Source organism: Gossypium arboreum, chromosome 8 (assembly GCF_025698485.1).
Source record: "Gossypium arboreum isolate Shixiya-1 chromosome 8, ASM2569848v2, whole genome shotgun sequence".
Classification (NCBI taxonomy): domain Eukaryota; kingdom Viridiplantae; phylum Streptophyta; class Magnoliopsida; order Malvales; family Malvaceae; genus Gossypium; species Gossypium arboreum.
The window spans coordinates 52,545,343-52,617,431 of record NC_069077.1 but is presented as its reverse complement, the minus strand read 5'-3'; the positions used below and the strand labels follow the sequence as shown (position 1 = coordinate 52,617,431).

The 72,089-nt window shown below is 31.7% G+C and overlaps 2 protein-coding genes across 5 annotated transcripts; both read left to right on the top strand.

Moving 5' to 3' along the window:
* Positions 1-55,853: 55,853 nt before the first annotated feature.
* LOC108476229 (granule-bound starch synthase 1, chloroplastic/amyloplastic-like) lies at positions 55,854-59,653 on the top strand. 2 transcript variants are annotated; one of them, XM_017778370.2, is made up of 14 exons: positions 55,854-56,138; positions 56,290-56,638; positions 56,726-56,806; positions 56,928-57,026; positions 57,117-57,206; positions 57,311-57,374; positions 57,472-57,572; positions 57,652-57,761; positions 57,859-58,102; positions 58,182-58,358; positions 58,451-58,642; positions 58,767-58,853; positions 58,967-59,095; positions 59,225-59,653. In XM_017778370.2, exons 2-14 carry the CDS (start codon positions 56,300-56,302, stop codon positions 59,339-59,341), a joined length of 1,830 nt encoding a protein of 609 aa, XP_017633859.1. In that variant the 5' UTR covers positions 55,854-56,138; positions 56,290-56,299; the 3' UTR covers positions 59,342-59,653. The 2 variants fall into 2 exon arrangements, with proteins under 2 accessions (XP_017633859.1, XP_052874159.1); XM_053018199.1 differs by having other exon boundaries at positions 55,915-56,188.
* Positions 59,654-59,789: 136 nt separating this feature from the next.
* Positions 59,790-62,498, top strand: LOC108475524 (glucan endo-1,3-beta-glucosidase 11-like). 3 transcript variants are annotated; one of them, XR_001869984.2, is made up of 4 exons: positions 59,790-60,576; positions 60,659-61,767; positions 61,857-62,022; positions 62,182-62,498. XR_001869984.2 is itself a non-coding variant. In XM_017777495.2 (3 exons), the coding sequence occupies exons 1-3, from the start codon at positions 60,537-60,539 to the stop codon at positions 61,926-61,928; spliced, it is 1,218 nt and encodes a 405-aa protein (XP_017632984.1). In that variant the 5' UTR covers positions 59,790-60,536; the 3' UTR covers positions 61,929-62,498. The 3 variants fall into 3 exon arrangements, 2 of the variants coding, with proteins under 2 accessions (XP_017632984.1, XP_017632983.1); XM_017777495.2 differs by having other exon boundaries at positions 61,860-62,498; XM_017777494.2 differs by having other exon boundaries at positions 61,857-62,498.
* Positions 62,499-72,089: the final 9,591 nt, after the last annotated feature.

Genomic DNA, 72,089 nt, shown 5'->3' with positions numbered 1-72,089 from the left:
TTGTTTTACTTAAGACTTACTAAGCCTTACTCTGTTGTTACGTTTCTCTGTTTTATAGATTATCAAATTTGGCCTTTGCTCGGGGATCGTCAACAACTCGTCACACTATCACTATCCACTGTTTGGTGCTACTATGTTTTGGATTATTTTATGGCATGTATAGAATAAACTAGTAGTGGAATAATGTTCTAGTTAATGTATATAAGCCATGCAAAAATGGCATCTTTTGAATGTGTACTTATAGAAGTTTAATTTTATCCCTGGCTGTATTTAGCATTTATCTAAATGAACGATCTTTATTTCAAGAAAAAGTAAAAAAAAAATTTACTGTTCCGACATGAGTTACAAGTCTGGTAATACCCCTTTCCTATTCCGACAACGGTTACGGGATAGGGGTGTTACATTACCCGCAGACGGATGGTCAATCCGGGTGAGTTATATAGATACTCAAGGATATATTGAGATGTTGCATTCTTGAGTTCAAAGGTACATGGGAAAGGTATTTACCGTTGATTGAATTCGCACATAACAATAGTTTTCAATCTAGTATTAAATGGCACCATACGAAGCTTTATACGGTCGAAAGTGTCGAACACCATTGTACTGGACTGAACTTAGAAAAAATAAGATTCACGGGTTGATCTAATTAGAGAAACAGAAGAAAAAGTAAAAGTAATTCGTGATAGTCTAAAAGTAGCGTTAGATCGACAGAAATCATACGCAGATTTGAAATGGAAAGATATTGAGTTTCAAATCGAGGATAAAGTGTTTTTGAAAGTATCTCCGTGGAAGAAAATATTGCGGTTTGGTCGAAAAGGAAATTTGAGTCCGCGATTCATCGGACCGTATAAGATTATCGAGTGAATTGGACCAGTGTCTTATCAGTTAGCATTGTTGTCTGAGTTAGAAATGATGCATAATGTATTTCATGTATCGATGCTTCGACGATACCGATCTAATCCTTCGCATGTTATTTCCCCAACTAAAATTAAGATTCAGTCAGATTTATCGTATAGTGAGGAACCAATCTGAATTCTAGCTCGTGAGATCAAAGAGCTAAGAAATAAAAGAATAGCGTTATTAAAAGTATTATGGCATCGACACGGGGTTGAAAAAGCTACGTGGAAACCCAAGGATGCTATGAGAAAGCAATATCCAAACCTATTCACTAGTAAGATTTTCAGGGACGAAAATCCCTAAGAGGGAGAGTTGTAACAGCCCAGTTTTAGTTAAATGGGAACAGTGGTTTCAGAACCACAAATCCGAGGTCGTAAAATTATTTTAATATTATTTTTTATGTTTATGGCATGAAATTAGATATGTGTGAAATTTTTGTGAAATAATTTTATCGTTTAAGTGATTAATTTGAGAAAAGGAAAAAATAGCATGCTATAGGTGTAACACCCCTAGCCCGTATCCATCGCTGGATTAAGGTTATGAGGTATTACCGATCTTACTATTATTCATAAAAATGTTCATTATAAATTGCAATTCGAGATTCAGATCACATATATGCTTATAACTCAATTCAATATCAAATCTTAAAAAAAAAATTACCTGCACAACGCAGCATAAATAATGTATGTCCTAAAATGTATATATATATATATATATATAAGTTAAACATTTTATACATATACAGAGCATGGAACACATCCATAACTTCATTATTGACTATTAGACTTGTTTTATAAATGTCGCGCATATGCACAAATTTTACATTAATTAAAACAAATGTCATTACCTTTCTTTTTTTTATTCATGTGGCATTACTTTATTAATTATTATGTTGTTCATAGGTCATACATTAAGGCTATCTAATACACCCATTAAATATATATATATAAACATGTAAGTAGGTATAACTAAACATAACTGAATAAAACTATAAGGCAAGTCATAATTTCAATTTAACAAATCACCATCACATAAGAGACGCAACATATGTTATAGAGCTCAAACACATTTTACCATTTAGCATAAACCCGTTAAAGAACCCTAATGATAATTTAATATCACATCATGAAAAATTCATTATATTATCAAGCTGCCATTAAATCACAATAACAACCTTTGCATACACTTCTATGTAAACTAAAAGAATTCATAGTACATAATTTAAATAAAAATCACATATGCATCATTGGTGCTATATAACAATGTAACGCCCCAAATTTTTGGGAATTCTGAAAAAAGTTTGTAAAATTGAAAATTCTGTGTTCTGCTTGTTAAGTGTAGGGTTAATTGTGATAGTGGGCCTCTAGAAGGCCCAAGCTTAGGATAAAACCCGATAGTTTTAATTAATTTTAATTCCATAAGAGAAAGGGGTTCTGGTAAATTAGGCTTTGAGGAATTAATTGTGTAAAATAGATCACAAGGAAGCTAGTGGTGAAGTGGCATGTGACGCCACAGGGAAGGCTATAAGTGGCGTGTGGAAGCTAGGGAGGACCCAGGTTCAAGCTACAATAACAGCAAATCAAGGGATTAATTTTTATGAACAGAAAAGGTAGGTAATGGAACTGAAGTAAAAGTCTGTTAGGAGGAGTTTGAATTGCTCAGGAGATTGAGTAAGGAGGGGATAAGGGAGAGGATTTAGGAGCTGATCAAGGAGGATGGTGTTGGCTGAATAGTGGACTCTTGAGGAGCAAGAGTTGGCCGGCCAAGGGTTTCTTTAGGGGGGAAAATTTCGGCTAGGTCAAAAGCTAGGTATAAATTCGGCATTTGGAAGTGTTGTGCCGTTTTTTTTCTTTTCTGACCATTCTTCCTTCTTTTCCTTCTTTTTTTTTCTTTTTCTCTCCATCTATCTTCCTTCTTCTTTCCTCCATTGCCGAACCTTCCTACCATCTTGTTCATCTCCATTTTTCCCTTCAACCGTTTCAAAACCTTCATAAAAAGCCGAAATCCCGAAAGCTTGATTCTTTTTGTGCCGATTTCTTATAACCAAAACCACATCTCTTCTCTTCATCATTTGTGGCCGATTCACCAGCCCTCTAAAACCTCAAGTTTTAACGACAAGACCATAGCAAAACCCTCTCGTTTTACCTTTCTAAACACAAGTTGCAAAAAGCCGAAAACCCCACATTAAAAGGGACTTGGCCGAATACTGAAGTCACTGAAAGATCGACTTTTGTTATCATCTGAGGGCTTAGATCTACATCGGGATTGAGTGGGAAACTCATTAGAATCATTCACTAAGGAATCGGTGGTAAGTCTTCTCCAAAACTTAGTCTTCTTACATATTTTAGGAAAAGTCGAAATCCCTAAAAGTTACGGAGGTTGTCGATTTGGACTTGTAATCCTGAGGGGTCGTAATAACTATTTTTTTTTGGTAATAACGTGATTTAGAGGTGGTTGATCAAGGGCTTGGACAGGTGGAACGATCGGATCTTTGGAGTTAACCATAGTTCGGCAGTAAGGTAAGAGCAATAAGGGTTTTAGGCATGTTTGGCCGAATGTGGTAAGGGACTATATACTCAATTTTATTTCGATATTTGGAGTAATATTAAGTGATTCGATTGTGGGCAGTTCGTGTGTAGATCTCGTCAAGGAAATCCCAAAAAACAGGTGTGTAACTGACACCCTCTCATAGGCTAGATCGACAAAAGCGAAAAGTCAAACAATCAAAAGCCGGTATTTTGGGCACTTGCAGTGTCTGCGAATGCTCGTAAGACGTATGGGTAATTATTACTGGTAATCGAAAGTGATAAAACGCGAAGACGCTGCGATTTAAATGCGTTTTGATATTTTGGGCTTAATGGGCCAAAACTGGGTTAATGGGCCAACGGGCCCAATTCGGTAAGAACGCTCGGTAAGTGTTTCTGGCTAAACGTAATAGCTACGATATGCATGAAAACCTTAGAAATAGTTAGATTTACTAGAATACCCCTATGTATGCAAAATTACCATTATACCCCTATGTATGCTAAATGACCTTTATACCCCTAGGGTTAATTTTGTCTTAAAAGCATGATGAATTAAATCTGTATGATGCATGCCATGAATGTATATCTGTTGCATGGGGACATGGGTTATATTATGGAGGAAGCGTCCTGGTGGCTATGCCACAAATTATCTATTCTGGTGGCCCTGCCACAAATTATCTGTTCTGGTGGCACTGCCACAAAATATCTGTATCTGGTGACTCTGTCACATTTTCTGTATCTGGCAGCCATGCTGCATATTTCTGTGGCGTGTAGCGGTTGGGTGGGTCGAGTAGTCTCCCCACATGGTGAAAGGATGGTATGGGGGTGTATGTGGTTGGATATGGTTGGGTTTCTGCATAAGCATGATATATCTGTTCTGATCTGTTCTGGGCCTATGGGCTTTATTCCGATATCTGTTCTGGGCTGAGGCCAACTTATTCTGTCTCTGTGGTTTGAACTGATTTAGGCTATGTGTAACGCCCCAATTTTCGGGAATTCTGTGAATGTTGACAAAATTTCATGCTTTGATTTTGTCATTTGTGAGTGAAATTATGAAATAGGACCTATGTGAAAATGTTTGAAAATGCTATAGGCTAAATTGAAGTGGCCAAATAAATAGGAGTGCAAAATAGGAGGATTTGCATGATAAACCTCCCATTTTACATGAAGTGGCCAACCATCATGTTGTTGTAGACAAAATGTACACTTGATATCCATAATTTATGGTACAAATTGATACAAATTGATAATAGGTTAGGTAAATGTTCCATGATAATGGGTTAGGTAAATGTTTCATGATAATAGGTTAGGTTAGGTAAATGTTCCATGATAATGGGTTAGGTAAATGTTTCATGATAATGGGTTAGGTAAATGTTTCATGATAAGAATATCATGTCTTTTGTATTAAAGAATTAAATGGATGAAATATGAAGTTTTATTAAAAGAAAAGGGTGAAAAGAACAAAGTTTTGTCCATCTTTGTTCATCATAGCTGAAAGTTAGAGAAGAGAAAGGAGAGGAGAAAGCTCTTGAGTATTCGGTCATTAGGAGGAGGAAAATTGAAGGTAAGTTCTTGGTACCTTGCTTCTATTTTGAGGTTCATGAGTTCTTCTTGATTCTACCTTAACTCTTGAAGTATATTTTGATTTTTAGTTGTGTTGTGAGCATTTAGTCATGAATTAAAATGAAGGAAATGGTTGTTGTTTCATGTTCTTTTGATGAAAAATGGAAGATAGGTGAAGTTGAGCCAAACAAATGAACATGCATGTGCCTTAGATGCTAAAGGAAAAATCGGCTAACATGTTGTGCTTTAAAATGATGAAATGGAGATTATACTTAAGTAAAATCATAGATATGTGATGATTGATTGGTGATATACATGTTTAAATAACATGCATGCAAGTTAGGTGTGAAAGAGTGATTTGGTAATAAATCTGCTTGGGACAGCAGCAATAACGTGACTTTGGAAAATTACCATAAATTGTGGGAGATGAATTAGAAGCTGAATAAATTATGTAATTAAATATTATTGAGTCTAGTTTCTAATGAAATAAACAAGAACATATTTTGAATTCTGTACAATGAGAAATTTGATTCGTAATGAAGAGTGGTCAGATTAGTCAAACAGTGAAACATGGGAAACTTTGAGAAAAATCTGGTATTTATTGGATAAACCAAAAATTCTGAAAATTTTATGGATAGAATATATATGAGTCTATTTTCAGGGAAAATTAACGGAACTTGATTTGGAGCTTCGTAGCTCCAGTTATAAATGATTTAGTTACTGTTGCTCAGGAAGACAGCTTGCAGCGAAATTATGATTATGTGGTAAACATTGACAAAAATTTGTTAATGGGTTGCTTATTGATTTCTTATAAGCTTACTATGATCTGTAGGTGTGGTTGGCCGAATATTGTAAGGGATTAATACGTAGTTCGTATTTGAATAGTTAGATTAACGTGTTAGTAATCCAATTGTAGGCGGTTCGTGTGTGGATCTCGTCAGCATATCGTCACAAACAGGTGTGTAACTAACACCCTCTTTCTTAGTCTAGATCGGCAAAAGCCGAAATGCCGAAAACTGGTATTTTGTAGATTTGCGAGTGTGCGAATGCTCGTGAGGTAAATCGATTAATGTTTTTGGTAAGCTGCAATGTTTGGACTGCAAAGTGCATGATTTCTATGCCCTCGATATTTTTGGGCTTAATGGGCCAAAATTGGAATGATGGGCCAGCGGGCCCAATTCGGTAAGAACCCTCGGTACGTGATTCTGTTAGTACGTGAAAAGTAGGAATATGCATGAAAAACCCTAAAATAGATAAATTACTGAAATACCTTTAAAAGTGGAAAATTTACAGTTTTACCCTAGTAGATAAATTACCGAAATACCCCTAGGGTTAAATTGACCTAAATGCATGTTTGACTGTTGTTATTTATTGCATGCCATGTTGTTATTATCGATGCATGGGATGGGATATTGACGGAGGAAGTACTGAAAGTGGCTTGTCCACGTCTTGGAGGCTTTGCCTCAATTTATCGTTAACTGAGCGTGCAAGGTCGCAATCGTGGAGTGTTAAGGTGGGTGGGTTGAGCTATTCCCACATGGAGTGTATGGCTGGTACGGTGGAGTGTAGTGGTTGGTGGGTTGAGTAGTCTCCCAAATGGGCTTACATATGTTTCTTGATGTTGCATGTATTTTGAAATGGGCCTATGGGCCATACCGTTATCTGAATAAGGGCTAAGGCCCGTTTATTGTAATCTCAAAAGGGCTTTGGCCCAAGATCACTTTATTACCCAAATGGGCTTGCATATGTTATTGATGTTGCATGTATTTTGAAATGGGCCTATGGGCCATCATTATCTGAATAAGGGCTAAGGCCCAGTTTATTGTAATCAAAAGGGCTCGCCCAAGACCATTACACTGAATGGGCTTAGGCCCAATGGGCTTGAGTGACTTGGACTTTGAATGGGTTTTCCTTACACACCGAGTTTCCCAAACTCACCCTTTTATTTTCATCCACGCAGAAATCCCCAACCATAGTGGGCTTGGAGTCGTGAGGGAATTCGGAGTGGCCACCCGCTCGAAAGTTTGATTTTCTTCCGTGAACTGGACATCCTTTTAATTACGTTTGAGGTTTTGGGCTTTTAAATGTAATAAGGCCGCTTATTTATTTTTGATGGTTTTAATATGTATTACTAAGATAGGTATTACTTATTTTAACTGTTGAAACTGGAAAGCTTTAGGCGTTTTCAAAAACAACAGTTGATTTCAAAATAACACGACAACAAGCAAAGCTTCCGCAATGAAAGTATTTTCCAAAATTAATCACTTTTCCTAAAAATGACTTAATCAAATCGGTTTCCTAGAAATATCCATGACGTTAAGGTGTGGCAATGGCAGTATGCATGTCTAGGATTGGATCCGAAGGAGCTTGGTACTTAAGCGATCCGATGGACTCACCACCTCTTTTCCGGTTTCCTACCATTGTATGACTTCCATTCACTTTAACCCTTAATGAATTAATCTTTTGAACATTAAGTACGATTTTCTAGACTTAGAATGGATTTTTTTTAACATTTTTGATGTGGCATGCCGGATCCGGCCATAACTTCTGGGCCGGGTTTGGGGTGTTACACTATGGTTGGGTTGAATTACACACTGAGTTTTCCAAAACTCACCCTTTATTTTCATCCTCGCAGGTAATCCTCAACCATAGTGGGCTTGGAGCTGTGAGGGATTTGGACTGGCCACATGTTTCTACGAACCTGGTTTCTTTCTGGTGAACTGGACGTCCTTTTAATTTCATCTATGGTTTTGGGTTTCAAGTGTAATAAGGCCTTTTAATTATTTTTATGGTTTTAATTACTTTTATTATTTTATTTTACTATGATGAAGAAAACTATGATGACTAAGGAAAATGGGTTAGCTTTAGGACGCGTTTTCAAAAACATTAAGGGATTTCAAAATAACACGATTGCAAGTAAGACTTCCGCTAAGCAAACGTTTTCAAACTTAATCATTTTCTTAAGATAGACATAACCAGACGGTTTTCTCAAAACTATACGAGTCGTTAAGGTGTGGCAATGGTGGTGTGCATGTCTAGGATTAGATCCGAAGGGAGCTTGGTACTTAAGCAGTCCGACGGACTCACCTCCTCTTCTTCCTGGTTTCCTACCTGGTGCACAGCTTCTATTCACCTTAACCTGCTTTAAAAAGTATCTTTTACAACCCCATCTAAGTTTTCCAAACTAAGTAAAACGGAACGTTTTGAACGCATCGATGTGGCGCACCGGATCCGGTCATAACGTCTAGGTCGGGTTTGGGGTGTTACAAACATGACCATACCTACTATCAATAGATATATATATATATATATATATATATTTGTAACTAATGCTCATTTATCCAAAATTTTAAGGCCACCCTTAACTTATGCGTACATGTCAAATAATTAACCAAAACAATTTTAAAATGTATTTAATACTTGTTACCTTTCATCACCGAATGGTAATACTTAAATCTAAGCTCACTAAGCATTATATCTATGCACATACAAGCCTAAGCCAAAGCATATAAAGCAAATTCACATATGTATACTTCATCTAAACTTAATCACATCCAAACTAATTTAACATGCTTATGACCGATTCTACCATGTCACTTACTAAGTCATAAACCAACCTTAATATACAATCACATAGCACCATTTATAAATGTTCATAGCATACGACATCTTGACCCAAAATAGACTTAAACCATAACTAAATCGAAACCAAAATCAACCAAGGTAGTTAAGCTATTTTCGCATGGCTAATATACAAACATTTTCAAAATAATTAATCCCCAAAGCCAGTCTATACATGCCATAATTTAAGTTTAGCTTATAAGGTACCAAAATAGTAGATAGTGTGATGAACTTGGCTGACAGTCCCCGAGCTCGTAGCTTGACTCCAAAATCTATAAAACAGAGTAACATAACACACAGAGTAAGCTATCATAGCTTAGTAAGCCATAAGTAAATAAACAATCTAGTAATATAACCAACTCATTTTAAACTTAACTGAATTATACTAGTATAAGTATGCTTAGTCTCAACCTACCAATTTCATACATGATATTTTCATTTTTATACAAAATTCCCACTTTAGCCGAATGCCTATATAACCAATATGAGTAATTCACATTTCACTTACAAAGCCAATATATCATTTGACAATCAAATATACTTATACTCATAAACACCAACTCAAGCATCTTAATATATCATCATGTACACATTACCTAAATGGCCAAATGCATATGGTTACATCAATAAACATATCTCATATCATTTCGAAGACAATCACAATATATATATCTTATCAAGATCGATTACACTTTTATAATTACACATTCCATATTTACCTCATAAGTCATTTGTATCAAACATTAAATACTTACTTACCTTACTTTGAATAGGTAACAAGTTAATCCATACCTGGCATATAGCTCGTTTTACACATTCAATCATAGCTTATCTTTGCCCGATGAACCATTCGGAATTAGATAGGACACTCGGATAGTCACATAAATCGTACAATGCCAACGTCCCAGACGTGGTCTTACATGTAGCCACATATCGATGCCACTATCCCAGATAGGGTCTTACTCGTACACACATATCGGAATCACATATCGATGCCGTGATCTTACTCGCACACATATATCAGAATCCTATGTCATGACATAAGTATCCTAACTATTCCTAAGGTTCATACAGGGCTTTCAGACGTCATAACTCGGTCGAAACGATTTTATGAACATAGTTACCATGCTTATACATTCGGCATTAGCACATATTAATTCATATATTTCATATCAGCATATATTCTTTACATTAGATTAAAATTAAGTACGTCTATTTGCTTATAAACTTACCTCGGACGTTATAAACTAAACAAGGCAGTTAGTCGACGACTTTCATTTTTCCCCTATCTAAATCTGATTTCTTTAGTTCTTGATCTAAACATATTCAAATTAATCTTATTCAAACATATTTTCATTCAATTTAGTCCAAAAACACATAAATGGGAAAATTAACATTTTACCCCCAAAATTTACAATTTTACAATTTAGTCCCTATTGCACAAAACACAAAATACACAAAATTTTCCTATACTCATGTTGGGCCGAATTTTACCCATGCTTATAGAAGTCCATATATTTCATTTATTTCACATTTTAGTCCCTCAAATTATTATTTTTACAATTTAGTCCTAATTAATCAAAATCATCAAAAACTCCAATACAAAACATGTTAATCTAAAACATATCTTTCATTTTCATCATCAAACAACAAAAATCATAAGCTCTCATCAATGGCATAACTCAAAATATTCATCAAAATCAAAAATTCAAGCATGGGTTTTGTAGTACTCGAAGCAACGATCTCAAAAACGTAAAAATTATCAAAAACCGAGCTGAACACTTACCTTGATTGAGCTTAGAACCAGCCGAACCCTAGCATGGTTTCTTTCTTTTTTCTTGTTTTAACTTTCGGTAATGAAGAGCAAATGAAACTATATAATTTTGATAACTTTATTATTAACTAATATATGTTTATTAACTAAATTACTTAAATAACCTTAATGAAATAATAACAAAACTATATAATATATGTCTTTTAACGTCCACTTATTATGTCAATGGGCTATTCACAACTTAAGGACTTCCATTTAATAAGCCAATAACAATCTGGCCCTTTATGCTTTCAACTACCAAATTTTCAATTTACGCGATTAAGTCATTTTTCTTAATCGGATACTTAAACGACAAAATTAAATAATGAAAATTTTATAAATATAAATTCACACAAAATAAACATAAAATATAATTTTTATTTGACTCAAATTCATGGTCCCGAAACCACCGTTCCGATTAGGGTCTAAATTGGGTTGTTGCAATAAGTTAAAAGTGCTTAATTGCTATGGCTTATTAAATGGAAGGTCCTTATGTTGTAATTAGACCATTGATAGTGGAGATGGACATTAATGGCCTTATATTTGATGTTTTAAGTGTTTATAAACCAAGGTTAAAATGGTAAAAATAGAATTAATGTATAATTAAAATAAATCAAATATGAAATTAGTCCATTATCATCTTTTTGCACCGAATTTGAAGAAGAAAAGAAAGCTTGAATGTGTTTAGGGTTTCAGCTTGAGGCTTTCATTAAGATACAGTTTTAGCTCGATTTTTAATGATTTCTATGTTTTTATGATCGTTGCTTAGTAATCTAGCTAGCCCGTAACCTAATTTCTAAAATTGTTGATGAAATTGTGAGTTGCCATTAATGAATGCTTGAGCTTTTGAATGATTGTTGATGAATTATGAAAGCTTGATGATAGATATTAAAGTTTTGTTAAGTGATTTTTGATGAATTATGAAGCCTATTCACACGTGCGTGTGACCCTTTAGTGTTTGAAAATTTTATAAGTTTCTCAAAGTTTACAAATGTTACCAGTTTAGTCTCGAGCCCCTTCTAAGCATATTTTAAGGTCTCGTAAGACCTTATAAGGGACAATTTGATTGAGATGAATGGAATTTTATTATGATTGCATAAATGTATATTAATGATGTGTATTATCCGATAATGCTTCGTAACCCTATTCCGGCGAAGGATATGGGTTAGGGGTGTTACATTAAAGCCGAGCACCAATTGCCTTCGGGTTTGCTGCAACTGTTAAGATTCCCTTATGGAAATAGGAACGAGTGATGATGGACTTCGTTAGTGGGTTGCCCTTGACACCCACTAAGAAGGATTCTGTTTGGGTCATCATGGATGGATTGACCAAGTCCGCTCATTTTATTCCAGTTCAGACGGACTACTCTCTACAGAAGCTAGCAAAGCTCTATATCTCCAAGATTGTAAGATTGCATGGGGTTCCTGTTTTGATAATTTCTTATAGAGATCCTCGCTTCACTTCTTGATTTTGGAAGAAATTACATAAAGCTCTGGGTTCAATATTGGACTTCAGTACTATGTTTCATCCTCTGACCGATGGTCAATCTAGGAGGGTGATTCAGATACTAGAGGATATGCTTCGGAGTTGTCTGATAGACTTCTGAGGTAGCTGGAAGGATTATCTGCCACTAGCTGAGTTCGCCTACAATAACAGTTTCCAGATTAGCATTCAGATGGCACTTTACGAGGCTTTGTATGGTCGTAAGTGTCGTACTCTGCTATGTTGGATTGAGTTGCGTGGCATCAGTTTTTGGGTCCTGAGTTGGTTTCTGAGACCAAAGATAAGGTTAGATTGATTCAGGATCGTCTGAAGGTGGCTTCTGATAGACAGAAGTCTTATGCAGATCTGAAAAGGAGAAATATTAAGTACTCTGTGGTGACTTCGTCTTTCTTACGGTTTCTCCGTGGAAGAAAGTTTTGAGGTCCAATCATAAGGGCAGGTTAAGCCCTAGGTTTATTGGGCCATATCGACTTTTGAAGCGTATGGGACCGATCGCTTATCAGTTGGAGCTACCTCCAGAGTTGGACCGTATCCATAATGTATTTCATGTCTCGATGTTGAGGCTGTATCTGTCTGATCCATCTCACATTGTTTCTGTTGAGGAGATCGACATTAGACCAGATTGTCTTTTGAGAAGGAGCTGGTTCAGATTTTGGATCGTGATATTAAAGTTCTGAGGAGGAAGTCAATACTGTTAGTGAAGGTTCTGTAGAGGAATCATGGCACTGAGGAAGCCAAATGGGAACCTGAGGACTCGATACGTCAGTAATATCCTCATCTGTTCGGATCAGGTAAATTTCGACGTCGAAATTTCTTTTAGGGGTAGAGTTGTAACGCCCTAAATAATTTATTTCTATTTCTGTAAATATCTTGTACAAATATGTGTCTGCTTCAGTGGTTGAGTGTTCTAGGTGTATGTTAGAGGTCTTGTGTTCAATTCCCTCTTTGGCAATTTTTGTTATTTTTTATCCAAGCCTTACCCTTGTTGAGTGGGTTTATAGAAAATTTTCTATTAAATCATATCAGAATGAGCCTATTGGCTTGAGTGGTAAGGGGGTTAGTGTGTTGGATGTCTTGTGTTTGATTCCTGCATTGGCGAGGGTGTTAATTTTTGCTCAGTTGTCTAATGGAATTTTGGCGGAGTTGGGATTCTGAAAATGTAACAGCCTGTTTTTAGGTCAAATCAGAACAGTGGTTTCGGGACCACAAATTCAAAGTTAAAATATTTATTTTTTTATTTTAATAAGGTTTAAAGCATGATAGATTGATTATGTGAAATTTTCGTTAAGAAATTTTACCATTTAAATGCTTAATTCGGTAAAAATGACTAAATCGTGTAAAGCATAAAACTTGTGTTCTATTAGCTAAAAGTGTCAAATAGCTATAGAACATTAAAGTAAAGGTCCTTAAGTGATAAATAGTCCATTTTTGGTTAGTGGATGATGATAGCATGGCAAATGGTGTAATTTTGAATTATTTTTAAGGTTAAAATGGTAAATGGTTAATAAATGTTATGATAATTAACACAAAAACATAATTTTTGGTTATCATCCTCACTTAACCGATTCTACAAGAAGAAAAAGAAGAAAATTTTCTCTCCTAGGGTTTGGTCACTTGAATATCAAATTGGTAAGTGATTTGAACTCGATTTTTGATGATTTTTATGTTTTTGAGATCGTTGCTTCGTATATTAGCTAGCCCGTACCTTAATTTTTGAATTTTTTCATGATTTTGAAGGATTCCATTATTTAATAATTGAGTTGTTTAATGTTTAATGGAAGATTATGAAGGTTTAATGATAGTTTTACAAGTTTTACAAAGTAATTTTTGATAAAAATGCAAAATAGGGATTAAATTGTGAAATTTTAAATTTTGTGGTTAAAAGTGTAAAATAATGATAGATATGGGCTGCTAGTAGTATATAGGAAATTTGGCTACCATGGATTATGGTCAAATTGTGCAATTTTGCATTTTTATGTGTTAAGGACTAAATTGCAAAGTAGTCAAAAGTCTAGGGGTAAAATTATAAATTAGCCAAAATGAATGTTTTAGGCTAAATTGAATAGAATGAAAGTTTGAATGATTTAATTTGACATCAAATAGATCAAGATAAACAATTACCAAAATTAGATCGGGGGAAACGAAAGGTTGACGAGTAGACGACGGTTATATGAGTTAATACGAGGTAAGTTCGTATAATTAGAATCAAACTTTTCTATACTTGTAATTGTTGAATTGAATGTATATATTTGAAATACTTGAAATATAAATGTCTTAATGATATATTATATTCGTTACCGAGCCCCGTTTGAACTATGTGAATTCAAACACACGTCACGTATTAAGCGATCCCATTTTCGGCTCACTAGCCACATACAAACAGCATGGTTTAATTTGCTTTATGACACTATCTCTATGCACATACGGCTACCCGTCATACGTATAGACTAATTAACTCAACATATGATTCAAGTAGAATCATCATATCACCGCATATTTGTTATGCTCATACATCATGACTTAATCAAATCGGTAACTAAGTCTCGTTACTCGAAAACTTACCTCGGATGTTGTCGAACGATTTCTATGGCTATTCGACCACTTTTTCCTTCCCTTTATCGGATTTAGTTCCCCTTTGCTCTTGAGCTTAATTTAACAAATAAATTGATTTAATCATTTGAGCATCGAAAAGAGGAACTCAAGGTACTTAGCCCATATATATACATTAGACATTAAAGTCACATACATGTGAAATCATGCATCAACTCAACATATTAACCCACACTCCCTTTTTAGCCGATTGTCTAAACCAAGATAAAGGCATCAATATGCTTGCCTCTAACCGAATACATGCAACACTAATCTTCTCATGTGGCCGAGTATGCATGTATATGTTGAGGCCAATTATATACTTAATACCACCCATAAATGGCATACCAATACATCATGTGCAAACATATATATATATATATATATATATGTGTGTGTGTGCAAGAGCCGAATCATAAGGTTGATTATATCCATTTCATATATTTTCATCATATACCCGAATGCACAAATACATTATAATAACTTCCAACTCAAATCATGTTACAAATTTATACTTCACAAGGATAAATCATTAACCAAATATAAACATATATCCGAATTCACATGTATATTTTATTTTTACATGAAGCATAGCCGAATCATTTTAACCATGAGTAACATAACAAGCATAAATCATACTTATGGATATACCATGGCCGATTGCTTCATGAAGTTGCTAAAACCTACCTTTTTCAAATTCTCACACACACTCTATCATCTTCATACCTCACCAACACAACATCAAACATCCACCAAGAAGACAACACCCATGGCCGAGTGTCATCTCCCTCACATAGCAAAGATTTAAACCATGGGCTAGTTAGAACTCAAGCTAACAACTAAAAACATGCGTGAATCTAATGGCACAACATCAAACTTACCTTAACCTAGATACAAGTATGGCCGAACCTCTTCCTAATCCTCTTCCAAGCCGAACATGAAGCAAGAGCTCCTTCCTTCTTCCTTAGAACTTTCGGCCAAAAGAAATGAAAAGGATGGACATTTTTTTTTTCTTTTTTTCATCATATTCCCTTTCATTATTTTATTACCATGCCCCTTATTTTATTTTTCCTAACATACATCACTAACATAACATGTTTGTGACATGTTTCCACCCATAGCATGGGCGACCACTATGCTTTAATTTGGCTAATTTGACATGCAAGGACAAGCACTTTCCCACATATATTAATAGGCCACTTTAACACTTGCCTAGCATATTTCTAAATTGTCTCACATAAGTCCCTACTAATAAATTTCACATACACTGACCAAATTAAAGTATGGAACTATCACACAAGCATTTACGCACATCATAAACACAGAATATAACCTTTAATTATTTATAAGACTCGGTTTCGTGGTCCCGAAACCACTTTCCGACTAGGGTCAATTTAGGGCTGTCACATTCCTGTAAAGGCAAATTACATATCTTCTGGATATGTTGGGTTAATAACCTTAGCCAAACACACTCTCGGCTTGCCTCATGCATTGCAATTATTTCAGCATGATTTGAAGAGGCAGCAACTAATGTTTGCTTTGTCGAATGCCATGATATGGCAGTACCTCCACATGTAAATAAATATCCCGTTTGAGATCAACCTTTATGTGGATCCGATAAATATCTAGCATCAACATAACGAACTAATAGGGATTTTGAATCATTTGAATAAAATAACCCCATATCAATGGTCCCTCTAAGATATCTAAATACATGTTTAATTCCATTCCAATGTCTACGTGTTGGAGAAGAACTAAATCTTGCTAACAAGTTTATAGCAAAAGCTATATCAAGTCTTGTGTTATTTGCAAGATACATCAATGCTCCTATGGCACTTAGATATGGTACTTCAGGACCAAGAAACTCTTCATCATTCTCACAAGGACGAAATTGATCTTTATTAACATCTAACGATCGTACAACCATCGGGGTACTCAATGGATGTGCTTTATCCATATAAAATTTATTTAAGATCTTTTTCGTATAAGTTGACTGATGGACATGAATTCCATCTTTTAAATGCTCGAACTGTAGGCCAAGACAAAATTTTGTTTTTCCGAGATCTTTCATCTCAAATTCTTTCTTTAAATAATTTACTGCATTTTGAAGCTCTTCAGGAGTTCCAATAATATTTAGATCATCAACATAAATAGCAATTATCACAAAGTTTGATTCAGACTTTTTTATAAAAACACATGGGCAGATTGGATCGTTTTTATAACCTTCTTTTAACAAATATTCACTAAGACGATTGTACCACATACGCCCAGATTGTTTTAATCCATATAAACTTTTCTTTAATTTGATTGAGCAATTTTCCCGGGAAACTCTATATCCTTCAGGGATTTTAAATCCTTCTGGGATTTTCATATAAATTTCACTATCAAGTGTATCATAGGCTGTAACAACATCCATTAGATGCATGTCAAGTTTTTCACGTACTGCTAAACTAATAAGGTATCTAAACGTGATTGCATCCACCACAGGAGAATATGTCTCTTCATAATCAATGTCGGGCCTTTGTGAAAATCCTTGTGCTACAAGTCGTGATTTATATGTCACGACTTCATTTTTCTCATTTCGTTTTCGCACAAATATCCATTTATATCCTACTGGCTTTACATATTTAGGTGTTTGGACTATAGGTCCAAAAACCTCACGTTTAGAAAGTGAATTTAATTCTGCTTGAATTGCGTCTTTCCATTTTGGCCAATCTTTTCTATTTCTACATTCCTCAATAGATTTAGGCTCAGGATCCTCAATTTCTTTTTCTATTTCAATAGCAACATTATAAGCAAAATTGTTGTCGGCAACTATATTTTTTCGATTCCATCTTTTTCCTGAAGTAACATAACTTATTGAGGTTTCTTCGTTATCACCATTTTCAGGTACCTAAACCTCTTCTGGGGTTTTTTGATTAGTTATATCTTTGGACTCTTCTGGGGAACTTGCCTCCACAATATTACCATCTTGAATAATTGATCCTTTCCTTTTACGAGGATTTTTATCTTTGAAACCAATTGGCCTTCCACGCTTCAGGCGTGGATTACTTTCTTTTGTACTAACAATTTGCCTTATTGGGATATCAATTCGTTTTGGAGCATTTTCAGCTAGTATGTGAGATTTTGTAATTCTCTTTAGGTCAGTAAATGAATCTGGAAGTTGATTGGCAATGTTTTGCAAATGTATAATCCTTTGAACTTCTTGTTCACATTGACTTGTATGAGGATCTAATTGAGATAATGATGATCCATTCCATGTAATTTCTTTGACCAGTTGTATTTTCTCTCCCCCTAATGTTGGGAATATTGTCTCATCAAAATGACAATCAATAAATCGTACAGTAAATAAATCTCCAGTTAATGGTTCAACATATTTAATTATAGAAGGAGATTCATAACCAACATATATTCCCAACCTCCTTTGAGGACCCATCTTTGTGCATTGTGGTAGAGTAATTGGAACATATACTGCACATCCAAAAATTCTAAGATGGGAAATGTTTGGCTCCTGACCAAAAGCCAATTGTAATGGGGAGTACTTATTATAACTTGTTGGCCTTAAGTGCACAAGTGCTGCTGCATGCAAAATAGCATATCCCCAAGCTGTAACAGGGAGTTTTGTTCTCATAAGCAATGGCCGAGCTATTAGTTGGAGGCGTTTGATAAATGATTCAGCTAAACCATTTTGTGTATGAACATGAGCTACAGGATGTTCAACTTTTATCCCAATTGACATACAATAATCATTAAAAGCTTGGGATGTAAACTCACCAGCATTACCAAGACGAATAGTTTTGATTGCATAATCTGGAAATTGTGCCCTTAATCGAATTATTTGAGCAAGTAGTCTCGCAAACGCCAGGTTGCGAGTCGATAATAAGCATACATGTGACCACCTACTAGATGCATCTATTAATACCATAAAATATCTGAATGGTCCACATGGTGGATGAATGGGCCCACATATATCACCTTGAAGACGTTCCAGAAATGTTAGAGATTCAATCCCAACCTTAGCTGGTGATGGTCTAATAATCAATTTTCCTTGAGAACAAGCGACACAAGATAAATCCTTGAATTCAAGAATCTTTTGGTTCTTTAATAGGTGTCCAATTGAATTCTCGATGATTTTTCACATCATAATAGATCCGGGATGGCCTAATCGGTCATGCCAAATAGTAAACGTATGTGGTTCTACAAACTTCTAGTTTGTAGTAACATATGATTCAATTGCACTAATATGTGCATAATATAAACCTGATGAAAAAGCAGGTAGGCAGGTATCCTTTCCAAAATATATTTCTTTCCACATTCAACATTTGTAATATATAGATATTCAACATTTTTCTCATCCATAGTCTCAATATGATATCCATTAAGATGAATATCTTTAAAACTCAATAAATTTCTTTGAGACTTGGTGGAATATAAAGCATCATCAATGATAAATTTTGTACCTTTAGGTAATAATATAATAGCTCTTCTAGAGCCTTCAATAAGTTTTGAACTACCTGATATTGTATTCACATGGGCATTACTCATTGTCAAATGAGAAAAATATTTTTTATCTTTGAGTATCGTTTGTGTTGTAGCACTATCTGCAAGACACATGTCTTCATTGATTTTGGGTCTATCGAAATTTTGTTGAATATTCATATTCTTCATAAAAACAAACAAAATATAAAATGAGAAACATTACAAATATTTATTAAATATATAAATTATTTTTTATGCAAGAAAACAAAATATACTTAAAAAATGTCAAAATAACATCAATTTTTCTAATGATTCTCAAAGAAATCTACCACATCTAGGTGAGTTATATTATTAAGGTCATTAAATTTATCATCCTCGTACGCATGGTCAGTTTTATTATTATAGTGAATATCTTCATCTTTTGCCTCTATTTCATCATTTTGTGATATAAAATTTGTCTCCATATGCTTTCCCTTCCTTTTAATGGATGCTTGATAAAGTTTCACTAAATGCTCAGACGTACGACAGGTACGTGACCAATGCCCCTTTATACCATATCGGTAGCATATATTCTCAGCAATCTTTGAAGGATTATTTTGACCACTTCTTTCTTGTCTTTCATTGTTATTCTTTTTCTGGTGGTTAGAAGTATCATTGTTATGACCACCATGATAACGATTACTAATACGTCCTCGACCACGTCCCCCACTACGTCCATGACCATGGACGCGACTTCTATATTTTCTATTTTCATAATTATTGTGTACTGCTACATTCACTTCAGGGAATGGTGCAGAACCAGTGGGACGAATTCCATGACTTTTCATCAATAGCTCATTATTTTGTTTAGCCACCAAAAGGCATGAAATCAATTCAGAATACCTTTTAAAACCTTTTTCACGGTATTGCTGCTGCAGGAGCACATTAGTAGTGTGAAAGGTTGAAAATGTTTTCTCTAACAAGTCCTCATCAGTTATGTTTTCTCCACATAATTTTAGTTGAGAACTAATTTTGAAAAGTTCTGAATTGTATTCACTTACAGTCTTAAAATCTTGCAACCGTAAGTGCATCCAATCATAACAAGCTTTAGGGAGTATCACAGTTTTCTGATGGTCAAATCGTTCTTTCAAATTTTTCCACAACTCAAGAGGGTCTTTCACAGTGAGATATTCCACTTTTAATCCTTCATGCAGATGATGACGGATGAAAATCATTGCTTTTTCCTTGTCTTGATTAGATGCTTCTTTATCTGCTAATATAGTATTTCCTAGACTTTTAGCATCTAGGTGAATTTCAGCATCTAACACCCATGACAAATAGTTCTTGCCTGAGATGTCTAAGGCCACAAATTCAAGTTTGGCAAGATTTGACATTATAATCACTTGAATCAAAATAAAAAATATTAGTAAATTAATAAGTATTCTCAATCGTAAAATAATTCAATTATATATACCAAATTTTCTAAATAATAATATGTATGTCAAATATTGGCATAAAGAGGAATAGTCATAACAATAACTTAACACAAATTAAATTAATTGAAATTTCTTTAAATAAAAAAATGTATATATAATTATCATTATTAGATTTTAGTTGTAAAATAAATGTGCAAATGTTACCCAAAGCAAATATTTCATCTAGAAAATAAAATAAAAGAATTATGAAAATATGTATACCGTATATAGTTTAACGGGAGTTACACGGGAAAATTATATAAAGTTGAAATGACGTGAACTTCACTATGAACTCGTAGAAGCTCGTGCTGATACCGTGTTATAGAAAAATTAATAAAATAATAAATAAAAGAGGATGAAAATACGAGAGAATTTCATTATTTTATTTTCACTTACAATGTGCTATTTATATGTTCATTTACATTCAATTAATAAAGGTATTACATTTAATGAATTAAAGTTTCTTAATTACTCTATTTAATAATCTCTTGATTATAAATTAAGTAAAGAGTTTTATCTCATTACTTTAATATGCTTAAAGGGGTTATGACATCCATTTAATTTACAACATCTAGCCTTTTTTCAATATTATTATTTTTAAATGTAAATTTTATATATGATATATTATTTTTTAAATGTAAATTTATATATAATATATATTTTTCACTTGTGTGAGGTTCTACTCATTATATGATATTCACACTTTTATTTGAAAATAGACTTATTCAAAGGTATGGGAAGATTTTGACAAAAGTATGAGGCTCGAAAAATGGGCTTAAGAAAAAATTAGACTCGTTTGAAATATGAATCAGGCTTGCGCTCCAACATTTAAAACTCAAGTTGTCATATCCCAAAATTTGGTCTAGTAGATTTGGGTTAGTGGATCAAGTATCCGATTTAGATCTCAAAATTAATCTCAAAAATTGAGGGCCTAAAATTAGGTTCGGGAATATAAACTTAAGTGTTCGGAAATTATTTACCTTAAAATGGTTTCTTATAAAATAAATAAAATCATATTTAAAAAGAATTAAGAAAAATATATTTTAATTAAAAGAGGACTAATTTGTAAAAGGGTCAAACTTGAGAGTTGTTCAAAAGCAATTAATTCAAGATTTAAAAATAAGTTTTTTTTTCAAGTAGTTTAAACCCCCTTTCATCTTTTCTTATCTTCCTTTGTTCTCTCATTTGATTTTTTTTCCAAACACAAATCTATATATCTTTCTCTCCAAACAACTAAACCTTTTTTTTTTCTTACCTCCCAAACACTCAATTTTCTCTCAAATTTCTAGTAAACTCTCAATTTCTTAATCAATTTTCTTATTCTTCTCCAAAGGATTTTCAAGAAATTCAAGCTTCAATTCATTTTTCTTGCCCAAGCAAGATTAGATTCTGATTCTTGATGGTGTTTTTATGCATATTGCTTTTTCAAATCAAGATTTGATCCTTTATAACGAGATTTCTATGGATCTAAAGATTTAAGCCAAAATTGAGCTCTAAAATGGTGAAATTCGGATTTCTAAGTTAAACTCTACTTTTAAATGATTTTATTCTTTTGAAGTGATTAAAAAGTTTTTTAAACTTAATTTAACAGACCATTAAGAGATCTTAAAGGTTTGATGATTGTTAATCTTAAATTTTTATATGTGGTAAATTTTTCAAAAAATTGAAAATGTGTCTTTAGGTATATTCTAAAATGATACATAAGATTTTTAAAATCAGGTTTAAGCAACAAAAACAAGAATTAACCAAGGAAAACTAAGATTTCAATAAATCTAGTCAAATTTTCGGTTTAAGAAGGGAGAGGACGGATCTACATTTTTGTTGAAATTTTGATGTGTTGTGGTTGTTAATGGCCATATTATACTATGTTTAATGTGTATGTGAAGTTACAAATCCATCGAAGTCCTTTACAAGTAAGGCGAAAGGCAAAGAGAAGATCGTTTAAGCTTCTAACAGTCAAGCGAAAGCTAAACCAGTGAGTGATATGGAGTTGCTGCTTGTAAGCATAATTTAATGAGTTATTTGGAAGCTTAGCTTAGCTTTGTTGTGTGTCCACAACCATTAGTAGTAAAACTGTAAACTATTAGTGGTCAATCTACAATCTGGTGTGTTGGTGGTTGGAGTTCTGGGGAACTCCCATTGTGGTGTGTAACAGTGGGGTAGGATCTTTTTTGTTAAAACCGATATTTTATGGCATCTATGAAAGCATGTGCATACAAACTTGGAATTTTTAGTAGGATATATTTATATTTACCTATTTGAATGAGTTATCTATGAAATCAATATTCTAATATTGCTATAGTGAATTCTTGATGCTAATGATGGCTAAATTGAGAATTGATATTCTGAATTGCTACTTTATTGCGATTACTTTATGCATTATTATTAATATGCCTTGCTAGTTGTCGCATTGATTTTCTTGTGATTGAACTCACACTAAGCGTGGTAGCTCACTCCCCCTTAAATGTCTATCCTTATAGATAACCTACAAGTTTAGGATGCAGACGTGGCATTCGAAGGGTCTCGGCTCGGTTTTGTTAAAATATTTTTAAATATATTATTTGATATTTTATTATTCAGAGGTTTTATTTTTATTTTAATTTGAACTGTGGCATGAGACTTAGGTTTGAAGTTTGTTTTTTATCTTGCACGACATTTATTTTAAAATTTTAGGATAATATGTTATGATTATTGATTAGTATGCATGAACCTGGTTTTTGTTAAAAACTAATAGATATTACTTTTCCGCTAGTAAACCATAATTAAAATTTTGAGGAATAATAAATCAGTATGTAACTAAGTCTTCTTCTAAAATAAACAAATGTTTTAAAATGATTGTTTTCAAATCCCCAATAGCTTATTGGGTTATTTTGGTGGCTACTGTAATCTTTCGAATTTAGATCTAACATCTAGGCCGAGTCGGTGAGGTTACAGATCGTGTTGTTACGATGCGGCACGCTAATTGTTTGTGTCTTCTTTTGCTTTCTTTGCTATTTAGTCCAACATATCATCAGTGAAATTGGAGTCCAAAAATGCTATAAAATTCTTTGAAAATTTGTATACTTAAGATTTAGATGTTTAATTTCATAATTTCATAAATAATCTTGTAATATGGTTATTTTGTACATTTTGTTTGTTTTTACAATTTAGTCCCTAATTTTTTTTTTGAAATTAGATAAGAAATATTAATCAATTTAAACTTATTCTTTCAATAATGATTTTAATAGAATTCTAAGAACTAAAGGTATATCTAATTTGTTATTTTATGAGTGTTTTGTGTGATGAATGTAAAATGACAAAATTGCCCTAAGATATCGTTTGAATGATTTTGTTAGATAAAGCATGCTATTAGGGTTTGAACAACTATCCTTAATTTTTTATTGTTAATTATGCATGATATCGTTGTGGTGTGAATGGTGGTTTGTAGTTTGGTCATGTAAGTGACTAATGTGACTTTCGAATTCGGGTCGGGCTGTCCTGGCCAAGTTTGAGGTGCCACACAAGCCCAACCTGTTTTCTACTTTGTAATATATTTTTATACAGTATGTGAGTTATATAAAGTAGAATTAAATATATAATACTATAATAGAAACATTAAAGGATAGGGTGAGATCGATCAAGTTTTTTTGAGTTTTTGAACTGAACTAGGGCTTTGGGTTTCTATATTGTTTTTGGGCTTTGAGTAGTTGGACTTTATTTAGACAAAATTAACTTTGGATTTGGACTTTTCAACTTTAATTTTATAAAATTATATTTGTTTTATGTTTTAAGGCACTATTTGACAAATTGTTTTCAATTATACATAAAATCTCAATTAATATATTTTTCTGAAAAATAATTTGTGAAATCTATAATTATAAATTTTATAAAAATCTAATTAAATCTTGATTTAATTACTCTCAATCTTCATTGAACATAATCAAATGTTAAATTATTATTATTTTATACCTTTTAACGTATAATGAAAAAATAATAGAAAAAAACATAATACATAATAAGCAAAAAGAGATTAACACTCAATTCTTGAAAGTTTTAACAATAATAATAGAAAACAATGAAATCGTGAGAGACTAAGAATGAAATTTGATTTAAGGTTTTATTTAATTATAGAATATGTAAAAGTATGATAAAAACTATATTTAAAATTTAGAAGCAATAACTTTTGTTTTGGGTTTTAAATGAATTTATATATTGGGTTTATTTGTTAAAAAATATTGGTCTCTTTTGGAATTTTTAATCAAGTTTTTTTTAGACTTTTTGGTGTCCAAAAGAATAAATCAGACACGGACAAAATTGATGTGGTTCGATGGCATCATTGAAACGAAATCGAATTGAACTATAAAAAACCCAAATCACACTGAACCAAATTATCGGTTCAACTTGATTTTATTGATTTGATCTGTTGCTCAGCCTTATTAAAGGATATGTTAAGTTATCTATGTTTAAAAGAAATTCACAAAAATAAAAGAAAAATATTTAATTAATAAAAATTAAATTAGAAATAAAATATTTTTAAAAATAAAATGGGTGGGCTATTGTCAAATATGGATGAGCTTGGGCAAAACTTGCAGTAGAGGTTGTTTCAGTCCAAAACGACTTCAGTAAACAAGCATTCCATAACATAAATCGAACCTTTTCCATAATTGTTCTATTAATTCGTTCCACAACACCATTTTGTTTTGGAGTATGGCGAACTGTCAAATGCTTCAAGAACCCTTCTGATTTGCACAATTCATTAAATTTATTAGAACAGAGTTCGAAGCCATTATATGTGTGAAGGCGCTTTATCTGTTTTCCTTTCTGCTTCTCGATCATAGTCTTCTAATGCTTAAACGTGAGCAACACATCACTTTTTTGCTTCAGAAGAATGCCTAAACTTTTCTAGAAAAATCATCAATAATTGTCAATATATAGTTAGCACCACCCCTAGAAGGCACCCTAGGTGGTCCCCAAATATCAGAATGAATATAATCTAGTGTTCCCTTCATGTTATGGATTCCTCTAGTGAATTGAACTCTCTTTTGCTTTCCAAAAATGCAGTGCTCACAAAACTTCAATTTGCTAATACCTTGTTTATCAAGAAGCCCTCTTTTACTTAATTTTATCATGTTGTTCTCCCTCATATGCCTTAGACGCATATGCCAAAGTCTAGTTACATCACCATCTAACAAAGAAGAGGAAACAACAGCTGCATCACCAGTAAAAGTTGAATCCTGCAAAACATATAACTTGGCAGTCTTTCTTTTCCTTTTCATCACAATGAAGGAACCTTTGCTAATATTTAGAACCCCATTTTCAACTGTGTACTTGTACCCTTTTGAATCAATAGTACTCAATAAAATCAAATTTCTCTTCAATTTTGGTACATGTCAGACATCACTAAGTGTTCTGATGACTCTACCGAGCATTTTAATTTTGATCTTACCAATACTTGCAATTCTACATGAAGTATTATTTTCCATCAAAACAACACCATTAGACACTGTTTCATATGTTGTAAACCAAGCCTGATTGGGACTCATATGGGTGCAACCAGAATCGAGGATTCACTCCTCACTCACTTTAGAGTTGCCATTAGAAGTAACTAGGAGTTCACCATTGCTGTAGTATTCTTCTACATCAGCTTCAACAGACTGTTCTGGTTGTTTTCCCTTTTGATTCGCAACCTCTGTTTTGATCTTATTCTACAACTTATAGCACTCAGACTTAATTTTCCCTTTATTTTTGCAGAAGTTATAGGTTTTACCTCTTTTTAAAGATCTTGATCTACCCTTAGATTTACTGTCAGGATTTCATTTTTGTGTCCTCCCACGATTATCACTAGTATTTCATTCTTATCTCTCACGAACAATATGACCCTCTCCCTGAAAGTCGAATCCAGCAATAAAATGTTTCATCTTGTCACACGAAGTTAAGGAATCATAAATGTCATTAATTGTGAGAGATTCACGATTATACAAAAACGTATCTCTAAAGGTTGTATAAGACGGAGGCAACAAACAAAGTAGAATTAACCCTAAATCCTCTTTATCATACTGAACCTCCATGGCTTCTAAGTCTGAGATGATTTCTTTAAACACAGTTAAGTGTTCGACCAAAGACGTACCTTCTTCCGAACAATGAGAATAAAGATGTTGCTTCAAATGCAACTTGCTAGTTAGGGTTTTTGACATGCAAATCTACTCCAACTTTGCCCATAATGCAACGGTGGTCTTCTCCTTCAACACGTCCTATAGAATATCATTTGACAGATGCAGATATAATTGCATTAGAACCTTTCAATCCTTATGCTACTTCTCTTCAGTCATCAATGTCGAAGGGATTTATCTACCCCTAGCAGGGCATCCTCTAAATCCATCTGCACAAGAACTGTCTGCATCTTTACCTGCCACAACGTGAATCTAGTGTTGCGATCCAATAGCAGAATATCATACTTCATTGATGCCATTACCGTGATCGAGATGAGCAAACCGAAAAGCTCTGGTACCAGTTTGTTATATTAAACGTACCTAATGGCGGTAGAACAATCGCAAAGCAATAAGAAAAGGAAAAATAAGAACACACATATTTTTCCATTGTATTTATTTCTTCAACAAGTGACAGGATTCAGGTCATACAATCTCTAACAACATAGTTTGGAAACAATCTACTCTGTGTGCCCTTACTTAGTGAATGGTTTATTCAACAATCGTTCCAACAAACTATTGGTTAAAGCCTAATAACCTTCCACAAAAAGCAAACGCAGCCTAATAGATAATCCCAACTTGTTACAACCACTTACCCAAATCAACTCACTTACAATAAATTTTAACTCTCCAAGAATGTTTAAAACAGAGTGCAAACAACAAAGTAAACGCTAACAATAATTACACAAGAAAATAATACAAAAACACTCTCTCAAAGATGTGTGAAGCTACATGAATAAGCTAACCTATTTATAAGAATAATATGACAGTTTCCTCAAGTAACTATGTGAAGATAGAATTATCATTTTTAATCATATGATTATCCTAGATAAAAACTTCCAATATTTATCTCAAAATAAAGTTTTTTAAGCCAAGTAAAATCAACAACATAATCACCAAGTAAATGGCTTAAGGATATATAAGCCTTAGTCGATCACCAATCTCTTCTTTAGTCAATCTCAATCACGATCATTTAAGAAAGGATAAAACATACTCTTAGGATCATGTGCTTATAGAGAAATGAACCATAGTGGTCAAAATAAAAAAAATAAAAAATAAAAAGACTAACAACTAACCTTACTTGAGTTGTCTTGAAGACACATCCGGATTGTTTACATCTGTTCAAACATAAGAATAAGCAAATAGTTCAAAGAGTTGTTCGATCATGAGATGAATATCAATAATAAGATAGCTAAAATCTGAACAAAATTATTGAATCAAACTTTTTCAATGTTGAGTGATAATCCATTTATTATATAGTGAAAGAATTTTTGTTCATTTATCAAGTCTGGCAATTATCATTTAAGGATAAAGATGCTCATTAACTTGAATAAATAATTAGATAAATCAATTTTTTCCACTAGAGAATCATTTTAGCCTCATAGGAGAACAAAAGGAGATGAGGTTTGGAGTAGACGGCATGCCATTTTCTCTTTAAGCCAACAAATCCTGCGTAGGTGTTTGTAAACAATGTAGGGTAAAAATATGAAAGATATGTATGATTGTGGATTTTGATGTTGTTTTTATGTATCAAAACAAGGAAAAAGAAAAAAATAGTGTATCAATGTGCATGTAAATGATTGTGAATCACATGCATCTTTTTTCTTGAGCTTAGTCGGCGTAGCCCCTCTTGTTCACATAATTAAAAGCTTATCTTATGAGAAAAGAAAAATGAATCATAAATTATGAGAATTGACTATCACCAAAACAGCATCTCTAATTCACTAACCTCATTAATTAAATTACCAATTAACGACGTTTTTTAAGATTAAAAGATACCTTTTATAAATAAATAAAAAATTAAGATTCAAACCAATTCTGTTAAATATTGATTTAAGATTAAAATAATTAATATTTTTAAATACAAGTGTAATACGGGTCATACAAATAATATAAATAATTAATAAAATATATCCTTTTTTTATTTTCCAATGGGTCTACAACAAATGTCAATCAACCCTAAGTGTAATTTAAAAGTAAAATAGAATTTATAAAAATTAAAAAATAAAATTAATCTAAAAATAAAATTAATTAATATAATAAATTCCTTTTAATTATTTTCTTGAGTAAATAAGATGCATATATTAAATCAAACTTGTACATCTCTTTAACTACATCGTTTAGAAAATAATGACAAAAATTTGCCTTCGAATTTTTGCCTCCAATTTGAAAAAAAAATAGTTATCCATTTAAATTTTTCAGTCTTTTGAAATTTTTAAATTTATATTATTTGTCAAATCATTTTAAAATGATTGAAAGTTAATATTTGTTAACTTTACTAACATGGCATACACTACGTTAGCAATTAATTAATTATTTTTAAATTTAAAAATATTTTAAAACTTTTATTAATTTTAATTTTTAAAATATATCTTTTAATTTTTTAAAAATTAAATTTTAAAATATAACTAATTGCTGACATGGCATCCATGTAGTAATCCACATATATGCCACATCAACAATGCTAACTTTTTCATCTATTTTTAGGTAATTTGACAAACAAAGTAAGTTTAAATACTAAAAAAAATCGAAAGATTAAATAAACGGCTAAAACGACTTCTTCTTCTTTTTGTAAAGTTGAAGGATCAAATAAGTCATTATGCGAAAAAAAATTAGATAGGTGTCCGTCAAAATTACATTTAATTATTTCTTAAATTTTGTAAAATTTCATTAATAATATAGTTATAAAATTAAAACATAATAATATATAAGTTTAATCTTAAAGTATAGATATAAATATAGATTAGTTTTCTTTACTTGCACGATCTATACATTGATTGTATGTATTAATAAAATTACATTTAATTATTTCTTAAATTTTGTAAAATTTCATTAATAATATAATTTTAAAATTAAAGCATAATAATATATAAGTTTAATCTTAAAAATACAATATAATCTGAAGACTAAATTTAAATAAACAATATCTTGAAATTACTTTAAAGTATAAATATTATAATAGTATATTGTACGAAAAATCTATTTTTATATATAATTTCTAACATAATTTTAATTATTAATTAGTGAATGTAAATTATTAATTAAATTTAAATATTGTGACTACTAACAAATTTATTGTATCATTATTTATATTTTTAAATATCTATTTCAATTTTAATAGTGTATTAATTTGTAAAAGAATGATAAACTTAAAAGATTTTTTAATTGTTTTAAAATTTACTGTAGTTTATTATGTAAAATTGCACGTTAAATTATTGAATAAAAGCAAAATGAAAGGGTTTATTATGAAAATATAACTTAAAAACACCATTAAAAATTATACAAAAAAAGGCGGAAGGATTTATGTTGTAAATTTTCCTCCACAAATGCTTACTCTCTTTCCTTACCCCATGTTAAATTTTTATAATGTGAACACGTTGACAATTTAAAAATATTGTAATCTATTTTATTTTAAAATTATTTCTGTTAGCTCAAATAATCAAATCGAAATTGCCAAGGGTGGAGGTGAATTGGTTTTTTAAAATTTTGTGGGAGCTAGAGAATAAGGATAGAAAAATTGAACACAAAAATTTAGAGCAGTTCGACCCCAATTGCCTACTCCGCTACCTCAACTTTCATACAAGGATTTTCTCAAATTCACTAATTTGACAACCTTTGAGGACAAGGTTTAACTTTACAAACTTCCTTAAGATTTCTACCCAAACCTTAAAACACAAACCCTCTCAAAGAAATACAAATAAGCAAACTAAGAACAAACCCTTACAATATCATAATGTTTGCAAATTAAGCTCAATTACAAAGAAGAACACTTGAGCTGATAGAATAACAATAAAGCTCACAAGTGCTTGTAAGAAAAGTATAGAGAATTTTAGCACAAAGGTTGTTTGATTGATCTTTAAGCTTGAATATTCTCTCTTCTTGTTGTAAGACCTTTAGAAGTTGGTATTTATACCCTCTAATTCATTTCCAATTGTTGTGGTTGCTAAGGAATTAAATAGAATCGTTGGGGATGAAAATATCAGATCATTAAATTCACCTACAACAAAAAGTATCAATACTTTTTTCTATTAGTATCGATACTATTATCATTTAATGTCTAATTCAGTGACCATTAAAGTTAGTTTACAACGATACCAAAGACCATTTATCTATTCATGGTAAAAGGTATCGATATTTTTGATTAGGTATCGATACTTTTTGTGATTGTTTGAAAAATCATCAAGTCAGAATACAAAAATGGTATCAATATAAAAAGATGGTGTCGATAAAACACCATAGGATCAATATATTTTGAAAAGTATCGATACTTTTTGCTTTTGTTTAATTTTTATTTCAAGTCAGTGAGCAAGTTTGGTATTGATATAGAAAAGGGCATCAATAAAAATTGTATGAGTATCGATACTTTTTGTAGAGAGTAGTTTTTCTATCTATTTAAAAATGTTTAAATTGTGTTAAAGAGTTTAAAATTGTTTTTGAACTTTGTCAAAAATTTTCTAAGTGTTTCAAAACATTTTTTAAGATTTTTGAAAGTCTTGAAATGATTTTTATGCTTTGAACTTTATAATTTCTTTGTTCAAAAACAAACTTTACTCAAAAGCATTTTTGTTTATTATATCAGAACAATTTATCAAATAAAGCTAGTTTAACAATCTCCCCCTTTTTTATATAACAAAGCATTTTGGTAAATTTGTTTTTGAATTTGTTACTCCCCCTTGTTAAAGCTTAACTTGAATCAACGACTTAATTTTATGAACTTAAAACAAAGACTTGAGAGTGAAAACTGGTCACTTAGGTGTTGGCATTAAAAGATTAGTCAAAAAATCTCAACCAAATACCAATTAAAATTACCTTTCTCTTCTCTTCTCTTCTCTTTTCTTCTCCCCCTTTTTGTTATATCAAAAATCAACAAATAAAGCTTAAGAGAGTGACTTTATTAGTCCAAGAAAAGAAATTTAAAAATAAAATCAAAGAACTAACATCAAACCTTCGAGTATCTACAAAAGATACCAAAATAAGTATAACACTGTATACCCGGCCCGACCACCGAACTCGAGTACCAAGACACTACATCAAACCTCGCAACTTCATACACATTCGTATAGTCACATTTACGTACAACCATCGTCACATTCAAATGTTTATAAGAGTATTGAAACTAAAACACCTTAGGCATCATTCACACGACTTGACAACCTTTAGTCGGCTTTAGGAACAATTTAAAATCATGCTGAAGGACCAATTAACAATTTCAAAGACATTCACGTAAGCGTCAATACTCAATCACAGGTATCAGTATTTATGAAGATTGATATTGATACCATTAGGAAAATCGGCACCTTTTTAGCATTTTGTTTTTCCTCAAATTTTAAAACCAAGAAAATTATCAATACAAAGCAAAAGTATTTATATTTTTACCTTGAGTAACAATACTTGTGAAAGGGTATCGATACCAAAATGAGCTATTGTTTTCTTTCACAATCGTTACAATATGGAGGTATCAATACTTATGCCCGAATATTGATACATCTACACAAGACATTTAAACACTACAAAACAGGGCAAAAATTCATACTTAAACATCTTCCTATCCAATAGGCATTAACTAATATACCATCCAACATCAAAATGATCATAATCATAGTCTAAAATAACATCTCTACCTCAATTTAATTAAACTATAACAAAACCAGTAGAATAATGGTAAACATCCATCAAATCTTAAAAGTCTATAATCATATCAAAACACTAAAGACATAATAACATAAACAACCAAAATTCTAGCCACATTGCCTTTATTTCCACAGTTCAAAGAATAATCAAATGTCACCTACTCAATTTACTAAGCTTAACTTGGATCACTTCCTTGGGACTGCATCGCTTACATCGCAACGCTAAATATCTAAAATGGTTTAGAATGGAGTGTGTGAGCTTAAACAAGCTCAATGAACAGAATTACGAAAAGATGCATAATACCATACTTTAAACGTAAGCCACAAAAGACACTTCACAACAGAGTTTAACTATAGTGCCAAACTAACATATCTATGCATCACTTACTTATACATCTAACTTTGTAATCACATATTTACACATGCATTATATTTCACAAATGATTCATTAATTGATATATTGGCAACTTGAGATTGTGAAATATAAAAATGGGTTCTATCATCACACTTTAGATGCATGGATGTCCAACAAACCAATGACTTGAGGAGTCAAACATATCCCAAAAGTGTAGCATCAAGCTAACACTCTCTATCACACCAACATATCCTGATGAATGGAGCTTATATCACATTCCTTTATCTCTCCAAACTATCTTGAACCTTAATGCTCCAAAATCACAACATAAGGGTGAGTACTCACAAAATCCTATGGCATGTCAACTACATCCAACGGTCTCAAAAGATCACAAGTCCAAAGTATCCACAATAAAACACATATTTACTTACTATTTTCTGCACACTTTCACTACACATTTACATTATTAACACAACATCATCACTATCACTTGGTATGTTTAGCATGCTCACAACTAAAACATTTAACAAAAACTAACATAAAATATATTACATATCACATTATACATCATACTACTCAATCCATAACATAAAGTCACAACTTTTGCAAAATAAATGAGAGGAATAAGAAAGCTTACACTCAGAACTTAGAGAAGGGTTTAGGCTACTTTTAAGCTGTAATGCCCCAAAAAAGTGACTTTTCTTATTAGGTTGTGTCAATGAAAATGTGGGTGTTTCTGTGGTAATGCGCTCTGGTTGCTCACTAAAGGTCTGAGGCTCGAGTGACATCTTTTGAAGTTTTGTGTATTTTTTAATTAAATTTTAGACTTGCATGTGTCACATAAGTTAAATCATGTGCGTTGATGTCTCAACGATGAGCCTAGTGGTTCAATAGTTAAGCATTTATCTGTTTCATTGGTCCTGTGTTCGAACTTCTACGTGTGCATTAAGGAATATTATTTTTGCACTTTTCTGTAATATAGATCTTAGAATTTTAAATAAATTTCCTTATAAGTTTAACTTCTTTTCCTTCACTATTTTTTTATTTTACTTTTTCTTCTTTTTTTTTGGCATTGTTCATGAATTCCTCTTTCTATAAAATTTTGTTAGGTTAATTGTTGAATAACATCGTACTGTTGGTTGTTTCGGTGCTTAAAGGTAAGATTAAACTGTAGTAATTCTAGTTGTTAGGTATGAATTGTGAATTTCCTTGAAATCCCAAAGTGAAGGCGTTGATCAGTTTTCTTTTACTATGTTTGATCGTGGTTATAGAAGGTTAAGAGAAGGTCAAGAGAAGCCTAACACTTCTTTTGTCATTTAAAACTTGAGTGTGCATTGTTAAACTTCTGATAAGTAAGTTTTATTCATTCCGGGTTTGTGCGTTGAAAGTTTTGACGTTGATTGTTGTTGTGATTTATTGTATCCCTTTGAATCTCCATTAATTGAGAATTGGATTGGGTTTCTAAGCTTTGGGAGTCTCGAGATTGCTTTTGGGTTGTCATTGTTTCAAGTAGGGTATCAAAACCCTCCTTCTTCTGTGTTTTTTTTGTCATCAGAAACAGGATAGTAGATGACACGCAGGCTGCCACACAAGCGTGTGTGCAAATTTTGATAGAAAATTATGCAAGTCTTGGTTCTTTTTCTCCAAATCATTTATAATAGCTTGCGTGTCATGAATTTTACTTTCAAGTTCAAGATTGGCTTTGGAGAGTGAACTATTTTCATCTTTTAATTTTGAAATGTTTTTCTTATATTTTGAAACCATAGTTTTAAACTGCAAACCCAACTCATCATAGGCATCTTGTAACTCATCAAATACAAAATAAAATGAATTAGATAAGTTAGAAGTTACCTTAGAGTCATCAATGGTGCAACACCTATTACCTGACCCGATCACCGGACCCGACCTATGGAATGCTACAGTTAAAGCCAGAACAAAATACATTCAATTCACATCAATTATTTTAAATAAACATGAATTTTTTTCATAAATACACAATTAACATTCAAACTATACATGAATCATATAATCAGAATCAGTTCAATGCATAATCACTTAATATAAATCTTTCTTGGGCCTTATACCAGCTTATGTATTCACTAGTATCAACCTAAAAATTAACTAGGACTAATTTGTAACATTTCTGAAATTACAAATCAATTATATCATGAATAAAACCTTCCAATAATCAATCATGTCATAAACATTCAAATATTATGACATACAATTAAATTCGAGTCTTAATTGAGCTTACAAAAACTCTAAAATTTGACCTGGAAATACACAAGGATTAAATTGTAACATTTTCAAAAGATAAAGGCAATTATGTAAAATAAGGGTCACACGACCGTGTGTCCAAACCATGTAACTCACTGAAGTCGTTTGGACCAAATTGCAAGTTTCATAAAAAATCACACGGTCGTATGGCTGGACCGTGTGGCAAACTGGAACCGTGTGATACAGATGCTTCTTAATTTCTAAAGAGCACACGATCATGTCAATAGCCCGTGGGCCGTGTGCCAAACAGTGTAGTGCAGAAATAAGTCATTAAACGCCTAGCTCAATTTAACCATTCAAAAGGACCTAAAATGCACATTTAGCCAACAAAAATACTAGTTCATACACTTTCATGTCAAAAATACAACTTATAACTCCTCCCTAAATACCAAACCTGTAACATCTCAGAATCTAGGGTTAGAAGTTTTAAGGTTTGTGGTTAAAGTCAGTGAGCGGGTTGAACATTTGGGTTTAATTTCGAATTTTAATGTCAAAATAGGCCTATTGGTCTAGTGGTTAGTTGTGTGTTAGTGTATCTTTAAGTCTCGTGTTCGAATCCCTGTGAGTGTTTTTGATAATTATTTTTTTATTTTATTTTTTTTAAATGAAAGTTAATTTTAGAATAAAAATAAGTACATTCTTCATCTTTTACTTTTTATTTTTTTCCCATCCTTCTTTTTTATGTTCTCTCCAATTTTAATTGCGTTTGTTCTTGCTTATTCTGTTTTACGCAATTTATTTATCGTTCTGTCAAAGGAGATTGTCCTTGTGTGTTTCGTTTTATCAGAGGTGCTGCTTGATATCGCGTTCAAAGGTGTGTGTTCTAAAACGGTTTAACTTCGATATCAAATTACGGTGAAATTCGATAATGTCTTGTGTGTTTATGAGATTGGTTATTTGAAGTATCATATTGTTTCTGAAGTGCATGAAATTCCGTATGTTTTGGCATAATTCTGGGTTACCAAGGGTTGAGGATTGTTTCGACATCAAAAGCATGAATTTCAGACTGTTTCGGTGTGGTTTCGTGACCACATAGGTGGCCACATGGGCATGTGCCCCACATGGGTGGCTCACACGGCCTTGTGAAATTGGGAATTAAGGTTTTTGGGTGAATTTTGGTGCCACACGGCCTGGCCATATGGGCATGTATTCGACACGGGCATGTGAGATCTCCACACAGTCGTGTCTCCTCTGTTCTTTATTTTTAGCATTTTTGGATAGTGAGTTGCACAGGCTGCTCACACGGGCGTGTATCCCCTCCACATAGGTATGTGTGGCCTCCACACGGGCGTGTAGACCCCCACACAACCTGGACACTTCCACACAGCCGAGGCACACGGCTTTGTGGCCCTATTTTGCAAAATTTTTGTTTTGAGTCATAAACTACCCGTTTTATGTTTCTGTGTAATTCAACCCACGTTTAAGCCTCGGTAAGTATGTTTGAGACTCGATTTAGTTTGGTTCGTGTATATATGAGCGTTTATGGGCTTTAATTTTATTGCTCGTTTATGTGATAAATAAGTATGAGTTTATTATTGTTGTCATAACTGATTATTAGAATACAAGTGTAATCAAATCTGAATCCATTCAACTGGAACTGTTAATGATCGTTTCTGTATAATGTCTGCGTAATGTGTGCATTGTTGCATAGCATGAAAATTTTGGGATCTAGTTATGAAAAGAAAGAAGACAGACTTGCAGTTTTAACTGTGATACTTTTGTATAACGGTTTACTGCACTATCCTATACGTATATCAGCTCAGCTGTATACAGTTACTCAAGTGGCATAGTTCCACGTTGTGGTGTGTTGGGTGGATGAACATATTATGATTCTATGTGGTGTGCATGATGGACGGGCCTACAATTTCTCTAATGTGGTGTGTTGGATGGACGAAGTGGTGTTTGATTGGAGGGGTAGGATTTTGACTTGTGCATCTATTCGCATCTGAATATACGTCTGTTGTGTGAACTTTTGATTATTGACAGTATAGTTAATGTCATGTAATATGATCTGATTATTGCGTATGACTGGAAAATTATTTTTGTGGTTTGATATTGTATTTGACATACCGTTTGGGACTTTCGAAGTGATATTTTTATGCACATGCTTGTCTAAAGTATTTATTGTATCACTCCATCTGTTGCCGTCTGATCATGTTTCAGACTCACACTGAGCTCGCGTAGCTCATCTCTATAGTGTCTTTCCTTTTAGGTACTTTTCATGTTTTGGAACTGGACTCAGTATACAGGAGGTCTCAGAAAAATACTGTTTGATTCGATTTAAGTAAAATCTCATAATTTCTGAATGTTTGGCGCCAGTTTAATATTGTTTCAAACATAATGAACAAAAAGGTTTTATTGGTTTAAATTAAAGTTTTTGTTTCCACCACTTTTGGTGGCAAATGTAACATCCAGGATTCGGTCTAAACTTCTAGGCCGGGTTTTGGGGCATTACATAACCAATATGCCACGATTGGCACATCAAAAACAATTAGACTAGTCGAACCATTACAAATCATTCAACCATGTGTTTCAATCCAAAATTGGCATCTAAATTCATTCATGATACAATCAAATAATAACCATTCAATACCATTTTCATATACCAAAACTTATACTACCATTTCACATTCAAAACCAAACTAACCTATCAATCCAAACATGTTATGTCAACCTACGAAACATTAAAACTTAACTATTTACTTATCTCAAACATGGATTACAACAATGTCCATTTCGTTATACCTTTTATAACATTTTAGCACATACGAACCATAATCAAACTTGGCCATTATACATCCATAGGCTCAAATAAGTCACATTTCAAGTTGGCTATTCACTTGCCACTTACATATCTCATAATAATACCAAAACATCCAACATCATCAACATCATTAGACCAAGATCATGAACATTCAAGATAACTTAAACACAATACAACCTTACATACATGCCACATAACCGATTTCGGAACAAATAAGAGACTACTGAATCAAAGGTTGGATAGTGTGAGCTCCGAGTTGGTCCGATCGACACGTTCCGCAAAATAACCTATACAGAGACCAAAAAGCAAACAAGATAAGCATTATGAATGTTTATTAAGTCCATATGAAAATTTACTCAACTTACCTTGATAAATCAACATTTAAGCAATGAAAACATAATGTAGCTAAGTACGAGAATTTTTTGACATCATGTTACTTTCATATACACTTTCATGAAATAATCAAATTGTTAGTTTACTCATACATCAAACATTTTAAATCAATTCACATATACATGTATAACAATTCGATATAGCATAAAAATATGATATTCAATTCGTACTTGACTTGTATACGTATATACTTAAGTTCTTACTCATATCAAATTAAAACCATGCTCATTTGGCAACATAACAATTTAATCCATTCCAATTCCTTGACATTCTCATAATCATGCAACATAGCCATATACATTCTAATGAACCATCATTTTCAACAATCATATAACATTTCACAAATTAATACTTCATGGCCAATTCATTAGTTCGTAATGATTTAATTACAAGTTATAAACATACGACATTTAATACATCTTTGAACCTTTATCCAATTCACTTTCACAACCTATTTATTTTTGGAGAACTATAGTAAATATACTTCGGACACACGAGATAAGACTGCTCACACAAGTTGTGAAAAGAAATGCTCACACAAGCTATGAAAATGAGCCTGCTTACACGAGATATGGGTCGGGATGGTAACTTTACACGATACTGCTTACACAAGTTGCAAAAAATTCTTAACAAATACAAGACCTTAGCCATCGATAAAACATCCAAGACCAGCACCCGAAACTGTATAAACCCTAATGACATATCATTTGTATTCTAGCTATTCACTAAGTTCACAAGGGTCTTATTCATCATATTCAATCCACTTTCAGTTTTTATAGTTGTATACTCGCTTTTCGTATTTTCGATAAAAATTCACATACATTTACGGTGAGTTATCATCATATACACATCATTCAATCACATCAAAACTTTGGCAGTCAACACTACTCATCTATTCACTATTATCATTTAATTTTTTCTTTTTTTACAATTCAGTCTGATAGATGTCATATTAATAAAAACTACACTTATATATAAAAAAAATTAATAGGTATAAACACACAATTCAAACATAATAATAGAATACAGTAAGTTCCATATAAACTTACCTAAAAAACGGTAACCACAAAGTGTTAGAGATTAATCTACAATTTATTTTATTTCTCGATTAACTTTCGATTGATTTAATTCCAAATCTATAGTAATTAATTACAATTTATCAATTTCAATAGCCTTATAACATCTTAGTATATGCATATAACAACTTAATTTCATTTTACACAATTTCTCTAAATTTTCACATTTTATTCAATTTAGTCCCTAAAATCGAAATAGCTATATCTTTCAAATTCAAGCTTCGTCTTACAATCTGATTCCAATGTTATCCTTGTACAGCCCTCTAAATTCAATAATTACATAAATTTCTTACCAATTTCAAAATATTTTTGTTTTAGCCTTTATTTTCAAAATTACAATTTTTCTTTACAAATTAATCATTTTTCATATCTAAACAGAAAATCTAACCAAATAATATCAATTTCATCAAGCATTCATAAATGATATTATTTAGAAATTTTAACAATTTTAAAACTAACACCCAGATTAGCTAAATCGAGTTACAACAATCTTAAAAACATAAAATTTATAATAAAAAAAAGAACTAAAATAACATATCCATGCAAAGCTTGGAAGCTTGGCTGAATGGTTGAAGGTTAACCATGGCTTGCTTCATTCTTTTTAACACTCGCGGTTAAAGAAGAAAGAAAATAAAATGGTGCCAACTTTTGTTTTTGTTTTATTATATTTTAATTAACCTTTAACTTAATTTTAACATTAATAATTTAACTTATACATTGTTAATTATAAACATGAACTGTCCCACCTATATAAAAGTGGCTAAAGTGTCACTTATATCCCTATAGATTCATTAATTAAATCTTTTATAAGCTAAAATTCAATAGTGATCAACTTTATAGTTTTTATGATTTAGTCTTTATACCTTAATTAATCATTAATTTGGTAAAATTAACTATCAAAAATTTAATTCACCTATGTAACAACTCTGTAAACATTTACTAAAAATATTTACAAGCTTTGTTTACGGAAATGAGGTCTTGATACCTCATTTTTCAAAACCATTAATTTTAGGGTCAAACAACGTGTACTTTAACTAACTATTCAATTAGCAAATTTGTCCGATCAAAATTCAATATAACACTATATTTGACTCGTAAATATTATTTACTCACTCATCGAAATTGTGGTTCCGAAACTACTATTTTCGACAATACAGAAAAACGGGCTGTTACAAATGGCTATAAGGCATAAGTTGGCTACTTCTTGATAAATGGCTATAAGGCATAAGTTGGCTACTTCTTGATCTTCTTCATCAGAGGAATCGTCATCACTCCATATAGCCACATTGGCTTTAAGCTTTTGTTTGCTTGATCTCTTCTTCTTCTTCCATTGAGAACAATCAAACTTGACATGTCTCTATTTCTTGCACTCATAATAAATAATAGGATCTTTCTCCATAGTAGATTCAAGCTTCAATCCCTTCTTCTTTTGTAATCTTCTTTCTTTACTAGGCTTCATGAACCTCTTGAATCTCCTAGCAAACATGGCCACCTCTTTGTCTTCATCCACCTTTTCACTTGATTCACTATCTTTATTTGTGGTGGATTTAAGAGCAACAGCAACCTTTTTCTTCTCAAATTTGGTTTATTCAACCCGTTCATTGAGTCTCATCTCGTGTATAAGCAAAGAACTAGTGAGCTAATCCAATGTCAACATTTCTAAATTCTTTGCTTCTTCAATTGCAGTCAACTTGGCTTTCCATGATTTAGCCAAGCTTCAAAGCATCTTCCTTATCACCTCTTCGTTTGCATATGTTGTAACACCCCTCGCCCGTATCCCTCACCGGAACAGGGTTCGAGGTGTTACCCGGCTTAAACTAAGTCAATCACACAAAAACCGTGCTAAAAAATTTCAATCAATTTAAAACGTTTCTTTTCACATGCAATCTATCCCATATATGAGCTTACGAGGTCCAAAACATTAAAACCCTATACATGCCATAGACTCAAATACTAGGATTTACTTACACCGATAACGTGAGCTCAATAAAGGTGATAATATCTCCTGCGAACTCCAACCCGAAAGTGTAATCAAGTCAACAATCTATAAAAAGAGAAATGTAACAACGGAGTAAGCTTTCATAAGCTTAGTAAGTCTTAAGCAATGCAAACAAATAAACGCAATTATACTTGATTATTTAATTTCTTAAGAGGCCAAATTCTAGGATATTGCCATCGGCGAATATACACAAGCACATAATGCACGTTCACATTCTTATCACACTTAATCAATTCATATAACATATTTTTTATCAAATACCTCACATACTTTCACACCCGACCGGTGTATCATGATCATAGGTATAGTTTTAACATTTATTCACGTACGTATCACATTACTCCCTTATGATTCACTTCAAATCAAACTCACATATGAGTACATACTGCGTACCTGGCCCACTTTACGTATTAAATATATTCATTTGATAATCTAGCACGAGGTACCTTAGTCATAGGCTTTTCTCAAATCACCGGCATTTCGCCTACTAGGCTCGAGGCCCGATATCATTTCACTAGCTTTATAGCCTGCTAGGCTCGAAAGCCCGAATAGTATCTTACCGACATTATAGTCTGCTAAGCTCAAAGGCCCGAATAATCAAATCAACAAGTTCCATATAACATATTCATATCAATTGAGTACTAACATCATTTAAACGTATATATAATTATACATCTCAAACATTTTTCTTTCATCTCATTTTCACACTTAACATTTGATAGCTTATGCATAACATTTCACTCACATTCATTTCAATCTTATGATTCGATTATAAAAGCACATTGCATATTTACCAACATGTTATACTTGCCATTAGGCCATATAAGCATGATACAATACACTATCATTTCATCTTTAACATTCGCTAAACCCTTATCTTACAAGGAACACGAATTCACATAACATATCATTTCACCAAGATTACGCTGCTAGGCACGAAGGCTGAATACACATCACCAAAGACGAAGCTCGCTAGGCACGGCGAATACACATCACCAAAGACGAAGCTCGCTAGGCACGAAGGCCCAATACACATCATCAAGACGAAGCACGCTAGGCACGAAGGCGAATACACATCACAAGCACGAAGCTCGCTAGGCACGAAAGCCGAATATAATACCAAAGACTAGGCTGCGGGATTTATCCGGATATAATACCAAAGACGAAGCTGCGAGATTTAACCCGGATATTTTACCAGCACGAAGCCTGCAGGTCTTTAAGCCCGGATACACATCAAATATCATGCATATTTAATTATATATTAACACATCTCATTCAACATATCACATTTCCATTTCACCATTCAAACTTAACCCATAGTGACCATTCGACTATAAGTCATATGCATAAATTATTTATCGCGCAACTTAGTTCAAGTAGAACCAAAAGGTCACGATTCATCTAATATATACATATTGCTCACTGATTTGCACACAACCTGTCAAATTAGCAATTATAAGATGGTTCCGCACATAGCCCATCCTTATCGATAATTTACGATGGTTTTACCCTTACTCTCATATATGTCATAGGCATTTTTACCTATGCTTCTCAATTCACATTCATGATTCAATTCCAATCGATTTAACATGCCTAAGTACATATCGCATACCTGAATAATTTACTTTACGGAACGAATCCACATATTGTATTAGCCCATAGTCTTATAGCACCACACTTTTAATGGTTTACCTCATCGAAGTTCACATTTAATCACTTTAGTGCCAAGCCATATTCGGCTATCACAAAGGACTAATAATAATAATTTTATACACATCATGGTTTCCTTTAGGTATTTAATAATCACAAATCATGATATCTCCACCAGCACATATACGGCATAGTTTATTCATTATAACACTCATTTAGTGCATCAAATTTCCAAATCCAATTCAACTTAAGCATAATAGCCATAATCGGCTTATAGCCTTAAATCATTACATATTCGGCACATTAACTAAATAAAATTTACATTTCCTTTACCATATTAATTTAACTCTTGGGCATATAAAAAGGAATCAAGCTTAAACACTTAAGAACTTACCTCGAATGTTGCCGAATGATTACAACGGCTATTCGATTACTTTCTCTTTTCTCTTATCCGAATTTGCCCCTCTATGCTCTTGAGCTTAAAATTTAAAGATTTTAAACTAATCATTATTCGACTATTCAAGCATCACTTTCAAAATATAATATATATATATATATATATTCAACTTTCACACCTACTGATCATAGTAAGCTTATAAGAAATCAATAAGCAACTCATTAACAAATTTTTGTCAATGTTTACCACATAATCATAATTTCACTGCAAGCTGTCTTCCTGAGCAACAGTCACTAAATCATTTATAACTGGAGCTACGAAACTCCAAATCAAGTTCTGTTAATTTTATATGAAAGTAGACCCATATATATTTTACACATAAAATTTTTAGGATTTTTAGTTTGGCCAATCAATACCAGATTTTTCTTAAATTTTCCCTTATTTCACTGTTTGACTAATCTGACCACTCTTCACTACGAATAAAATTTCTCATTGTACAAAATTCAAAATATGTTCTCGTTTATTTCATTTGAAAATAGACTCATTAAGGAGTCTAATAATATAAACTTAATCTTATAACCATTTTTTTACAATTTATAATGATTTTATAAAAACAGAACAGAGGATCTAGAAGTCATTCTGACCCTGTCCCACATCACTTCAAATATCTCATCATCGGAAATTATTTTGCTTACACGGTTTCTTTTATAAGAAACTAGACTCATTAATATTTAATTACATAATTTATTCATCTTCTAACTCATCTCCCACAATTTATGGTGATTTTCCAAAATCATGTTACTGCTGCTGTCCCAAGCAGATTTATTACCAATTCACTCTTTCACACATACCTTGCATGCATGTTATTTAAACATGCATATCACAAATCAATCATCACATACCTATAACTTCACTTAAGCATAATCTTCCTTTCATCATTTTAAAGCACAACATTACTCAATATTATCCAAGTTCACATTCGGCCATAATACACACAACATGTTAGCCGATTTTTCCCCTTAGCATCTAAGGCACATGCATGCTCATTTGCTTGGCTCAACTTCATCTATTCTCCATTTTTCATCAAAAGAACATGAAACAACAACCATTTCTCTCATTTCCATTCATGACCGAATGCTCACAACACAACCAAATATCAAAAATATGCTTCATGGGTTAAGGTAGAAACAAGAAAAACCCATGAACATCAAAATAGAAGCAAAGCACCATGAACTTACCTTGGATTTCCTTCCCCAAGTGACCGAACATTCAAGAGCTCTTTTCCTCTCCTTTCTCTTCCATTTTCAGCTACCATGAACAAGGATGGACAAAACTTTTCCTTCACTTCCTTTTGTTACTCTTATTATTCTAATTACCCAACAATTTATGACACAAAATGGCATATAATATTTGTGCCATACTCATGCCATAATTTCAATAAAAAAATTTGCACATGTCTACCACCAACATGATGGCCGGCCACTACATGTAAAATGGGAGGTTTGACATGCAAATCCTCCTATTTTACACTACAAATTATTTGGCCACTACAATTTGGCCTATAGCATTTTCAGAAATTTTCACATAGGTCCTATTTCATAATTTTACTCTCAAATGACAAAATCAAAGCATGAAATTTTCACACATGCACTTTCACATATAATAAACACAGAATATAACATTTAGTTATTTTTGTGACTCGGTTTTGTGATCCCGAAACCACTTTCCGACTAGGGCCAAATTAGGGCTGTCACATATGTCTTCCCATAAGACTTTAATCCATTGATGATGATAGTAAATCGCTCAGACATCACCTTAATATCTTCCTCGGGCTTCATTTTGAAGGCTTCATAATTTAGATTAAAAATTTCAACCTTAAACTTCTTTACTTGGTCAGTACATTCATAAGTGACTTCAAGCTTATCCCATATCTCTTTGGCATTGGAACAAGATGATCCTCTACTATATTCTTCCAGGTCAAATGCAAAAAATAAGATGTGCATAGTCTTGGCATTCAACTGAATGATCCTTCTATCTTCCTCATTCCACTATTTCTTACTTTTTGGAATAAAAAGCTCTTCTTCTTACTTGAAAGGTATGGAGGGACCGTCTATGATGATGTCACATATGGAAAGATCTTGTATAAACAACATCATTCTTGTCTTCCAATAAAAATAGTTGGCACCATTGAAGTAAGGAGGCTTGGAGATAGATTATGACTTTTCAAGAAAAACTGAATTGGATGTAGATTTCATCTTTTATGGATTAATTGGCTGAAAGTTAAGCTACCTCAAAAATCTTCTCTTGGTTATAAGATCGTCAAAAAGAAACTAAATTTGATATCAATTGTTAGCTTAAATAATCAAATCGAAATTGCCAAGAAGGGGTGAATTGGCTATTTAAAATTTTGTGGAAGCTAGAAAATAAGAATAGAAAAATTGAACACAAGAATTTAGAGTGGTTCGACCCCAATTGCCTACTCTACTACCTTATCTTTCCACTACTAAGGGTTTTCCCAAATTTACTAATTTGACAACCTTTGAGGATAAAGTTTAACCTTACAACCTCCCTTAAAATTTCTATCGAAACTCTTTCAAATAAATACAAATAAGCAAACTAAGAACAAACTCTTACAATATCATAATATTTGCAAATTAAGTTAAATTACAAAGAAGAACACTTGAGCAGATAAAATAACAATGAAGCTTACGAGTGTTTGTAAGAAAAGTATAGAAAATTTTATCACAAAGGTTGTTTTTATTGATCTTTAAGCTTGAATATTATCTCTTGTAGTTGTAGGACCTTTGGAAGTTGGTATTTATACCCTCTAATTCATTTCCAACCGTTGTGGTTGTTGAGAAATTAAATAGAGTAGTTGGAGATGAAAATATCAAATCATTAAATTCACCTGTAACAAAAAGTATCGATACTTTTTCTACGAGTATCAATACTATTAGCATTTAATGTCTGATTAAGTGACCTCTAAAGTTAGCTTACAATGATACCAAAGACCATTTATTGATACTTGGTAAAAGGTATCAATGTAAAAATGGTATCGATATAAAAAGATGGTATCAATAAAATACAATAGGTATCGATATATTTTGAAAAGTATCGATACTTCTTGTAGGGAGCAGTTTTTCAATTTATTTAAAATGTTTCAATCGAGTTAAAAGAGTTTAAAACCGTTTTTGAACTTTGTCTAAAATTTTTTAAGTGTTCAAAACATTTTTTAAGATTTTTGGAAGTCTTGAAATGATTTTTATGCTTTGAACTTTATAATTTCTTTGTTCAAAAACAAACTTTATTCAAAAACATTTTTGTTTATTATATCAAAACAATTTATCAAATAAAGTTAGTTTAACAATTTCATCCAAAAATATTTATCGACAATAATCTTTTAAGTTAGTAACAAAATATTTATATTAAATGTGAATTTTATCTTTAGTAAGATTTAAAAGATGCAGCTCCCTATTATCATGGTTTTCAAAATTGAATCAACCTAGTCAGTCGAAGGATTGAAAACTAGTTGAGTATCAATTCAAAATAAAGAATTAGATTGACTAACTCATGAATCAATATGAATTTATTATTAAATTAATTTTTTAAAAATATTTTAAATTTTTAATAATTTATTTAATTAAATCAAAAACTAATAAAGATAATAATAATCACAGATCTCATTATGAAAATATTATTGATATGAATGAGAATTGGAAATGACCATTTGAATACGGATAAATTTTGGCAGAAATATCTTCCACAGCACATGCAATGCTGGATGCCAATGAATATTCACATGACTGGGAAAAGCTCATAATTTTCTGATGTGGTATAGTTTAAATGATGTAAAATAAATTATCATCATATCAAAACTTAAATATAATATTTTCTATAAAATAATATAAACATAATATGAAATGTGAAATACATATACTTTATAAAAAGATTAACTTACTCAATAGTAAGGGTGAGCAAAACTCAATTTAATTGAAAAATTAAAAAAATTGTGAATTTTAAATTAATCGAATCAATTTATTCAAGTTATTTGAGTCAAATAGAATATGTAATTTGACTTTTGAGTTCGAGTTGAATTAAATTTTACAATTCGAATAACTCAAATAATGATTAGTAAAAATACGCATTTGGTCCTTTCTCAATTTTGAAAATAAACAAATTGGTCTCTCTCAACAAAAAAATTAAAAAATTCTAAATAATTTTAGAAATCCAACTATTTATAAAATTCCAATTTATATATTTTAAAAATTATAAAAATTAAAAATAGATTTGATCCGATTTGGTACCCAAACTTGACACTTTTTCTTAATTTGGTACTTAAATCTTTTTTTTGTTCGATTTGGTATTTGTCAAATGTTTTACAAATATACTAAAAATATTATTTTTATGAGGTAGCAAAAATAATCAATGTATGGTCGATATATGACAAATGGTATGATATTTTGTATTTTACATGTTTAATTGCTTTTAGTTTTATTTAGTTTTTAATTATTTTGTTAATTGAAAACAATGAAAACAATGAATTTCTTTTAATTTGGGGTTTATTTTTCTTATTTAATATTAATTCATTAAGTATAGCTCAATACCTATTTTTAACATGAATTTCCTCTAATACTGACAATATTTTTGTAGCATAACAAAAAAAAATTAACACCATTAATGTTTTGCTTAATTTGTATAACAATAAATTTAGGTACCAAATTGAACTTAGAAAAAAAGCTTAGGTACCAAATTAAGAAAAAATGTCAAGTTCAAGTACCAAATTGGGCTAAAAAAATTTTAGGTACCAAATTAAGAAAAAGTGTCAAGTTCAAGTACCAAATTGAGACAAAAAAGTTTTAAGTACCAAATTAAGAAAAATGTCAAATTCATGTACCAAATGTTCATGTCCATTAGAAACCAAAAAGAATGTATTAGAAAAAAGGCATAATAACTTTTTTTGCCCTCTAAATTAAAAAAAAAATTTAGGCATCCATTTAATTTTTCTCTCTTTTAGCTGATAAACTTGTATTATTTGTCAAATCATCCCAAAATGGCTAGAAGTTAATGTTTGTTAACTTTGCTGACGTAGCATACACCACGTTTGCAATTAACAAATTATTTTTAAATTTTAAAAATACTTTTTATAATTTTTAAAATACTTTTTATATATTTTTTTGAATTTTTTAAATTTTAAAAACTAATTAATTGTTAACATGACATTCACGTAGAAATTTACATGTATGTCACATCATCAATGTTAACTTTTTCATCTAGTTTTAGGTGATTTGACAAATAATGCAAGTTTAAGAGCTAAAAAAGACAAAAGTTTAAATGAATGGCTAAAATTATTTTTTTATAAAGTTAGAGGGTCAAATAAATCATTATGCTAAAAACAAAATAAAAAAATCGATAGATGTCTATCAAAGGCTCTATCTAGGCAAAAAAAAATTTTTTTTTACTATAAGTATAAATATAGAGTAGTTTTCTTTACTCTACCATGTAACGTCCCCTAACCCTATACCGTCACCGGAACAGGGTTACGAGACATTACCAGTCAGTACAGTCTAATTTCGGTCATTAATTAAAATAAATATTCACACACATCCTAGTTTTAAGATATTGTCCCTTTAATGGGCCCTCGTGGTCCAATATGAACAGTAAATTCAATTCGGGACTAATTTAGAATCACTACGATTTTTTAGTAAATTTCAAAATTCATACTACATACCGTTGCCAACCATAATTTACTCATTTCTTCAATACTTTTACAACCTAATTGACTCTCATTAAACATCTTGGGTACATGTCATTATCAATACTCAAGATACTTTACCTTAATGAATTCGGGATCGTCTTGGGATGTTGATTCAACGTACTATCTTTACTTAACTGCATGACGAAACAAACGCACAATGAGTATGGTATACTCAAGTGGTATTTCTATAATCCGAACAATTAATAATATAACAAATAATTAAGATCATAATAACAATTACAATTATTCAATTATTTATTCATAGATAAATTTCAACTACTTACCATATAAATTTTATACAAATCATATAATAAACACAATAACATAATTGTTCAATTCTTAACTAAATCCATTATTATTTACTCCATTCTTTCACTTACTACTCGGTATAGCTTTCCTTAATTTACTCACAATTCAATATCATTAAACTATATTCAACTATACACTTATCAATCATATTCCATTTTAATTCATTTCAATAACATCAATTTCATTTATATCATATCAACTTACTATCCTCGATAGCTTTCAAGATATACATACGATTCATATATCTCAAATCACATTTCAATTCATCAAGTGGCATCATATATCATCAATTCGAACTCCAATCATTTCATGAACCTTTGGTTCATATTTTCAATTTCATATCTAAATTTTCAATTCTCAATTCAATTTCTCGTTTCATTTCAATAGCTTGATCAATCAAATTTATTCGATTTATCTTTCACTTATTTACCCCTATTAACAAACCCGGACTTTGACGGATACACGGATTCCAACCCAAACACACCAGTACGGCACATTGTGCCTAAAACGGTACATAGTACTGATCGATATCGACACATAAAGTGCCTAAAACGACACACGAGGTGCCCGATACGACACACGAGGTGCACGAAATACGACACATAAAGTGCCCGATCGATAAAGCCAAGCAAATCCCGTACACTTCCGGATCCTATGGCATGCCAATTATATCCGACTCAAATTAGAGTAGTTAATAGGGTATTTCATTCACTTTCTCAATTTAATAATTCTTTCATCAATATACCATTCGATAATCACATATATTCACCCATTTTCACAATTCATACAATTTCATTCAATTCAACAATATATTTCAATTATTCACATTAATTCATAATTCAATACAATTCAATTCACTTTTCAATATCAAATGTAGAACCCATATTTTGCCCGGCCTTAAAATAAATAAACTAAATTTTGAAAAATAAAAATAAAAAAAATCAAAATGCCCATTAAAAGTCCATTTACAAACAAAGCTACCAACCCAATTACAACCCAAAATTAAAACCTAAAAGAAGCCCAAAAGCTTAGAAACCCTAGCCCACAACCTATTTTCTAAATTAGAAACCCTAGTCGCAAGCCTCAACCACCCACTTCCAACCACTACCAAGTGGCACATGCCTCCACCACCGTTTGCCTGCCATACAAGAAGAAGAAAAGATAACAAATATATATAATAAAGTTTGTAAATGGCTATAAAAGCCATACTAGAACCGATTGTAGAGAGGGGGGATCGATGGTATTTTGAGGAAGAATCGATTGATTTTTGGAGAGAAGAGATTGTATTAAAGGGGGTTGTATTACAGAGATTTTTGGGAGAAATCAAAAGGAGAAAACAAGTTCAAAAGGTGTTTGTCCTTATTTTTATTTTTGATCTTCTTTCTATTCGTTCATTTATCTATTTTACAAATATTTTAACACAAAAAAAAACTTGAAAAATAAAAAAAGAGGAAAGGAGGGAAGGAACTTACCGGTGTTCGGTTTTCCAAAATTGTGGACAACCGAGGAAGCCACCGCCAAGGATCGGTGGCCGGAATCCGAATGGATTCTTGAGTTTTATGGTGTTTCTCATTAATTTTTGAAGGTTTTTGGGTTGTTTTAACCCCAAATTCGGGCTCTCCTCGAGAAGAGAAGCGAAAAAGGGCCTCGGAAGATTTTTCGCCCACCGTGGACAGCGGTGCCGTCGTCGATGGCCGGTGACCGGCGTGACAGTTGATGGCCAGTCCGATGACCGGAGGAGGGGAAGGGTTGAGAGAGTTAAGAGCCTTCTCTTTATTTTGAAAAATGAATGTAAGGTGGTAAGGTGGTGTTTTAACTCCTTTTTTTTGTTGTTTTTTTTCTTAAAAAAAAGATTTTTTTTATGATAAAAAAAAGAGAAAATAAAGTATGGTTTTAATTAATAATAAAAACAAATTAGTATGGAGAAATAGTTTTAATTAATAATAAAAACAAAATAGTATGGGGAATAGTTTTAATTAATAATAAAAACAAAATAGTATGGGAGAGTAGTTTTAATTAATAATAAAACAAAGTAGCATGGGGAAGTGGAATCAACTTTTTTGCTTGGGACCATGTATGTTACCTTTAATTGGGTAATTTGCGCAATTGGTCCCCTCCTTTATGCTAGCCTTCAATCGGGCCATATTTAAGTTTTATATTATTTTAAATTGGCCCTGCAGTCTGTGTGCTATTTCAATTTACCCCCTTTGCGCGGTATTTTAAGATTTTGGGTATTTTTAATTTTAGATCTCGGACATTTATACGCAATTAATTTTAGCCCAAAATTCTGTTTCAATAATTTGTTTTACTTGTAAGTTATTTCTTGGATTTTGTTTCTTCTCTCAATTAAGTTTCAGTTATTCTTTTTAGAATAAACATGTTTCTACATATTATTTTGATTTCATACTTTTGTAATTATTATTTTCTCTTTTCTTTTTTTCACGTGCATACTGTTTATATGAAATACCTTTATATTATTATTACTACTATATGTATATATTTATAATATTACTAATAGTTTATTTTTACATTATTATGTATATACCATGTAAATATTTTAATATTATATTATGTATACATTATATATATATATATATATATATCTTTTAATATTGTATTTTTATTGTTTTGCATATGCCCTAATATTATATCGTTTATATATTTTTTTATTTCCCATATTATCTTACTTTATATATTTTTAACTATATCATGTATATGCTACTACTATATATCTATTTATGTAGTATTATTAATAGTTGTTTCTAATATTATGATTATTTCTAATATGTATATATTATGTATTTACCTTCAATATTATATATCGTATATTTCTAATACTATTACGTTATTACTACTATTACACTATTATTATATTTTTACCCATTACTCTTTAAATACACTAGTTTTACCTTTTACTCTTCACTCACTATATATATTGTTTACTTATCTATATATTCACATACATATATATAATTTCACACATCATTCCAAAATTTTTATTTGTATTATTACTATTAATATTATTATTATCTTCACTATACTATCATTCTTTAGTCTTACATAATGATTGTTTATTTATTACTAGTTTTTTAATCTCGAATATTTCCTAGCCTATTTGTTATTATCTTTTATTCGTTTTATTTATTTATTTGTTACCTTGAAATAAGATTTTTGCAAATAAGGCAATGCTTGGTGTTTGGAAATTTCGAGAAAGCAAAGTCTTCTAACTTATTGGGTTGCCACTTTTCTCGTTGAATTCGAATAATTAAGTACCCTTCTAAGTTTTTTTTTAGAGGTTTTCTAAATGCAAGCCACTATCTTGGAATTTCAAAGCAATATGTCCTAACTTATTGGATATAGAGTTTTGTTGTTTCGAGATAGGAATTTCAAAAAAGGGATAACTTAATGTCAATACTTTGATGCTAGTGAATCCCAATTTTCAAAGTTAAAATATTTTAAAGAGGACTACATCTTAAATTTTTTTTCTTTCGACATTAAAGACATTTGATAATCAATTAGGTACCAATTTTTGGGCGTTATGAGGGTGCTAATCCTTCCTCGTACGTAACCGACTCCCGAACCCGTTCTTTTATTTCGTGGACCAAAACTAATGATTTTAAAACAAAATGTTTTAAAGGTGATCCAATCACACCTAAAAAGATTGGTGGCGACTCCCGTTTTCGTTTTTTAAAATCGATTCCCATTTTCCAAAACCCGATTTGAAAATGGTTTTGACATCAAATATTCAAATATCACAATCTCATATATTCATATCAATTTCCTCATATTTCTAATCAATATATTTTTCAATATAATATTCATTCAATATTCAAATTTCTACATAAATCATATATATTATATAATTCAATCAATATAAATTCAATCAAAATAATTTCAATCAATATAAATTCAATAAATTCATCGCATACCAAAATCAATCCATTCCAATTGTAAAACATCATAATTCTAACACTAACAATTGCCATATGTATATAAATATAACAAATAATAACTAAGTTCAGATTATAGAAATACAAACCGTAATTTTCGAGCTAACTCCCGTTGACTTTATCTTGTCCTTTCTTAGCTTAGATTTTCGGTACCACATTGACCATTAAAGCTTAAAGCTTCAAACCTTCAATTTTCCCTTATCTCCCCTTCTTTCTTTCTTTTTCTCCCCTGCTCTCTATTTCGTTTCATTCTGTTTCTATTTCCTTTCATTTGCTTCTTTAGTTTATATATATAATATAATATAATATAATATAATATAATATAATATAATTAAAATATAAAGTATCTTTATTATATAATAATATAATAATATACTAAACATAAAAAATCTTAGATTTTCTTCCGCCTTAATTTATACTTTTGTATAATTGCTCTTTTAGCCTTTTTATTTTCTTTTAATATATAATTCAACTTTCACACTTTATTCAATTTGGTCCTTTTACTTAATTACTCTTAATTAAATTTAAATTCACTTAATTAAACTCTAATTAACCACCTATTTTACTTCGTAAATATTTTTAATAAATATTTACTGAATTCATTTTTCAGAAACGGAGACCCAAAAATACACTTTTTCGTAACGGTAAAATTCGAGTCATTACATACCATCTATGTATTGATTATATGTATTAATAAAATTACATTTAATTATTTTTTAAATTTTGTAAACTTTTTAAAGTATAAATATTATAATGGTAGGTTGTATGAAATTTTATTTTTATATATAATTTCTAATATAATTTTAATTATTAATTAGTGGGTATAGATTGTTAATTAAATTTAAATATTATGACCACTAACAAATTTATTGTACCATTATTTATATTTTAAATATCTATTTTAATTTTAATAGTGTATTTAATTTTTATAATAATGATAAACTTAAAAAGAATTTTTAATTGTTTTAAAATTTACGGTAACTTATAATGTAGAATTGTAAGTTAAATTATTTAATATAGCAAATTGGAAAAATTTATTAAGAAAATATAACTTACAAAATACCGTTAAAATTATATATATATATAATAATAATAATAATAATAATAATAATAATAATAAAAGCAAAAGAGTTTATGTTACAAATTTCCACTTCAAGAAATTCTTACTTTATTTCCTTATCTTAAGTCAAAATTTATGATATGAACACATTAAAACTTAAAATATTGTAATATATATGATTATAAAATTATTTCATTAAAATTGATTATCAACAATAACCTTTGAAGTTAATAACTAAATGTGAATTTTATCTTTAGCAATGTTTAAAAGGATGCAACTTTTGCAGTTGATTGAGTCTTAAATCGATCAGAATTGACATTGTTATTAATGCAGGAGAACGCGAGTTCGAGTATAATAAAGCGCATTATTTTTTATTTATGGGTTAAGGAGAGACTATGAATAATTCTAAATATCATATAAAAATAAATATGATCAAAACTTATAATAATATTATTAAAAGAATACATCCTCCTAACATGGTTTCAAAAGTGAATCAAATTCATATGAATTGATGATTGAATTCATTTTTATTTTAAATATTTTATAATTTTAATAATTTATTTAATTAAATTTAACGAACCGATGGAGTCAATATTATTGATTTGAAGGGAAATGACCATACGAATACAGTATAAATTTGGCAGAAATATCTTCCACAGCACATGCGATGCTGGATGCCAAGGAATATTCACATGACTGGAAAAGCTGATAATTTTCTGATGTGATATAGTTATAAATGATGAAAAACTTAAATATAATATTGTTCTATAAAATAAATATAATGTTGAAAAATAATATAAATATAATATGAAATACATATACTTTATAAATTACTGAGTTTAAGAGTATGATAGTAAAATTTAATTTGATTTAAAAAAATTTAAAATTTAAATTTTGAGTTAATTAATTTGATTAATTTGAGTCAACTCGAATAAGTAATTCGATCATTGTTAAAATTTAAAAATAAGCAAATTAATTTTTAAAATTCAAAATATTTTTAAAACTCCAAAATTTATATATTTTTGAAAATTTTATAAAAATTAAAAAATTCTAAAAATATATAAAAAGTTAAAAGAATTCTAAAACAATAATTTTAGGACATAAATAAATAAATTAACGATTTAAGTTTATCATACTAAATTATCTTTTTTTCTTAATTTACTTTAAAATTGAAAAAGTTTTCAAATATATATTATTTCAAATTTACATGCTTTAAAATAGATTTAATTATATGGTAACAAGATGTTAATTTGACATATTTAATTTTTAATCTGATTCAAATAATTTTACTCAATTCAATTTAATTCGACTCAAATTAAATTTAATTTCATTCAACATAATTTAAAAAATTAAATTAAATTAAAATTCTTCATATCAATAAACTCTTCTCTAACATAATTTTAATCCAACGCTTACGCTACCTAAAAGTTTGTCCGCTACCAATTTTTGCACTAAAAACAAGAGGAAAAAAATAGGCAAAAATACAGCCATGGCTAATTGGACACCGTCAATTAACTTCAATTCATAGTACTAAAATTATAAAATATCGGGAAAAGCAATCTACCAACTTTAAGTTTTTTCACGATGAAACAGACATTTGTTGGAGCCCACCAGTTATGAACCACTTGTACCGTAGATTTAAGCGTGACTAGTGACCGCAAATTTCCTGAATACTCATACTAAGCTAAGGGCCCCCACCTTCCACGTGGGAAGCACTTAGACATTGAGATGAGACTTCTCCTCTCTCATTAAGCCACGTTTTATTGTAGTTCAACGTTGTAATCAGTTCAAATTGGCAGACCCTAGGTGAACTTCAGTGACCACGCCACTTCAACAACTTCCATCACTCCTAACCCAGCTGCACTCAGTGAGTGAACCATCTCGAGTGCTTCAGGTACTGCTAACTTAGCTGATTTTGAGTGATCCACTGTATCAGTTACATAGGTTCCTGTTTGCTTTTCATCACCCTACGTTCTCTTGAAGCTATATAAAATGTTTGGTTTTTGTCTTTAGTTAATTTGGTTTGGTTTTCTTTTTGGTATCAGCTTTCGATCAATGGCAACCCTGACAACCTCACACTTGGTTTCGACAAGTTCTCATTTCAGCAGCCATGGAGCAGACACTAAGGCCAATCTTGCACAGGTTGGTGCCAGGAATCAAGCCATGACTCACAATGGTTTGCGGTCTTTGAACAAGGTCGATAGGTTGCGGATGAGGACCACCAACGCAAAGGCTGTCGTTACGAAAGCTATGAAACAGGCAGATTACAGGCCTTTGGGAAAAATTATTTGCGGAATAGGGATGAATATAGTGTTTGTGTCAGCTGAGTGTGGCCCCTGGAGCAAAACTGGTGGACTCGGTGATGTCCTCGGTGGACTTCCTCCCGCAATGGCTGTAAGTACATATAAGTAGAGATTTTGGCTTTGGTTTTGGTATTTAAGTGAGATAACTAGCCGCTATTGCTTATTTATCGTTCAATAGGCCAAAGGACACCGTGTTATGACAGTGTGTCCTCGCTATGATCAGTACAAGGATGCATGGGACACAAGTGTGTTAGTTGATGTAAGGTTTCCAATCCTGCTCGATTCAAGAGATATCATATTTTACTTTTTTAGTACTTCATATTCCACTAAAAGGATCTATGTTTGGATTAATTTCTTAAACTTGAGATCCTAATATGCAGCTAAAAGTCGGAGACAAAGTTGTAACTGTTCGGTTCTTCCACTGCTACAAACGTGGAGTTGATCGTGTCTTTGTCGATCACCCCATGTTCCTTGAGAAGGTTTGAAATGATTGTTGCCTTGGTTTAATGTTCCTGCGTAAATGATTCTAGTTCATCAATTTTCTTATGGTCGCTGTTCTGATGATTCAGGTATGGGGCAAAACGGCTTCCAAAATCTATGGCCCCAGAGCAGGTTTGGACTACGAAGACAATCAACTGCGGTTCAGCTTGTTATGCCAGGTAAAATAAAATTTTTGCCATGTCCCTGAGTCTAACCATGATATTATCTCTTTCAAATATAAGTCAACCTAATTTAATGCCATTTTTACTTCTTTTGTTTTTAGGCTGCTTTGGAGGCACCCAGGGTTCTAAATTTAAATAGCAGTAAAAATTTCTCAGGACCATATGGTATGAAGTCTTCCTCTTTAGTTCTAACCTTGAAAGTTTAACTCTCTTCTTCCATGAAATGGTTTAGGCTAATGTGCTTCACCACCATCTTCTGCAGGGGAAGATGTTGTCTTTATTGCAAATGATTGGCACAGTGCTCTTCTTCCATGCTATTTAAAAAGCATGTACCAGTCAAGGGGTATCTACATGAGTGCAAAGGTATGGTTGATGGCCTCTGAAACGCTAAGTTAAGCAAGCAGAAGGTTGGATCTTACATTGTGCGTGATAAATATGTCAGGTTGTATTTTGCATCCACAACATAGCCTATCAGGGAAGATTTGCCTTTGCAGATTTCAAACGTCTCAATTTGCCTGAACGGTTCAAGAGTTCATTCGATTTCATTGATGGGTAATGAAACCAAAAGTGCTGCTGCTGATACTATTTTTGTTACAGTATTGATGAATTGTTTTCTTTAGTCAAGGATTTAAAAGGTTTTCATCGTCAGGTATAACAAGCCTGTCATGGGAAGGAAAATTAATTGGATGAAGGCTGGAATATTGGAATCACATAGAGTCTTGACTGTAAGCCCATACTATGCCCAGGAGCTTGTATCTGGTGAAGACAAAGGTGTAGAACTTGATAACATCATTCGTAAAACTGGCATCACCGGCATCGTGAATGGCATGGATGTTCAAGAATGGAATCCTGCCTCTGACAAATACATCAGTGTCAAATATGATGCAACAACTGTAAGTGCTTTCTATAGCATCCAGTTTCCTGGTTGGTTGTGGTATTAGGAGACGAGTTTTTTAGTAACTGTCAATGCAGATAATGAAGGCAAAGCCATTGTTAAAGGAAGCTATTCAAGGTGAGGTGGGATTGCCTTGCGACAGAGATGTTCCTTTGATCGGATTCATTGGTAGGCTAGAAGAGCAGAAGGGTTCAGATATTTTGGCAGAAGCTATTCCGAAATTAGCTGCTGAAAATTGCCAGATTGTAGTCCTTGTTAGTGTCAAATTTTAGAATTCCCCCTTCTGTGATTGTTACCGTTGCTTCAACGAGTATAGTATTAATAAAGGGATCTATTTTCCTTTCAGGGCACAGGCAAAAAGGCCATGGAGAATCAGATTGAGCAGCTGGAGATCCAATACCCTGACAACGTTAGAGCAGTAGCCAAATTCAATGTCCCACTGGCCCATATGATTATTGCTGGTGCTGACTACATTTTGGTCCCTAGTAGATTCGAACCGTGCGGTCTCATTCAGCTGCATGCTATGCGATATGGAACTGTAAATGCTTCTGGCCATCTCTTTCCGGCAACTAACTGATTTGATGTCATAAGCACTATGTTATGTTAATCTTAGTCTCATTGTACCGGATTAACCTCGATACGCTATCGGTTTTGTGCTATAGGTTCCGATAGTTGCCTCTACTGGTGGACTTGTTGACACGGTCAAGGAAGGATTCACAGGGTTCCAAATGGGAGCTTTCAATGTTGAAGTAAGTAGTAAAAATGATTTGTCTTTGTGTGAAGCTCCGTGAATGATATATTTATATTTATCTCATCCACCTTTTATGGGAAGATCATTCATCTCAATGGGATGTGTTTGCAGTGTGATGAAGTGGATCCAAGTGATGTGATTAAGGTGGTAAAAACTGTCAAGAGAGCTCTTGCAACATATGGGACTCAAGCACTGAAAGAAATGATCCAGAATTGTATGGCACAAGATTTTTCATGGAAGGTTAGTAGCTCGTGTAGGAAGCTTGTCTTGCATATGGTGGATAATGTAGCTAATTTAGAGTTCTAGGGAGAAACGAATACGCATCTCTAGTTCTTTGAGGTTTAAATGGAAATTTATTGATTTGTGCAGGGACCATCAAGGTTGTGGGAGAAGATGTTGTTGAGCCTCGGGGTGGCTGGCAGTGAACCTGGCATTGAAGGAGAGGAGATTGCTCCTCTTGCCAGGGAAAATGTTGCCACACCCTAAGCATAATCAGAAGGCAACTATGGATAAAGCTTAGTAACCTGTTTTCTTAGACAACCAAGTCCAAGTACCTGTCTACTCTCGATAGCTATTGGCTTGACCGGCGGAAAACAAACTGATCTGCCATACGTGAAGTCAGTGGTGCTATTTTTGAGAGTGAAAAGTCAGGAGATAGTATGATATAAATACATAGTTATAGCAGCTAATGGGTGTTAGTAATGTTGTCAAGAACTTAAAGGAGAATCAGTTTCTCTGTGTAGTTTTATGAGTAGTGAGCAATGTGAAATAAGATAAAATGTTCCAACTTCTACTTAAGGTGTCTTCTTACGTGAATGAATGCTTGCATCATATTTGAGCTTTATATATGTCCTATATTCCATCTTTTTTCTTTTTTTTTATTGTAATTAGGTAAAATGATGGATGTTTTGGGTCTCAGAAGGATGGAGAATTGCGATGGGAAAATAGTCAAGGCTATGAATATGAAGAGTCCCGTTCTCTTAAAATGTGTTGAACAGAAAATATTTTTATAACATGGGAGATCGGGGTTTTATTACCAAGGTGTCCATGCTTGCTCAATTGGGATTAACTAATTGGCTGGAGCAGATGATGCATTTTTATGGCTTAAATTTGTAGTGGGGGAGATCCTCGGCAAAAGAGTGATGTTTAGAAATGCAAATAGTGGGTGATCGATTGAGAGGAACCAATCCCCATCAAAGCCAACGAGGGGAAGTGGGGACACCGAAAGCGACCTCCAATCTCTTTGCTTTGCATGGATGCCCTGCCCATGTATCTAGTGCTGTCTCTTTATCTTCTTCTCATCACATATATTATATCACTCTCTGAACGCATTACCATTGCAAAGTGCAAAAGTGCAAACCGCACTGAACTCAATTAAATGCTTAATGGAATAATTAATTGAAAGAAAAACAATTCATCTTCTCTAAATAAACATTATATTTCTTTAATATTCTTTTTGCCAAGCTAAACTCATTTGCTCATTACGGTTGTCTCTCTATTTCTTATTTGGTTGCCTTGTTCAACACTTTTGGCCAATGACTTTCCGTCACAATTCGAATCTTTTGGCTTAAAGACATACTGATAATTGAGCCAATCATCTTTTGCCTCCCTCTACACGCTTGCTTGCTCCCTCACTTTACCTCCTGCTGCTGCTGCTGCTACTCTCTCTCTCTCTCTTCTCATGGACTTCCCTGAATTCTTCTGCTATGTTTCAATTTTAGGTAACTTATAACTCACTCATTCTCCACTTCTATCTACTTGGTTTAAATTGTGCTGAATGATTTATTTTCTGGGTTATTGTAGCTTGTTTGTTTCCAATTATGGTTAATTCGATTGGGATAAATTATGGACAAATAGCAAACAACCTTCCATCTCCAGAAGACGCGGTGCCACTGGTGAAATCAATCGGAGCAACAAAAGTAAAACTTTACGATGCAGACCCCAGAGTCCTTAAGGCTTTTGCAAACACCGACGTTGAATTCATGGTTGGTTTAGGCAACGAGTACTTGGACAAGATGCGAGATCCAACTAATGCCCAAGCATGGGTGAAAGAAAACGTTCAACCCCATTTACCAGCCACCAAAATCACCTCCATCTTTGTCGGCAACGAGGTTCTCACTTTAAACGACACTTCTCTCTCCGACTGCCTTCTCCCGGCAATGCAAAGCGTCCATGCTGCGCTGCTTAACCTCGGACTGGATAAACAGGTGACCGTCACTACAACACATTCCCTTGCCATTCTTCAAACCTCGTATCCGTCTTCAGCTGGTGCGTTCCGTGAAGATTTGATGGATCCTTTGTGCGAAACGTTGAATTTCCATCAAAAAACTGGCTCTCCTTTTTTGATTAATGCCTATCCCTACTTTGCATACAAGGGAAACCCCGAGCAAGTTCCATTGGATTTTGTTCTTTTTCAGCCAAACCAAGGAGTCACCGATCCACAAACCCATTTAGATTACGATAACATGTTGTATGCTCAAATCGACGCCGTTTACTCTGCTTTAGCTTCCTTGGGTTACATGAAACTCCCGGTTCACATATCGGAAACTGGGTGGCCTTCAAAGGGAGATGAAGACGAGGCAGGAGCTACACCCGAAAATGCTGAAAAATACAATGGGAATTTGATTAAGTTGATGTCGGGAAAAACAGGGACTCCAATGAGGCCGAATTCGGATCTTAACATTTACATTTTTGCTTTGTTTAATGAGAATATGAAACCAGGTCCCACTTCAGAGAGGAATTACGGGTTGTTTAAGCCAGACGGAACACCCGCGTATCCTCTCGGGATCACTCCTAACAATGTCGTCGGGAGAAATACGACCGTCGGTGGTGGAAGTTTCGGGAATGCCGTAACGAACCCGTATTATCCGATGAGTTCTTCCACAGGTTATATGTCCATTTCTTCCACAAGGGTAAGTTGTATGCCATTCATTGAATTCTTCTTGCATGACAAACTTTGAAATGGTGACATTTACGTGATTCAAAAATTTTGGATTGATAGCAGCAAAGATATCAATTATTGGGGCATGTGCTGCTGATGGCGCCATTGTTGATGATTAAAACCTTGGTTTAGAGACGAATCCAAAGCTCTTTCTTTGCATCAGATTTAAAGGAAGGGGAAAAAGAATAGAGAGAGAATAAGAGGCAGCTTCATGGTTAGGGAAAAGGTAAAATTCTGATTCTAAGGAATCAACAACTTTGTTTTCGACTCCACAAAACCAAAGTGCACGTAGATGATTATCAAAAGAGGCAAAGGCATTTATTTTTCTTCTAAATTTAAACGTGATCTTCTACTGTTGGTATTTATTCTAATAAATATTTTGTAGGGTGATAGGTTTGGTGAGTGAGAGGGAGGGAAAGCATCTCATATAGTAGTACCTTTTTAGGTGATTTTAATAATTTTTTATTGCGACTTATTTTTGCTATTGGAATTCAAACCAACCACCTGATTTATGTCAGTGTTCAATTCCGTCCAAAGTTGGCGGAGTTTTTTCTGATAATGTAGAATTAAATTCAAATAAGTTACTCTTAATCAAAGGAATTGAATTGAGAGAGTTAATTGTATTGTAGGTCAACATCTATGTATATATAAATCTTACCATTTCTTAATGTCAAATAAAATATATAATTGTTATAACTAAAAGCTTCATTAATTGATTGAATTATAGATGGGTGATAAAGTAGATATTACATTTTATATTGCCTGGATACATGATTTAATTTAAATTCATTTTCTTAGATCTCTTTAGTTTTAATATTATTAATAAAATAAATCTTTGATGTTCACAAAACTAACTAAAAATTCGATTATAGTAAGTGCACTTATCAATTAATAGTACAACTACGGTAAGCAAATATATTGTTCCCACGAAGACTAAAAGTAATAGTAATGTTACTGTTTTTCTATTATTTAACTGATAAATTTGAGTGATTGATTAAAACTAAAATTAACTAAATTAATTAACTATAAACGTGACAAAGCACAAATTATGAAAATAATCGAATAATAACCAAGAAACGAAACAATACCCATGAAAGAATTCACGTGGATTTCATCTGTCATTATCAATCTAAATTACTCAATTTCTTCACTTAGTATCTTGATCCATAGAAATTCTTAAATTATGTTAATATCTCTAAGAGCAACTGACTCTAGGTTGATTAATTGAAATTTCTTTCTAATTAAAACCCCTATTATCACATTAAATCGATCTATGATTTCCCTATTAGATTTGACTCTAATATGTTAGATTTATGTCGTCTTATTTCTAGGATTGCATGCAACTCCACTCAATTATGCTAGATCTACTATTAAATAAAGTATATTCCTCTTCTGATTTAAGCACATCAAATATGGATCAATAGTCTAGAAATATTAAACTAAAAATTAAGCACATATAATTGAGAACAAGATCTAAGTATTTATTGTGTAAAATAAAAATCAAACGACAAAATCCATAATAGGGTTCATCTCCCTAGGTATTTAAAAAATTAGTTCATGCTTGCAAATAAAAACATCCAAAAGACAATATAACCGAAATATATAAAGAAACTCATGATAATCTCCTAAGAAATCAACTAGGAGTCTTCATTCTTGACGGAAATCTGCTTCAAAATCGACTTCAATGGTGTTTTTCGAGTTATTTTCTTGAATATTCTATATGACGACTTTCTCCTATCTTCATATTTTTTACATATATATGTCTTAGAATGCTCGAAAAACCTAAAAATAGAGTTTTTTGGTTGTTCGGAGTGCAATTCGCGAAATTGACACGGCTTATCACACGGTCGTGTGTCCAGGCCATATAGAATAATCCAGGTCGTGTGGCTCCTATAACTCGCTCCAATTTTTCAGTTTTCGCTCCTTTTACTCCCCAATACTCTCCTAAATATAAAAATATGAATTTAAAGGATTAGGAGCATAAAATTCACCACTAACATCAAATAATTATCCAAAAACGGATTAAAAATTAGATTAAAACATGTTACTTTTAGCACTTATCAATCTTAAGTCCATGGTTATAGTGTTATTTGTTAATAATAGATATAATTTCAACAACCTTCTTATTGATTATCAAGAAGGAAAGAAGATCGATTGCGAGGCACAATGTCAATAACTATAGCTAATTTATTGAAGAATATTAAAATTTATATTTGATTAAATTCATGAATCAAAACATAAATTTTACCTTTTACTAAAATTTTATTACTTCTTTCGTAATTCTAATTTCTATCTTCAAGCTCCCTTTTATTTTTAATTATTTTTATTGGATTTCACCCTACTCATTATTATGTACAAATTTTATATTTTTAGTATAAATTTATTTTTGTTGATTTCAACCTCCACTATTTATGTTTTATATTTATTTGAATTTCCAAATAAACTAAACTATGTAAGTGATTAGGAATCACAGGTTACTAACGTAGTTACTGAAATAGAATAATATTTTTTAAATAGAAAATTCGTTAATTCATTTAATTAATAGAACTATACAATTTATAAAAAAATAATAAATATTCGTCGTAGACGGAGAAAAACAAGCTCTATCAACACAACAAATACTTTAGCTTTAGCATCAATAGAACATTATGACACGTTGACAATTGACTTCATCACAACTCAAGCACGACTTATCTGGAGTGATTGCAAGCACTTAATATGATAAGAAAATTAACTCCGGATGATCCAAAGTAGCGAGTAAAAATCGAGAAAAGAATCAAACATTCACCAAACTAAAGAGGAAGACGATAAAATTATCCCTAAAATCACTTGTAAAACTAAGGTTATATGCATAAACAAGACTAAAAAAACATGCTACAAGAGTAGACAAAAACTTCTAAAACTAAAAATTTATTAAACAATGGAAAAACAAACAAAAAACATATAGAACGTACAACACGGGTTCAAATAGACTCGTGAAATAATTTATTATTCTGAAATACTCTCAAACCAAAAACATATTAAGAAGCTGATGAAGAGTCACTCACTTTCCAAGAAGATTTACTGATGGCCGGTGAAGTTTTAAAGAACGACAGGAGCCATCATCTGTCCATCATAACTTGTGAAAACAACAAAAATACTCATAAAATATATCTATAAACTGAAAAAAGAAAAAACATGTGAAGTAAATAAGAAGAGAAAAGAAAGTATTATTCATTAATTAAATAATTACCAAGCTACTGAAGAGATTCACTAACTATTAAGGCTATTCAACTTGGATGGTAGAGATAAATGAGAGTGATCGTTAATAATTTAGTTAATGCTTATAAGTTATATTTCAATTTAGATATTCTCTTAACACTTGGTCTGCTTGATTGATTTAAAAGTGAATGTATATTAAATGGTTAAATTTGATTGATTTAATTATAGTAAATGTAAATAAAAATTAAAAGGATATTAAATATGTATCCATTAATTTTTTTTATTCTTGGTCTGCTTGGCCTGAATTTCAATAAGATAATTTTTAAAATACTTTTATTTAAATTTAATTATAGAAATAAATAGATAATAATATAAAATAATATATTTTATTATTGTGATATTGTAAATTATTAAAAATGAAATAGAGGAGCAATGAATTCTGTTTTATCTAAGATTACACCATTATTTCTTCTCAGCTAAAATGAGGTGAAATAATATATTTGTTTATTTTTAAAAATGTCAATGGTAAGACATATTGTACTTTCAAATAAAGGTGCATGTTTGAACTTTGGAGACGACATTATTAGGAGGGACAGTTATAGACCCCGAACATAAACCGTAAAATGAACATGGATAATAAAAAAAAACTAAAATTACTTTATTGTGTATATATATGATTGATATAATTTATTATTAAAATTTAATTTAAAAGTGATATCCACTTTAAAAATAACTAAAAGAAGTGTTTTGTATTTCAAAGAATTGACCTAATGTGACTTACTTGATAATATTTAAAATTTAAAATTAAATTTTAAATTTTAAATTTTAAATACAATTAAAAAGATATGTATTAAAAATAGGATCAGGTTAATCATATTTTCATATATGCTTTCAGTTGTTTATTATATATGATTATTATTCTTAATCTTATTTATCTTACATTTTTAGTTTAATGAGATTAGATTAATTTACATCTCATCAACTATTTCTTTATTATTTAAGTATTTAGGAGTAGATTTAGTATTAATGGTTTAATTTAATTTAATTAATTAGTCTGGTTAATTGGATTGTTGAAGTTGTTTGTAATGTTGTTATTAGACAATAAATTTGATCATGGGTTGGATCGGTTGGGTTTGGGTCGGATCAATGCAAAATTTTAAGTTCGTTTGGCCTAAAAATGGGCCTAAAATTCTGCCCAAGTCCGATCCAGATTAAAATTGCTATACCCAAGCCCAATCTGGCTCGCCTATATTAATTTTTTAGATTATTTTTATATAAAAATAAATTTAAAAAATATAATATATCAAATACACTAAAATAAATATTTCCTAACTAATTGAAAATATATTAAAAAAAAGTCTTTGTGCTTAAATGACATTAAGAGAGTTGCAACTTAGCAAGCAAATTGTAGAGACCCAATTTAGCCCGAGCCCAGAAAATAACCAAACAAAAAATAATACTAAATAAAGTCCAATTTTTTTCTACAATCCAAAATTACAACTCAAAAAGTCCAATTTACATCAGCCCAATAACCTAAACCCCAACTACCCAAACCCAATTACAAACAAACCCTAGCCCAAACCAACAATCAAAAAAGAAAAAAAAAAGAAAAAACCTTAGCCGCACTTGTCCCATCCACCACCGACGTCTGCCACCACCTACTCAGCACCGCCCCAACTGCTCCTGCAAGAAGAACATGCAAACAACAGGAAAATAATATTAAAAATACATGTAAAGGCTTTATAAGCCACCAAAAAATCAGATGTAAGGGTTGGATTTTTTTGAAATATAAAATTTTTTTACAGTAGATATTGAACATAAAGAAATCAGAGATTCAAATACAAAAACAAAGATCCCAAAAAAACAGATTCAGAGAAATAGCAAGGTATACAAGGCCAAAGGTTACTTCATCTTTTATTTTATTTTCTTTTTTTTTAATCTATTTATAGACATATCCATATTTTCCCCATTTTTTTTCAAAAATATCAAAGAAAATAAAAGTAAAAAAAAAAGCACCTTTTTTCGAAATTCGCAGTGGCCGGCGACGGTGGCTGACGGAGGCCCACTCACCGAATTCTAGCTCCGACCAGAGGGTGAGAGAGAGGGAGTGAGAGAGCTGCTGAGATTTTTTTTTAAAATGATAGCAGAAGTATTTTTTTTCTCAAAAATTTGGCTTTTATAGCCTTATAAAACTACGCCGTTTCAAGGTGCCCTGAAGAGCCCCAAAACAACGTTGTTTTGGGGCTGACCCGCAAACCCGACCCGCCTGTGCCCAGGATCAGCGTGTTTTTGGACTGAGGGTCTATTTGCGCCCTCAGACCTTTCGCTTTTGAAGCTGACTTCAATATGGTCCTATTTTGCTTCTTTAATGTTTTTAAATTTGACCATCCCTTTTGTTTTTGTCGCAATTTGGTCCCCAGACCACTCGAACGACCAAACACCTGAACGGTGTCATTTAGGGGGTAGGGATTAATTTCCATTTGGTCCTCAAATCCCTCGCGCACTTTCATATTTACCCCTATTTTTTTATTTGGTTATAGTTTTCACTCCTGATTCCATTTTTATTCCAATTTAAACCCTAATCAATTTGATTTTAATTCTTTTATATTTTTCTTTATTTATTATTTTATATATTATTTATTCTAATGGTTTTGTATTCCATTTGTTACTTTTAAATCGTTTTATTGTTATTTATTTTAAGTTTTCTTTCTATACATCATGTATTTTCAAACTATCATTCATTTTAAACTTTATGCATATTACTTATTAAATTACCATACATATTATTATTTTGAAGTTTTATATATATATATCTTCTTATTTTGGACCGTTTTATATATAATGTTTATTTTAAATTTCTTATATGTCATTTAGCCATACTGTTTATATGTTAATTATTTTAAATTATTTTATTATTTATTGTAAACCTCCTATTATTATTATTATTATTATTATTATTATTATTATTATTATTATTATTATTAGTACTAGTATTGATTTTCACTTAATGTTTATATATGTATATACATGTACGTATTTGTGTAGTGTATTAATAGTTTTTTTCATATTATTATCATTTCTAATATATATATCGTATATGTTTTATATATATTATGTATATATTTTAATATTATTAGTTATATATTTTTATACTATTTCATGTATATATTTTTATATTATCTTATGTAAATATATTTTTAATAATTATATTATGTATATATTTTAACGCTATATTAGGTACATATTTTTAATACTATTATTATGTTCATATTTTAATATATATATATATATACATATGTATATAGGTAACATTATTAGTGTTTTTAATATCATGTTCCGTCACTTTACTAACTGTTATTATATGTATATATATATTCATTGTTTTTATTTCGTGTTTAATACTACTATTACGTTTAATATCGCATGCATTGTTATTGTTTTAAATATTATTGTCATATTTATTATTTGCTTGATGTATTTCTAACTCTTTTATTTTTGTTTCTTACCCATTCATATCGGTTTGCTTTTCTTATTATATTATTAGCATATCATTATTTTTATTATTATTTTCCTTTTATTGTAAATATTGTTTTTATTATTATCCTAATGCTCTTATATTATATGTTAATATTTCATTCATTATATCATTGTTTGCATCGTTTATTTATTTTTGCAAAATTCGGGTTTAAAATATTTTCATTCATGTTTTTAACTTCAATAAATAAGGTAACGTACCGATTTAATATTAAGTCGTCGATTTCATCGCTATGTTGGGTGAATATCATCGGCTCGTGTTAAAAACGGAACGCCCTTCTCAAAAGAAACCAAAATTTTAAAAATTCTCGTGTTTTGATCGGATCACGATTAAAATTTAAATTGAACTCGTATTTTTGAGAATTAAGACAACGCGCGTTTAATGAGATACCAATTTTGGGCGTCGCGGGGGTGCTAATACCTTCCCCGCGCGTAACCGACTTCCAAACCCTACTTTTTCTCTGGATTTCGACGTAGACCTAAACTCGGCCTCTTTTTGTATTCAAAAGTAAATTTTCTTAAAAAGGGAGGATTTATTAGGTGTCCGATCACACCTAAAAAAAAAGATCGGTGGCGACTCCTTTTCTTTTTTAAAATTCGAAATTCCATTTTCAAATTTTCAAATAATCGCCACAACTAGCGACCGAAAGCGAAAAATTTTACGTCGCTACACAAATGTCGATAAAATAGTAATAAAATTAACAATAAAACAATAGTTATAAAATATCCAAAGAATAACAACAAAATGGCAGCAAAACAGCAGCAAAATGGTAGCAAAACAACAACAAAAAAAAGTTTAGGTTAACTCAAGTAGGGTTAAAAAAATCCTCCCCGAGGCTCAACTTGTTTAGAAAGCAGACTATATTTTTATCCAAACTCATTTTTCAGGCCTATTTTTTTGGCCAAATCATTTCACTTTTTGAACGAACTTTCGAATCTAGACGAATGACCCTGCTCATTATTAGTTGTACTAAAAGTTAGATTAGCGAGTAAGCTAGGGCAATTGGTGAACAATGAATGTTATTGAAAATGTTATTATGCGTTTAATTCGATGTATTCCATTTCAACATGATGCTTTGGTGGACATACAACGAGCAAAAATGCCTCATGCTCCAAATTTATAAATTGGGATAATGGTTCTTGAAGTTTATCAAATATTTTTGTATAATCCTTCAACATTAAAATTTAATTTAAAAATAGTATATTGTTTTTTATAAATTAGATCTGTAATTATCTTTTTTATCATGCAGAAAAAAATTTTAAATGTACTTTACGAGTTTAAAAGTAATTTGTAATTAAATTTAGCATTTGTAATTAAATTTAGCAGAGCTAATTGACACAAAGATACAATTGAACTTGGAAACTGAAAAGGAAGAAAGATATTGGGAGCAAAGAGCTAGAGCGAATTGGTTAAAGATGAGAGATAATGATACAAATTTTTTCCACAATTTTGCATCCCAAAGGAGAAGGATAAATCGGATTGATGAATTGGAGAACGAACAAGGACAAACAACTATGGATAAACAAGGAATGACAGTTGTTGCAAAGAGGTACTTTGAATATATTTTTTCTTCAGGTGGTATTGGCAATTTAGACTATATCCTTTCTGACATTGGAAATTGTATTACAACGAGCATGAATCAAGGGTTGACTACTAAATATACAATGGAAGAAATTGTCCTTGCGTTAAAAACCATGGGGCCAGAAAAAGTTGCTGGAAGTGATGGATTTTTAAGAATTATATTTTCAAACTTATTGGTACATACATGAAAGGGGGTTGGGGAATTCTGCCTTGATATTCTGAATAAAGAGGGCTCTCTTGAAGGTGTTAATATGACAAATATAGTTCTTATTCCAAAGGTGGCCCATCCAACAAACTTTAAAAACTTTCGTCCTATCAATTTATGCACAGTTCTTTATAAAATTATTTAAAAAACGATAGCAAATCGTTTCCAAAAAGTTTTACATATATGCATTGACGAAGCTCAAAGTGCATTTGTTCTAGGAAGACTTATTACTGATAATATCTTGCTTACATATGAATTGATGCACACTCTCAAACAACAAAGGATGGGACAACACGGAGGCTTGGCATTAAAACTAAACATGAGTAAAGTATATGATAGAGTTGAATAGACGTTTCTAGAAAAAGCTATGCTAAAGATGGGCTTTGTAGAGTCTCTTGTGGATTTAATCTTAAGATGCATCAGCTTAGCAAGCTATCCGATATGTATAAATAGAGAGATAGGGGGTCAGTTTAAACCAACTAGGGGTTTGTGACAAGATGACCCCCTAAGCCCCTATTTGTTTTTAATTTGTAGTGAATGACACTTGTCTCTAATGAGATTAGCTTTGCAAGAAAGTAGAATCAAAGGAGCAAAAGTGTGTCACAGAAGACCGATTGTTACTTATCTTTTATTTGTAAATGATTGTATCCTATTCAGAGACGCTAAAGAGAGAGGAGCTCAGAATTTAAAGACGATTCTAAGAGAATATGAAATATGCTCGGAACAGTGTATAAATTTTAAAAAATCAATTGCTTGTTTTAGCTTTAATGTTTCGAAGCAACTGAAGGGACAAATTGTAGATATATTAGAGGTAAGAACTTTACGAAACCCAAAAAAAGTATTTGGGCTCACCTAATATGGTAAGGGACAAAAAGAGATCTTTTCAAATTTTGAAAGACTGAGTACTAAGTAAAATCAATGGGTGGAGCACAAGGCATCTCTCACATGGTGTTAAGGAAGTATTTATTAAATCAGTTTTGCAGGCAATCCCTACTTATTCTATGACATGTTTTCTATTACTAAAATCTTATTGTGTTGAATTGGAGAATTTAATGGGGGATTTTGGTGAAAAAAGAAACATAATAAAAGGGGAATTCATTGGTGCAAATGGAGAAAACTGGGTAAATTAAAAAAAGATAGAGGTATGGGTTTTTGTGTTTATCAAAATTCAATATAGCACTTTTAGCAAAACAAGGATGGCATTTAATGAGTTATCTAGATTCTTTATTAGCAAAATCCGTAAAAGCTAAGTATTACCTGTAGTCAAAATTTATGAATGCACAATTGAGAAACTTACCATCTTATACCTAGAGGTTAGCCAGGGGACTTCTTGAGAAAGGGATATGCTGGTGTGTTGGTTCAAGAGATCAAATATCAGTTTGGACCAATGCATGGATAGCAGGTGCTGTGAATCACAATGTGCAAACATTAGAGATAAACCAGAATATCAAACTAGTTTCTGACTTAATAGATCAACTGTCAAATAGCTAAAATGAGGATTCAGTCAAAAGTACCTTTTATGAGGAAGATGCGGAAATAATATTATGTATACCCCTCTCAGTTGATCAACATGAAGATAGGTTGGTATGGCGCAGAGAAGCCTCAGGAGATTATTCAGTGAGGAGTGATTACAAAATCTTATTACAAAACAACAACACAAATTTACAAATTGGCCAAAATAATTACAAACAGATGTACAAAAAATTATGGCTACTAGATTTACCCTCTAAAATCAAAATTATGGTATGGAAGTCCACAAACAACTATCTAC

Bases quoted from the DNA above. Each gene is read 5' to 3' on its own strand.
- LOC108475524 (XM_017777494.2), top strand. From the start codon at position 60,537: ATGGACTTCCCTGAATTCTTCTGCTATGTTTCAATTTTAG. The intron at 60,577-60,658 runs GTAACTTATAAC...GGGTTATTGTAG, and splicing joins CTGCTATGTTTCAATTTTAG to CTTGTTTGTTTCCAATTATG. The intron at 61,768-61,856 runs GTAAGTTGTATG...TTGGATTGATAG, and splicing joins TGTCCATTTCTTCCACAAGG to CAGCAAAGATATCAATTATT.
- LOC108476229 (XM_017778370.2), top strand. From the start codon at position 56,300: ATGGCAACCCTGACAACCTCACACTTGGTTTCGACAAGTTCTCATTTC. The intron at 57,207-57,310 runs GTAAAATAAAAT...TTTTGTTTTTAG, and splicing joins GGTTCAGCTTGTTATGCCAG to GCTGCTTTGGAGGCACCCAG. The intron at 57,573-57,651 runs GTATGGTTGATG...TAAATATGTCAG, and splicing joins GTATCTACATGAGTGCAAAG to GTTGTATTTTGCATCCACAA.